Genomic DNA, 72,089 nt, shown 5'->3' with positions numbered 1-72,089 from the left:
AGAGGGAATTATCTGCTAATCCGCTAGTGACCAAGGTGGATTTGGAGCATGTCTGGGAGAAGTTGGTGGACACAGAGAACCGTAGCCGGTGGAAAAACATCCGAATCGTCAGAATTCCTGAGGGCAATGAGGGACAGGATATGGTGAAATTCCTGGACGGGATCTTTCCGAATCTGCATGACATAGCAGGCCATAAGCTGGAAATCGAACGAGCTTTACAGGGAGGGAGACAGGCCCCGATCAATGCTGGAAAAATTTCTGAGATCATCCGATAAAGATCTCGTGTTACACGAGGCGAAAGGTAAAGGAAGGCTTTCTTGGAAGAACCACAGCATTTTCTTTGTTCCCAGACTTTGCGAATTCGACAAGAGAGAATCATGATCGATTCAAGGAATGCAAGAAACTTTACATCAGCGGAAGGTTGCTTTTGCACTGATATTCCTGGCCAAACTGAGAATAGATGCTAAGTATGGCCATAAAACATTTATATGCCCACAGCAAGTGATGTCCTTCATAAAGTCAATGGAGTGAGTAAGTAATTTTGTGGTACTCACGTTGCAGCCGAGTGAACCAGCTCACTGAACATTCGCTTGACTGTTTGAAGAATCTACGCACTCTTTTTGTGCTGGTTCCACCTAGCAGCTGGAGCTTATTTTGTAGAGTAACACACCTTCAGGACAGTATTATGGATGAATCTACATGCTCTTTGTGCTTAGATCGCCCATCGGCTGGAGTTTATTTTGTAGAGCAACACACCTTCAGGACAGTGTTATGGATGTATCTACACGCTCTTTGTGCTTATTCCGCCTATCAACTGGAGTTTGTTTTGTGGAGTATTTCTTGCAAAGTCTTTGGAGTAAGTCATTTGCTTGCATTCATGTTGCAGCTAAGTGGACCGGCTCACTGAACATTCGCTTGATGTTTGTGAAATCTGTGCGACTTTTTCTTTTTTTTTTTTTTTTTTTTTTTTTTTGTGCTGGTTCCGCCTAGCGGCTGGAGTTTATTTTGTAGAGTGGCACACCTTCAGGACAGTTTTATGGTTGAATCTACATGTTCTTTGTTTTTATTCCGCCTATTGGCTGGAGTTTATTTTATAGATTATCTTTTGCTATGTAATTCTGTCTCACAAAATTTGTATAGAAACACCGGATTTGAGCAATCCGATGGCAAAGGGATTCTCGTAGGCATGCATGGACTGTTTGAGTTTGGAGGGATGGACGCCAGTTGGCGCTATCGTGCGCGGGGTTAATGCGCACGTTTTTCTTTTTTCTGTTTGTTTTGTTCTGGGGGATGTTCGTGTTTTTGACACTAAGTCTATTTTTTCGTATATGTCAAAATGTCAAATGTTAATATTAGTGGATTGTCTCTCACCACGTGGAATGTGAATGGGTTGGGGCACCCCATAAAAAGAAGGAAGGTTATTTCTCTTCTTAAGCATAAGAAATATGATATAATGTTTCTTCAAGAAACACACTTTTCTCTGCAGGAAGCTGAAAAATTTGGGGTGGGCATTTTTTTATAGTGCTGGCTCGAGTAAGAGCAGGGGAGTCATTATGCTGATAAGTAAACATCTACAATTCAAATGTCTCAAACAGAGTAAAGATAAATTAGGAAGAGTCATTATTGTTTTAGCTGAAATTCAGGGACAAAATCTTATTTTGGCTAATATTTATGCACCTAACATTGATGATCAGGGCTATTTTATAGATCTTGAAAGGATGTTGCAAGTCGCTGGCACCCCTCATGATATAATATTGGGAGGATACTTTAATCTTTTGATGGACTCACTCCTTGATCATAGTGAAGCAAATGTGTGCAAGCCCCCTGGAGCAACATTGACGCTTCATAGGATGTGTAAAAATCTTGGTCTTACAGATATTTGGAGACTTTTGAACCCATCTGGTAGGGACTATGATTTTTTTTCATCAGTCCATAAGATTTACTCTAGAATAGTTTTTTTTTTATATATATCTAAGTCCCTCATTTCATTTGTTGTTGATTGTTCAATTGGAAACATCTTAGTCTCAGATCACGCCCTGGTGAGTTTAGAGGTGTTTCCACATATGGAGAAAAAGAAATCATATAGTTGGCGCTTTAATGTATCCCTTTTGCAAAATCCTGAATTCCAACAAATGCTTAAGGCTGAAACCAATGTCTAAATGGAGACCAACTGGTCCTCAGTATCCTCTGTGGGCATGGCTTGGGAAGCTCTTAAGGCGGTTCTTAGGGACCAGATCATACAGTATACTTCATTCACCAAAAAATCCAAAGCACAAGAACTCGTGGAATTGGAAGGGAATATTAAAAGTGCCGAGGCAGAGCTGAAGCACAGAGTGTCGTCTAATGGCCTCAGGGAATTGACCCAATTGAAATACAGATATAATACTATTTTGTAGCAGAAGGTGGAGTTTTGGCTATTCAGGGCAAGACAGTCATACTTTGAGTCGGGTAGAATTTGCTAGAAATTTATACAGAATCATTAAAGAATGGAAAGCTTCCACCAACCATGACGCAAGTCGCATCAGTCTGATTCTAAAAAGGACATAGATCCAAGCGAGTTTAAGAGTTACCGTCCTGTTTCCCTGATCCAGCTGGATGTTAAAATATTGTAAACAATTTTGGCTAACCGATTAAGTAAAGTAAAGACATCTCTTATACATATTGATCAGGTAGGTTTTATTCGGGGCTGCAGCTCTTCTGATAACATTAGGCGTTTCATCAATGTCATGTGGGCAGTGGTGAACGATCAGACTCTGGTCGCTGCCATCTCACTTGATACCAAAAAGGCGTTTGATATGGTAGAATGAGATTATGTTTTTAAGATTTTGGAAATGTACGGGTTCGGGAATACTTTTATTGGTTGGATTAAGTTACTTTATAGACATCTGGTAGCTGTGGTTCAAATGAATGGATTAATTTCAGATTATTTTACTCTGGATAGGGGCACCTGGCAGGGTTGCCCTCTTTCCCAATTATTGTTCTGTCTTGCCCTGGAACCATTAGCAGCCACAATAAGAAAGGAGGATGATTTTCCAGGGGTGGTGGCGGCAGGTGTGGCGCATAAGCTTTTGCTTTATGCAGATGATATTTTATTATTCATCTCCGACCCCACTAGATCTATACCTTGTCTCCACAGAATTATTAATTCCTTTTCTAATTTCTCAGGATACAGAGTCAATTGGTCTAAATCCGAAGCTTTGGCTCTGACAGCGTACTGCCCGGTATCGGCTTTTTAGCCGGGCACCTTCCAGTGGCCCAAACAGGGCATTAAGTATTTGGGTATTTTATTCCCAGCAAATTTGGGTGATTTATTTAGAGTTAATTTTGACCCTTTAATAAAAAGGTTTTCAAGCAATGTGGGTAGATGGGCTTCATTACATTTATCTATGACTGGGAAGGTTAATGTTATTAAAATAAATTGTATTCCAAAATTCAACTACCTTCTACAGTCTCTCCCTATAGATATCCCCCTCTCTTATTTCAAGCAATTTGATAGCATAGCAAAGTCCTTCATTTGGAATGGTAAGCGTCCCAGATTACACTCCAATAAATTGCATAGGCCGATTGACAAAGGTGGGCTAGGCCTATCCAAGATTTTGTTTTATTACTATGCAGTTGGTCTCAGGCATTTGGCTTATTGGTTGCTTCCACCTGAGAGAGCCCCTCCTTGGTTTTGTATCGAACAGGAAGTTCTTGCCCCATTTCGCCATTGCAAAGCTTTTCTATAAAACTAACCAGAGAAATTAAGTTACACCCCGTTATCTCGCGTTTTCACTCGGTATGGACAAAAGTGTCCAGAGTGTTAAATTTGGACATTTATTTAAATGTTGCTTCGACCATATGGCTGAACCCAAAATTATGTATTAATAAGTCCTCTTTTTGCTGGACAGAGTGGATTGTGAGGGAGGTTAATACGCTCGGTGACCTATATGAGATTGGAGTGTTGAGATCCTTTGAAAATATGGTTCAACATTTTGGGATTCCCAGATCTCAGTTCTTTAGGTATTTACAGCTGCGCCATCTGCTCTGTACTATTTTTGGGAGCAGCATACTCCCCCCTAAAGCGGCAGATCCTCTGGGAGGGGTGATTACTGCTTTTGGAAAAGGTCATGAGGCATCAGTGTATTACTCCCTGCTAATTCAGAGTCTGGGGGACGGAGCCTCAACTTCTCTCAAGAGATTATGGGAGAAAGATTTAAACTTGGTATTGGAGGAGGGTGTGTTGGCTAAGATTCTAAAAAACATCAAGTCTACATCTAGAGATGCAAGGGTGCGCCTTATGCAATTCAAGATTTTACATCTATTCTATTGGACCCCCTCTAGATTGTATAGGCTTGGTCTTAAAGACACACCCACCTGCTGGCTATGCCAATCAGAAGATGGGGACCAACCCATGTTTTCTGGTGGTGTGTTACTGTAAGATCCATGAATTTTGGTTGAGGGTTCAGAGATTTATGTGTGACGTATTTGGCACTTTAATTTCATTTAGCCCCAGACTCTGTATTTTAGGTGATGGGGCGGTCATTAATATAGGAGATAAATACATAAAAAATGTATGGGGGAGGGACATATAATTTTATATAATTTTATTCTGTGTGTGTATGTTCCGTTTCATCAATCCTTTTTTTTAATCAATAAAATGTTAATAATAAAAAAAAATAAAAAAAAACAATGAAATTATTGGAAAAAATGAAACTAAACTAAAATACTTTTTCATAACTCCAAAACTAACTAAAATAAAATAAAAAATGATCTCGAATTCATTTTAGTTTTTGAAATAATATGGTGAATATGGGCAAAGTGGGAATTTTTTTTAATTTTTTCTTTTCTTGACACTGAATTATGATCCAAACGACACATAACCTAACATTACACCCTTGAAGAAAGCTTAGGATGTCTTCTACCTTTTTTTTAAGAAACAGTCAATACTGGGAAGAAGAACCTTTGAAGATCCTCTTTTGACAAAATCCCAGATGTGTTTAAGCAGCAGGGCCTACTGGCAAAGTAGGATAGAGGAAAAAATATTCTCTGGAAAATGTATACAGTATATATTTTAAATTAATTTTTATATTTTCTTCTACACTTTCACATCATAACATTAAGTTAACTTGTACTTGTTTATAAGCTTAACTAGATTTACCTCAAATTTCTGTTATTTTCTTTACCAATGCTTTTCCCATCAGTGGTCTTGAAATGTGTTCTGCCACACATTCCAAAGTAAAATCATCAATTTTAAACCTCAATAAAATAAAGGGATGGTTGACCCAAAAATTTCAACTCTCATCATTTACTCACCCTCATGCCATCCCAGGTGTATAAGGCTTTCTTTCTTCAGCTGAACACAAATGAATTTTTCAGCTCTGTTGGTATCTGGAACTTTGAAGCTCTAAAAAGCACATAAAGGTAGCATTAAAGTCATCCATAAGACTCCAGTGGTTTAATCCATGTTTTCTGAAGAGATCCAATCTGTTTTGGGTGAGAACAGACCAAAATGTAACTCCTTTTTCACTGTACATATTGCAATTGCAGTTTACAGGAACAATCATGATTTCAAGCTCCATTACACTTACAGTTCGCAGAGTGCTAGATGGCACTGGGAAATATAATTGAGCTTGAAATCATGATTGCCAAGGAGACTGCTGATGTCAAGATTTACAGTAAAAAAACTTAAATATTGATCTGTTTCTCACTCACACCTATCATATCACTTCTAAAGACATACATGAAACCTCTGGAGTTGTATGTATAACTTTTATGCTTCCTTTATGTGCTTTTTGGAGCTTCAAAATTTTGGCCCCTATTGACTTGCATTGTGAGGACCTACAGAGCTGAAATATTCTTCTAAAAATCTTAATTTGTGTTCAGCAGAAGAAAGTAAGTCATATACATCTGGGATGGCATGAGGGTGAGTAAATTATCAGAGAACTTACATTTATTTGGGTGAACTATCCCTTTAATTGTATACTCCCCAAAGATTAGATTTGTAATGATTTGTAATCATTTAATGAAATACATATGGATACAGTGTGGATCAAGCTTAAATGCCTTTTGTCACTTTTCCCATATTCACCCTACAGTATATTATACAATTTGCAACATTTACAATCCACATTAAACATGAAAATACCACTAATAGACGTTAACACAAGACTGCCCAGAGAAACATAGTGATGTTAGATTTTTTAAATTACACCAGTAAACGCTCAGCTTTGGCAGCCATAAAAAAAATACTAAAACTAAAACTAAAATAAAAACTAACTAAACTGAAACTAAAAAAACACTGAAAAAACGAAAACTAAACTAAAACTAACAGACAAACTGTGAAAACTAACAAAAACTAAACTAAATTGTAATGACAAATTGAATATAAAATAGAAAAAAAATTAAATAAAAAAATCCAAAACTATAATAACACTGGTTATAACAGGTTAATTTTGTTCCTATATTTTTTTTTTTTTTTTTTTATGAAACTAAAGGCCAAAGGGTATATCATAGTAAATATTTAGAACTGCACTTCTTGACCCCCCAAAAAATTAAACGTGCTTTGATCCTGAAGGTAACTGCTTCATCACACATTTCTTTGCCTAATTGTCCATTGTGGATGTCATTCATTCTGTGAATGAAGACCTTTTTAACAGCTATGTATAATTACTTCATATACTGTACATGCACGGCTAATCCAGATACAACGAAAACATTATAGAGGTAAAAAGTAAATTTCTCAGTTGTGTCCAAGTCTTCACTGAATTATTGTTAGATATGATGCATTAATACAGATTAGATGCTGTCGGTTTTGACTAAGAAGCAGATCTGTAAATAAAATTATACTTAACTGTTAATTAACTGCTTGCTATGATTTCTATGCCAATAAATTATTTTTGCTTATTTTGGTGAGGCAAGTGGCTTATTTTGGGCTTGATTTGGTGTGGCAAGTGGCTTATTTTGGGCTTGATTTGGTGTGGCAAGTGGCTTATTTTGGGCTTGTTTTGGTGTGGCAAGTGGCTTATTTTGGGCTTGATTTGGTGTGGCAAGTGGCTTATTTTGGGCTTGATTTGGTGTGGCAAGTGGCTTATTTTGGGCTTGTTTTGGTGTGGCAAATGGCTTATTTTGGGCTTGTTTTTCCAGACCATGTTGCTGTTTCTCTTGCGAGATCTGGCAACACTGCAACTGGTATTTCAAGCACCCCTTAGAGCAGAGTACTGTCATTTTAAAAAGACTGTTAACTGTTCTTTTATTTTGTTCTAACCGGTAACCTATTGGAAAGGAGGCTGTGGAACTTCTGAACCGGAACAAAAAAATACTATTTTTGCTCAGAACGAACCAAAATAAAAAAAATAAAAAACATTTTTAGTCCCTGATGGAAACCAAGGATTGCAATTATAATGCTCAATAATGGGAAATATTACTTTTAAGTAGAGTAACTAGGCACTTAATTTCTAGATTATACTGTATCAAAGATCCTTTTAGAATCAACTCTTTTTAGAGAAAAGTCTTTGTAAGTGTAGACAGAGAATGTTAGTGCATAGTGTTTTAATGAAGAAATGCAGCAGGCTGCTGAACTAGAAGTACATTGATATGAGCCCACTTCAAGGCATCAAAAGGTTTAGTTACATTTATTTTCACATATTGATATATATATATATATATATATTGTTTTATTGGTGGGCCATTCCTGGAATTCTGAAATATTTAAATCCCCCAGCCTTTTTTAAGTGGTGGTTCTTTACATTTGCATTTATTAATTTGGCAGATGCTTTTATCCAAAGCAACTAACAAAAGAGGAATAACACATCATAAGCGATTTATCTTAAGGAGACAGCGGTACGAAAAGTGCTACATTACAAAGTTTCACTAGCATCAGAATAGTAGTATCCAAGACAGATTAGAGTGCAACAACAATATATATTATTTTTTTATTATTATTTTTTTAAATTTTTTGTGTATGGTTAAGTGCTCATGGAAAAGATGTGTTTTCAGCCATTAGTTTGAAGACAGAGAGTGAGTCTGCTTCACGGATAGAGTTGGGAAGGTCATTCCACCAACGAGGTACAGTGAAACCAAAAGTCCGGGAAAGGGGTTTGGTGCCTCTTCGTGTTGGTACAACAAGTCGCCGCTCATTAGCCGACCACAGGCTTCTGGTGGGAACGTAGCTCTGCAGAAATGATTTTAGGTATGCTGGAGCAGACCCAGTGACTGTTCTGTATGCCAGCATCAGAGCCTTGAATTTGATACATGCATCAACCGGCAGCCATTGGAGAGAGACAAGGAGTGGTGTAATGTGCTCTCTTTGGTTTGCTGAATACCAGATGTGCTTCTGCATTCTGAATCATTTGCAGGAGCCTAATTGCACATGCAGGGAGGCCTGTAATGAAAGCGTTACAGTAGTCCAGTCTATTTATGACAAGTGACTGAACAAAAAGTTGTGTGGTATGTTCAGAGAGGAAGGGTCTTATTTTAATGATATTGTAGAGTGTAAATCTACATGATCGTGCTGTCTTTGAGATGTGGTCTGTTAAATTGAGTTGGTTATCAATGGTTACCCCTAGATTTCTGACAGTTTTGGAAGGCGTTTTTGTAGTTATATAGAGAAGAGAAGTGGCCTAAGCACTGAGCCCTGAGGTACCCCAGTAAGTAGCTGATGTGACTTGAACATCTCTCCTCTCCAGGCTGCTTTGAAGGACTTACCTGAGAGATAGGACTTAAACAAGCCAAGCTCAGTTCCTGTGATGCCCAGAGTAGAGAGGGTGGACAGTATGGCTGACTCTGTCAAAGGCTGCAGAAAGGTCCAGTAGAATCAGGACGGATGATCTGGATTCAGCTCTCGCCTGTCTCAGCGACTGATTGTCATCCAGCAGCTTGTTCTGCGAGAGATAGGCAGAGATCTGATTGAAAACTGCCCTTTCAAGTGTTTTTGCCATGAATGGGAAGAGAGAGACTGGTCTGTAGTATTCTACTTGTGTGGGGTTAAGTGCAGGTTTTTTAAGCAGTGGGGTTACTCGAGCCTGCTTAAATATAGTGGGAAAAATGCCTGTAAGTAGAGATGTGTTAATTATGTGTGTGAGGACAGGTAGGATGGATGGAGAGAAAATATTGAAAGCTTTTTACAAGATGTTGATATGTCCTTTATAATGACTTAAAATAATTAATTAATTAAGATAATCTTTATCATTAAATATATCTTCTTTATATCTCAAACCAAGCCTTTTGTCATGTCCCTGAGGCACTTCACTGAATTTGTACCAAAAAATAATAATAAAATGTGCACACTGTCTATACATTTTTGTCATTAATGAACAAAACATGCACCAGGTTAAAGGACATATGTAAAATGTGTATATATGATGTTAAATGTTAAATTGATGTTAAATATGTATTTAAATGTATAGGTCTTATTAATGTTCCTTTTATTAGGCTACTATGAAAATTACTCTAATTAATAAACTAATACATACATAATACTCAATAAATTGTTAAGCACTGTGTAGCTTATATGAGTGTAGTAATGTTCACATTAACCCATTATCTTGTATTACCATATATAGCCTATGTAATAATTCATGTTTTTTTGTTGTTGTTGTTGATGTTGTACATAATGTGCTTTGCTGTGTATAGTGAAATTTTTTTCCTACTAAGGAATATAAATTTAAATTTTATTTGATATCACGAGAAAAAGGCACCACAGACATATATATATATATATATATATATATATATATATATATATATATATATCATATATATATATATATATACGTTTAGCAGGGAAATAAATTTACAGCGCAAATTATGGTTACTCCAGGGTTGCTTGTGCATTAGCATTAGATGCTGGAAATGCCCCGCCCCTAACTGAAACGGTAAAAATGATTGGTTAGCAAATATCCAATCGCGTCTGAAATGAACTTTCTGATTGGTGGATTAGATTAGTCAGACTGTCGGTCTTGCCAGTGCCATCAGTTGTGCTCCCGCTTCTCCATGCGCGTTTAGATATAATCTCTGTACACTTTTTAATAATAATAATAATAATACATAACTCACTCAACGGTGCTGCGGCATCGCGTTATTAGATTGAAAAAGTTTCGGGTCAAAAGCCTACTCGTTATACGTATCATAACTTATTTTAGGTGGGCATACGCAAAATCCTAAGAAACATAGGTGGAGGGGGGCCTGGGTAGCTCAGTGAGTATTGATGCTGACTACCACCCCTGGAGTCGAGTTTGAATCCAGAGTGTGCTGAGTGACTCCAGCCAGGTCTCGTAAACAACGAAATTGGCCCGGTTGCTAGGGAGGGTAGAGTCACATTGGGTAACTTCCTTGTGGTCGCAATTAAGTGGTTCTTGCTCTCAATGGGGTGCGTGGTAAGTTGTGCGTGGATTGCGGAGAGTAGCATGAGCCTCCACATGCTGTGAGTCTCCACGGTGTCATGCACAGCAAGCCACATGATAAGATGCACGGATTGTCTCAGAAGCGGGGGCAACTGAGACTTGTCCTCCGCCACCCGGATTGAGGTGAGTAACTGTGCCACCACGAGGACCTAGTAAGTAGTGGGAATTGGGCATTCCAAATTGGGAGAAAAAGGGATAAAAAAAGTTTAAAAAAAAGAAACATAGGTGGGCATATGGCGTATGCCTGCGTATGCCCTAGACCAGGGGTTTTCAAACTTTTTGATGCCAAGGCCCCTAAATTTGATAATCCCCTTCGAGGAACCCCCTTTGTGGAAAAAGTAGTAAACATGATATTATAAAAACTTCTTGTTTGCAAAATGAAATAATTGGTTTTTATATTATCATAGTACTAAAGCCAAAATAAATTATTAAAATATTATCAGTAAAATATTTACCTCTTATTAAATTGACAGTGTATCTTTCTTGTATTGGAGTAATGCTAGATGTATAAAATTTTCAATTAAATTGAAAAGAAATTTAAATGATACAATAAAAATAATATTTTATTTTAACTGTTTATATTTATTGTGAAAAACACTATATAAATTTGTAAAAGTATTTAATAACACAATAAATATTATATCAAAGAAACTTTACAGAGAATAGTAAATTACAACCCTTATTTCTTACAAATAAGACTTTTTTTTTTTCATTTTCAATAAATGAAATTGTATGCGATTTATTTGTATTTCTTACTATGGCTGTAAATACAATAAAATAATCATAATTAATTAATGGTAATGGTAATAATGTCAAATAGTGCCAAAATTTGTACACTTTTCTTTTCTTCTCTGAAATGCGAACCCCCTAGCACCCTCTTGCGGCCCCCTGGGGGTCCCCGGTCCCCAGTTTGAAAACCCCTGCCCTAGACTACACTATTGTGCCTAGTGCCTAGTGGAGTAGTGATGGGGTTGTGACGAGTGTGATAATATTTGATAATTAAAAACGATTTTTTAACAAAAATAATGAGACCACAGACACACAATTTGACTTTTTGTAGCTTTATCACATAAATATAAGAAAACTGTCATAAATGTTATATTTGTAGTCATTAAATTGGTATGAGGGACACATGTGCAGTAGGTACTGTAGATTTTATAACAAGTATTGTGTTGAATCATTTTCAAACCACTTCCATTATGTCCGTGACGGGTTTGAGAACAAAAGGTGTCCAAATCAGAAAAAACAAGAATTTTGTTCCCTTAGATTAAATATTACCGAATCCCAGGAATTCCCAGCCTACTCTGGTAGCATACAGTACATTGATAAAAACTGCTGTCTGTTGCAAGAAGAATGTGTTGATCATTGATTATCATATTTAATGTATCACATTTTATATAGATTAGAAATTATATTGACATGTATCGTCACACTAAATTTGCTTTAAAACTGTAGGCAATGAACAGCTAGAAATACGGAATCATTTCCATACATACCCTGAACTTTGTAGTTACATTTCCAATTATTTACTGGCTGTTATGATTGTGATGTAAATGTGCAGCCTATTAGTTGTTATTAAAGTTACTGTTGATTTTGTAAGTAGTGGTAGGTTTATAATGTCCTTCAGTTTGTATATTTGATAATATAGATTGAGCATTAAAGCAGATCTGTGAGTCTGTTCTTATTGTCATATTTTCTCGAGAGTCCGCACGTCGCCAGACATTGCGAATACATTACCAAACGCATCGATTCACTTATACACTGTTAAGCAATGACTTTGTCAGCTTTAGCAGTGAACGCCTTCATTGCGGTCACAAACACGAGAACAAAACCTCGGCGTTTACAACAAGCCTAGATGTCAAACACCTTATTGTCGTATACTACATAGCGGTCAATGGCGGAGGACGAAAGTATCTTTCTGAGAGCAAAGGATCGGAGTTTTAAGGGGCTGACACGAGGTACTGTTAGCTGAGGCTAGCTGACGCTGCCTTTACAACATTCCAGTCTGAAAACGTGTGGCATTATAGATAGTTCTGTAAAACGTAAAACGTTTTATTATGAAAGTATGGTTTGTTATGATCTCTTTTATAAACATTGTAAATCCTGTTAATTTATAAACGTCGTTAAACTCGTGTTTGACAAGTACAGACTATTATCCACTACCATGACTAAGAGTTGAAATCACAGCCAAGGTAGATTCAGTTATTCTGATCACCTTCCATTAAGTTTCAAAGAAGTAATATGTCAGTATTATGCCACATCTTACTTTGATGTTTGTTTTGTGAGCTGAAATAAACCTTGGGATGTAGCTAGCAGCTGTAGGTAGTTACATAATAGCTTAAGTGGAAGCTCCAACATGTAAAATGTGCAGAATCAGACCTCTTATTTAGTCTTATTTATTATTTTCAAGGGGAGAGAGTTTAATTTACCCTTGTGTGTCAATTAAAAAAAGTTACTCAGAGGTCCTTAGAGGACAAAAATATCAGAATAAAAAAACTACCATAATAATATTATATATTCATATTATTTTCCACTTTCACTGACTAACATCAGTCATGAGCATGACTACCAAATATTCATTCATTTTCAGGATTTTAACCCTTTAAACGCCAGTTTGTTTACATAGTGCCACTGTTGTTTTCCACACACACACACACACACACACACACTACAAAACACACTCTGACATCCATACCAACACACCCACACAATTTTAGCTGCATCATTTATTCAGTTGGCCTGCAGTGCTCTATAATACAGCAAACAGAAAATAGGGGAAAAGAATGTATATGCTCCATAGGCTAAACATGAGAAAAATGGCGCCATCTGGTGGAAAATATTGCAAATTTAAATTATGAAGCCAGGGCTCTGGAATGAAAGCATAATATCATAGAATTCATGATTTTATGCTTTAATGGCACTGGGATCATATATGGGGATGGGGAAATTGTTGTCCTGAAGGTCCTGAGTGTAACTATTTTGTGTACACAGTGTATTATAGATGTATTATAGGAACTGAGGTTGAAATATCAAAATTCCCCCAAAAATACACACCTTTGGTAAAATTTATGCCATTGGCATTAACACAGCCAAATTGATTGAAAAAAAAAACCAAAATGAAAAAGACAAAAATGTCCTGAATGTCGCACAAGGGTTAAAAGAACTATTGCTTATATTGGACCCCAATGTTGTATTTCCCATTCAAATTATTTTAATATGAAGGGGAAATAATAAATTATTGGAATTAATCAAAATATTGATCATACAGTAGATAGATATTATTATAGCTTGAACCCTCTGTTGTACCACAAGTTCCCCAAACAGAACATTTTATATGAAGGGTATTTTATGTAAATATGCTGTCAAGTTAAAATTGTGTTTACAATCAGTTCTCATAAGATTAGGAAACATCGTAAAGAATCCGTCTAAGTTTGTTTTTGGAGCTATTCAGAACATGAGGGTTAAGGCATTTAAAAAGATTAGTCCTTGGCATCTATGTTTATAGATTTACTAGGTCCAGTTAGCATGTATTATTAAATGGTTTTCCAAATTTGTTATTTTTGGACAAAAGAGTCTCAGATGACAGTCTACATTAACCTTTTGCTTGGTAGCTTGGTGTTTTTCTCTGTGTAAGAAGGGCATCTTTGAAAAGTCCCAGTGCGGTTCCCTTTGCTTGACAGCTTATGTAAATTAAGTCTGGAATCTTCATCTCAGACTAATTTCTTGCTTATTCTTTGTTTTGCACTCGCTTTTTGTTGACAACTTTTTTCTGTATTTTCAAATCCTACAGCAGTAACCTTTAGTGGATGCATCAGAGTAGAATTGATATGTTATGGTTTATCACAGGAGGCTTTTATCTTGACTTATGATTAGGTTAGCAGTATTTGAAAGCTCTAGGAGTCATCTGAGATATCCCTCTGATTTATGTTTGCTGAAAGAGGATGGTGCGTATTGGCTGTCATAGAAGTTTTGTCTGCTCCTCTCAATTCATGTTGTTTAAAGTTGTCTGAAAATAGTTGTCAGTCTCCAGGTACTGTACATAAAAGAGTTAGACAACAAACAAGATTCCAGGTGGCAGATGGCACATTTAAACACTTTTGAGTTGGTCAGATAGCATGTGTTTCCATTCTATTTATTTATTTTAACCAGGTTTTGTGCTTTCCTGAAGAGGTGATCGTAGCATGCACACATGTCTTTTTAGAATAACAAAGCTACACTGCCTGGCCAAAGAACAAAGTCTTAGTTTATATTTAAATAAGCAGATACTTAAGAGCCTATGATTGGATCATTATTTCAGTGATTAATATGTTTCATCTGGCAACAGTTCTTTTAACCCTAACTCCATGGTAACTCCACATCCGGCCCGCAAACTATCTTTTTGTGGCCCGCGTGATGTTGTCATCACATAAAATTATTGAATGTGTATGAATTTTAAAGTGTCAATTTTCTAGAGCCTTGAAGGTAATTCTCAGTATTGATAAACTGCCGAACCGCTATTGAGGAAAAGAAACGGCAATGGATAAAAATAATGAATTCAAGGACAAATCCGCGAATATAAATTTTATTGTAAGCCACTTTATATAACATGAGTGTGGGGTCAGTCTGCACACATGCATTGATTGCCGTTTGTGCACGCTCTGTCACTTTAAACATGCACATGCTGAGTCTTTTTTCCGAACCTGCTCGTCACTGCCATAACGCGAATCAACCGAGTGTCTGGTGACAAACAAACTCAACAGAGATACTGTATATACTAGTCGTGAACAGTAATAACAGGGAAAAAAGGGTCATCCTGCAATAAAAGTGTTGAGTGCTTTTGGAGCTAGTATTGGATATAAATGTCTTGTTTTGAGGGCACTGTATCTCTGGCGTGTGTGTGTGTGTGTGTGTGTGTGTCATGACAATCTTTGACAGTGACAACAGAACAGATATTCATCTCTCTATATATGGCAAAGCATTTTGAATGTATATTTTATTTGTACATTGTCATTTTTTAGAGTGGTGTATACTGCTGCAGTATGTGGTCTACTTGTAAAAGTGTGGATCTTTTAAAACAAACAAACAAAAAACATATTGGCATATATGATTATTATAATAATAGTATATCACAGTTGTAATTGTTTTTAAAGAACCAAACAATAATTTTGCTATATATCTATATGTGATGTTTTATTTTACTTGTGTTAATTACATGTGTCCATGATGTATTAAATAGCATATAGAGTAGCCTGCCCAACTTATTAATATAAAAAAGTTATTAAAATATGTTTTAATAAATGAATAAAAAAAAGAGTGCGGCCCTTGAGGCTAAAGGGATCCTGCTTTCCATCCCCCCGGCTTTCCAAAGTTGACTACCCCTGCCCTTACTGATGCAGTGTGTAGCTTCTCATTTCTTAAACAACCATGTAAGAAGACGTATCCCATGGTTCTGGAAAAGATGTTACTTTATTTCATAAGGGGCAAATTGTTGGCCTGCATCAAGCAAAGAAAACAACTTAGGAGGTTAAGAACTGTCCAACGCATTATTAAAACATAGAAGGATAGTGGTAAACCATCAGCTTTGCGGAAGAAATGTGGTCAGAAAATAATCTTGAATGATCGTGATCGGAGATCACTAAAACTCTTGGTGAAGTCACATCGTAAAATATGGACAGTAGAACTCATGGCTATGTTTAATAGTGAAAGTAAAAGCATTTCCACACGCACAGTGTGACGAGAACTTACAGGATTGGGACTAAACAGCTGTGTGGCCACAAGAAAGCCACTTGATAGTGAGGCTAATCAGAAGAAAAAAAAATGACTTCAATTTGCTAGGGAGCATAAAGATTGGACTGTGGAGCAATGGGAAAAGGTCATGTGGTCTGATGAGTCCAGATTTACCCTATTCCAAAACGATGTCAGGGTAAGAAGGGAAGCGCATGAAGTGATGCACCCGTCATGCATAGTGCCCACTGTACAAGCCTCTGGAGGCAGTCTTATGATCTGGGGTTGCTTCAGTTGGTCGGGTCTTGGCTCAGCAACGTTATGCAGCAATAAAATGAAGTGAGCTGACTACCTGAATGACTGAATGACCAGGTTATCCCATCAATGGATTTTTTCTTCCCTGATGGCAAGGGCATACTCTAGGATGACAATGCCAAGATTGATCAGGCTTAAATTGTGAAAGAGTGGTTCAGGGACCATGAGGAATAATTTTCACACATGAATTGGCCACCACAGAGTCCTGGCCTTAACCCCACTGAAAGTTGGGATGTGCTGGAGAAGACTTTACGGAGTGGTTCGACTCTCCCGCCAATACAAGGTCTCGGCCAGAAATTAATAAATAAATGTTGTGACATTGCATAAGGTTGTCAAAACAATGCCAAGACAAATGCGTGCCATAATCAAAGCTAAAGGCGGTCCAACGAAATATTAGAGTATGCAACGATCTGTTCATAGCGATTTGTGTTGAACTTGAAATGTCAACATAAAGTATTTTATATATACACTCACAGACCACTTTATTAGGTACACCTGTACACCTACTTATTCATGCGATTATACAATCAGCCAATCGTGTTGCAGCAGTGCAATGCATAAAATCATGCAGATATGGGTCAGGAGCTTCAGTTAATGTTCACATCAACCATCAGAATGGGGAAAATGTGATCTCAGTGATTTTGACCGTGGCATGATTGTTGGTGCCAGACAGGCTGTTTTGAGTATTTCTGTAACTGCTGATCTCCTGGGATTTTCAAGCACAACTGTCTCTAGAGTTTACTCAGAAACGGACTGAAACGCCTTGTTGATGAGAGGTCACCGGAGAATGGCCAAACTGGTTCGAGCTGACAGAAAGGCTATGGTAACTCAGATAAACACTGTGTACAATTGTAGTGAGCTGAATAGCATCTCAGAATGCACAATATGTCAGACCTTGAGGACTACAACAGCAGAAGACCACGTTGGGTTTCACTTCTGTCAGCCAAAAACAGAAAGCTGAGTTTACAGAGGCTCACCAAAACTGGACATTTCCACAGAACTGCCACTCACTGGATGTTTTTTGTTTTTGGCACCATTCTGAGTAAATTCTAGAGACTGTTGTGTGTGAAAATCCCAGGAGATCAGCAGTTACAGAAATACTCAACAGCCCGTCTGGCACCAACAATCATGCCACGGCTGAAATCACTGAGATCAAATTTAGTAAAGAATGGAGCCAGTTCAATTCTTTACAAAATACCGGAATCTAATCATCTTCATGATGTTTGGTTCCGTTAACGGTTCCCCTGTGAATTTTCCGCCGATGCGGCTGGAACGCCATTCTGAAATACTCTGATAGTGTTTCCAGTAGCGCATTTCTGCAGCAGCGCTGCCCTCTACTGGGTCAAAAGCATAAAACACACAAACAAATGGCTCTCTATGAGCCGGCTCTGTTGAATCTACAGCGCGAAACAGACAACGCTTCTGGAACAGTCCGATTCCTAAAAGGATGACTCATATGAGCCGATTCGTTTGAATCTAAAGCGTGAAACATACAATGCTTCTGGTCTAGTCCAGTACAGTATTAATCTTACACTGATGTGCAAGTTATGAATGTCCAACTTGAAATTAAATCAGAACTGTTAAAGTCTTACAAGCTTGAAGTACAACATTAGACAATAGAATACAGTCTAAACTGTCTCTGGAACTGTTAATGTTATGACATGTGACTTTACCTGTGAGACTTTAATCAGCAGTGCAGTTACTGACTGGCTGTTCATATGACAATGTTTAATTAAAGGTACATGAGTTTAGTAATACAAGGAATTTTATATTATTAAAATGTTTTTTTTTTTTTGTGAAATATACCATCACATTCCTTGTTTGTTTAGATACAGTCCAGATATAGCCTAGGTAGGATCCATTATTTGCTTGGATATACAGTATGTCTCTAAAAAGTCAGCAAACACACCTTTTACAAGAATTGTATTACATTTATTTCTGATTTGTTATATCTGCTCTGTAGAAATCTTAAAGGATCTCATCATTTGGCAACAGACTTCCAATAAGAATTGTATTTCTCATTTTCAAATAATTCTTCCTCAGAAGTAATAAAAGAACTACTGGAATCGTTACTGGAACCGTTAAGGAACCGGAATCGTTAAATTCCTAACGATTCCCATCCCTAAAGACAAGAACTTGAATGATGATCCCAGCAGGGGCCTCTTCATTTAATTTTTTTTTTATTTGGAGCATTACCATAAATTCCTCTGGGAGGGAAAAGCATAGGTAAGATACAGTTTCTGAGCTGTAAGACTATGCCAGATTGTTTGTGCTGTAAACCCGTAGAGGAGGTGTGAACATCTTCTTTTTCTTCTTTTTGTTTCCCTATAACCCGAGAGCTGTTGTGAAGGTGTCATATACAGCAGTAGTTTGTATACGCCGAGAGAAACTCGTTGAAGACTGTGCCCTTAGCTGCTCTCTATTGCACTGAAGATAAAGACTTTTATAAATACTTTAAAACAGTTTAATTGTGAGTGTCTTATGTAATGTTTAATTATGTAAAACAGTGCATGGATGAACCACAAACACACCATCAATAATTGATATTTTCAAGTAGTTTGTCAACTTGCAATGCAGCAGCAGACATGGCTTTCTCTTTTCCTTCACAGATGAACAGAAGGAATGGAACGGGCCCTTTTATTTCATCCAGGCTGCGGACCCCCAGCTTGGCCTGATGAAAGCGTGGAGGATAGGTGACTGTGATTCAGGAGGGGATGAGTGGGCTGAGGAGGTCCAGCTTACAAAGCAGGCAATCCAGGCCATTAACAAACTACAGCCCAGACCTCGCTTCATCGTGCTATGTGGAGACCTTGTCCATGCTATGCCTGGTAAGCCATCTTTTAAACCCTTTTTCCACCGAAATGGTGTTGGTGCTTAGCTGACTTTTGAATCTGCGAACCTCTATAAGAGGTGACCTACTTTTCCACTGATTTGAGAGCCGAACAATGACGTAACTAACAAACTAATGAAATTAATATAAAATCTAATATAGAACAAAGATAGATTGTTAGATATATTGCAATTAGAGAAGGGTTTAGAAAATGACAGAATTTATTGGACAAAAAAAGCACATTTTTAGGTTCATTTATTTTTTAAATGATTGAAGAGGCAAGGCTTGAGCAGAGTATCCTTTTCAAGTTCTGCCGTCTCTAATCTTTGAGGTGGCTGTTATGAAATGGAGCTTGTGGAGCTGCAGGCTATCTGCATGGGGCACTACCTGCAATCTCTATCTCTGCACTTATCTAATTGCTTTAGCTTCAACTACAAAAAAAATGAAATAAAGAAAACTCTGAAGACTGGGAGGCATTTATCCTGCACACATGAATGTGCTGACTAAAAGTAACTTATGAAGATGACGAGAATGTTTATAATTGTCATTTCTCACTGACCATTTCAAGTGTCAGGTTTCTGAGTGAGTGTTACCTCTAATGTCTTGTACTTGAGTGGTAGTACAAAAGCAACAGTACATTTAAAGCCTTTCTAATGTTTCCACATGCATTTAAATCAACAAAATGTTGACATTAACTACCCAGTTTTCAATGGCTGACTTAGCGGTTTATCTCCTTTTAGAATCTTAGGAAACTATGAACTGTCATATATGCTTGATTTAATATGAGCCCGGGCTTCCCTGCTGGATGTAATTTATAGGTCAGGTTATGATAAGCTGCCTGTAAAAGCACAGCCATGGAACTTTTATGATGTTTGGAGACTTTTAAACGGCCTGGCGTCGACACCTGCTAATGTCAGGCAAGCAGAGCAGGCAGATGATGCCATATGAATTACACGCCATGTCCGTCATGCAGCCTGTCTTCCCTTCTCTCTGCTCAGCAAGGGGTTAACCAGACCTCCACCATTTCCTAAAGTTAACGGCTTCGGTCAGTGAAAGTAAGCCAAGTCAGTGATGGGCCATGAGGTCGGTGAAAGAGAAAGGCTCCATTAAAGTTATTTGTCTCTTGCTCATCTCTCTGACAGAGGCAATTAAATATATATGCAGTTATATAATTGTTGTTCCAGTGTATCGTCTATTCATTATTATAGGCTGTTATAAAATAATATGTTACAAAATGTACAAAAGATTCAAAATATAATGCATCATATTTTATCATTATGTGAAGATTCGCTGTCCAAATCTGAAAGAATGTGCCCAACGCACGTCTGTCTGTTCTTCCTTCAGGTTACCGTAGTAATCTTAGTAAGCATGCACCAGTTTTTTTAGTGACTGTCTGAACCGTCTATTTTCAGATAACAGGAGATGCCATAACCTTTGCATTTTCAATATGCGTGTTAAATTGAAGTTCAGTTTGAAGATGCTGCATTGTGTTTCATTTAGCTGCGCTCTGTCTAGCTGTTTGAAACACTCGCCTGCTGTATATGCATTGCTTCAGCGCGTTCAGTCCACTGCCACACACGCCTGGTGCGTGTGTCCCCAAATGTTCGCTCTTGTGAGGAAAGCCACGATGCTCTGCATTGTTGTTGCTGTGATCCATGAAGCGTTCCATTCAACTCGGAGAGTCTGAATTTCCACCTTTCAACTGGGGAAAGTGCAATGGAATGACACTTTATATTGGACATCTAACTTGGAAACTCGTGCAGAAATCTTCAACTCCCATTTCGTGGAGATGCAGGTGCGTGTTACTTGGAAGTTCTTATATTCTCAATCTTTTCACTAAAAAACTTTAGAAGCATTTCACAGGTATTTGTTGATAGATCTGAGTAAACATTGTCTTCTGGTTTTAAAATGGTATTTATAGTCTTGAGGGCAATGAACATTCTGTGCAGTAATATCAGAGAAGTATTCACTTCTTGCCATTTTAACAGCTTTTTGATATTTAATTAAACACTCTTTTAAGACCTCATAAGATACCTGAAGCTTATCTTTTTGCCATTTTCGTTCTGCTTTCCTACACTGCTGTCTAATGGCCCTAGTATTTTCATTTAGCCAAAGTTGAGTTTTAGATTTCTACAACTGTAATCATCATAAACACACCTTTGATGGAAAACAGTGGTATGTAGTGGAAATTATACAGCTTTAATCATCATAAACACACTTTTGCTGGAAAATGATGGTGTATAGTGGAAATTATACAGCTATAATCATCATAAACGTAAATTTGCTCGAAAACGATGGTGTATAGTGGAAATTATACAGCTATAGTTGTCATAAACACACTTTTGCTCGAAGACGATGACATATAGTGCGAAACTTTTGTGATTCGTATATAATTTTCAGCCCATTCTCACGGATTCTTCTAAGACTATCACAAGACATTCTCACAATTTTGACAAAACTTTAATCATGATAAGGCATAATGAAACATTTACATGTACAACACACATAAGATGTTGTGACAGTGCAGCACTGGCCTGGTATGGCAAGTGACAGTTAAGTCAACTGGCCTCATACTCTCTGACACTGGCCCTGGGCCATCCTTGTTGTTGTTGTTGTATGATATTCTAATCTTGTATGATATGCTGCATCTTTCAGCAGTCATAATAACAACAATATTTGTGTTAAGTTGTACTGTATATGTGCATGATAAAAGTGTCTAAGGGTTACTGTGTTGCAGTGGTGGGCCGTGCATTAAAAGTCTAGGCCTTCAGTGTGATTCATTCCATTAAGAAAACACAGTTTCATAATGAATAAGACACCCTATGCCTTTGGGCATCATACATTATGTCGCAACTAACTAATAATATGAATTGACCTTTTAAAAACACGTCCACGCACGAAAGCCAGAACTTGAAATGACACTTAATGGCCAAGCAAGCCTAATTTTAACTGCAGCATGACTGTTTTGTGAAATGAACGTCTCCCGAACAGACATTCAAAAATAATTTTTTTTATGAATCTACCAAGGAGGTCTATAATACCTGGAAAAATCTATCTAATAATATTTGCGATTTAAATGTTGCTTGCAATACATTTTGTTTCATCAAGGTACACGGTTCTGCTGCGTTCCATGCAAGTTGGATGTGGGATATTCCTACTTGATATGTCCGACCATGAATGCATTCCATTCCCTGATATTCGGAAGATGACGTTAAAGGAAACAAAACTGCAACGCTCCTGTTAGCTTAGCAGGGGTTTGACTCTCATTAAAGATGTCTCCTAGCAACCCAACTGATAAACAATCCTGCAGCGCTAGCATTTGTGCTTCAGGTGTACGATTATCAAAAGAGATTATAATGTTTTATACACCTGTTTATATTTACATTACATTTACATTTATTCATTTGGCAGACGCTTTTATCCAAAGCGACTTACAAAAGAGGAAAACATAAGCGAATCATCTTAAGGAGACAGTGGTATGAAAAGTGCTGCAGAATATTATTCAAAACAGATTTTTTTTAATTAGTGACTGGTTAATTGCTCATGGAAAAGATGTGTTTTTAGTCGTTTTTTTGAAGACAAAGTGAGTCAGCTTCTCGGATGGAGTTGGGAAGGTCATTCCACCAACGTGGTATGATGAAGCTGAAAGTCCGGGAAATTTTTTGCTGCCTCTTTGTGTTGGTGCAACAAGGTGATGTTCCTTAGCCAACCGCAGGCTTCTAGTGGGCATGTAGCTCTGCAGAAATGATTTTAGGTATGCTGGAGCAGACCCAGTGACTGTTCTGTATGCCAGCATCAGAGCCTTGAATTTTTATACGTGCATTAACCGGCAGCCAGTGGAGAGAGACAAGGAGTGGTGTAACATGCACTCTCTTTGGTTCATTAAAGATCAGACACGCTGCTGCATTCTGGATCATTTGCAGGGTGTCTAATTGCACATGCAGGGAGGCCTGCAATGAGAGCATTACAGTAGTCCAGTCTAGTTATGACAAATGACTGAACAAGAAGTTGTGTGGCATGTTCAGAGAGGAAGGGTCATATCTTCCTGATATTGTAGAGTGTAAATCTACATGATCTTGCGGTCTTTGAGATGTAGTCTGTGAAATTTATTTTGTTATTGATGGTTACCCCTAGATTTCTGACCGTTTTGGAAGGCGTTACTGTAGTTGCACCCAGCTGCACGGTGATGTTGTGTTCAACAACAGGGTTGGCTGGAAAGACAAGGAGTTCAGTCTTGGCAGGGTTGAGTTGCAGGTGGTGCTCCTTCATCCAGGCCGAGATGTCTGCCAGGCAGGCAGAGATTTGAGCAGTCACTGTTTCTGCAAGCGTTTATTAAACAAGTTTTAATATCATGTAATGTGGAAACGAACTCATTTATCGATATTACTTAATAAAGTGAATGTATATCAGTTACCTTGTGTATCTCCCTGAGTGTCGACATGTTTATGTGACATGTGAGTTGAGAATTTCTGCATGAGCCTACAAGTTGTAATTCTGACTTCAAGATGCATTCCATTGCACTTTTCCTAGTAGGAAGTTGTAAAATCCGACTTTCCGAGTTGAATGCAACGTAGCACTACTTTTCAAAACTTGATCCGACGCTGAATGCTCCAGCAGCCTAATTTACACTTAGAAAACTCCTGATGTTGCTATAACAATGCAAAAAGCACTTACCAGTTTGCTTGAAGTGAAAATCAGTCCTCCTTTCCTGTTTAATAAATTAAGCAATCACACGGTCACGCAGAACATCTCATGTTTTTAAATCCATAAGGAACTCTTTCTCAACAGCAATACCAGCAGTGATGACAGCCGACTCGTCAGCAAGATCTCGCGCTCTTCGCTTTCAAATTACGTCACTTAAAGCGTGATTGCGTCACTCAAGGCCAGCTAGAAGGCCTCGACCAGGACATATCCTAAAGATCACACCCACCAAGAACAAATAAATCAATCTGATTGGCTGATGAATCTGACAATCTGACTTTAGTTGCACATTCATTTGCAGTCTTGAGGGATTCTGTGGAAATTCTGAAGGCATGAGGGGGTGGAGCTCAGACTCATGCGCTGCTTCAGCTAACGAGCTTGGCTTTGGGCATGTGATTTGTAAACAGTTGTCACGCTTCACTTGAAAGCATCAAGCAATAAATTCTGACTGGATAAACTTTTCGTTTTTCTCTATTTATTTGTAGATTAATTAAGAGTGGAAAGTGATTAAAAATACATAGGCAAAAAGGTGATTGAGAATGAAAGGATGAAAAATATTTATTTATTTGGCATGTTAGGCCAGCAGAGAAGGCTTTGCTGGCCCTAAGAATTTGCCACTGCTGTGTTGTTAGTGTTGCTGGTCCCTGGCCAGTCCTCTTTAAGAGTCTGGATGTCTTGGAGCTTGTAACACATCCTAAAGCTCTCAGTATTGACTTAAAGGCTTTGGTAAGGTTGTTCTGACTGTACCAATGAGAACAGTTTGTTGTTTTGGCAGCAGGGATCCTTAATGATGTCTTGCTTCAGCTGATGTGGATATCCTGCAGGTTGGGCAGTACACCCTTGGTGATACGTTTAGACCTCAACACCCTGTGAAGAACCTTGTGGTCCTGTGTGTTGCAGCTCACATACCAGGCAGTAACACTACCTGACAGGAGGCTATCAATAGCGCACCTGTAAAAGTATATTGTTATCGTGGGGGCTATCCTAAACTTCTCCGGATGCCTGAGGGAATAGAGGCACTGATGTGCCTTCCTCATTCATTTCTCTTTCTGCCCACATGGATCCTTGAATCCCTCACTGTTTTAAGTGCTGGGAGCCTACTGTATGTTTTTGATTAAATGTCTCACAAAGCTTGTAGAGCTGAGTGAAGCGGCTTCCACATGACTCTCGCCAATGTTGCTGAATATATTGAATCTATGGAGTGAAGTGTCAGTGTCAGCATTGCCCCTGATTCCGTGTTGCGCTTTTTTATAGGCAATTTTTTACATACACTATATTGCCAAAAGTATTCACTCATCTGCCTTTAGACGCATATGAACTTAAGTGACATCCCATTCTTAATCCATAGGGTTTAATATGATGTCGGCCCACCCTTTGCAGCTATAACAGCTTCGACTCTTCTGGGAAGGCTTTCCACAAGGTTTAGGAGTGTGTTTATGGGAATTTTTGACCATTCTTCCAGAAGCGCATTTGTGAGGTCAGACACTGATGTTGGATGAGGAGGCCTGGCTCGCAGTCTTCGCTCTAATTCATCCCAAAGGTGCTCCATCAGGTTGAGGTCAGGACTCTGTGCAGGCCAGTCAAGTTCTTCCACGCCAAACTCGCTCATCCATGTCTTTATGGACCTTGCTTTGTGCACTGGTGCGCAGTCATGTTGGAACAGGAAGGGGCCATCCCCAAACTGTTCCCACAAAGTTGGGAGCATGGAATTGTCCAAAATCTCTTGGTATGCTGAAGCATTCAGGGTTCCTTTCACTGGAACTAAGGGGCCAAGCCCAGCTCCTGAAAAACAACCCCACACCATAATCCCCCCTCCACCAAACTTCACAGTTGGCACAATGCAGTCAGACAAGTACCGTTCTCCTGGCAACCGCCAAACCCAGACTCGTCCATCAGATTGCCAGATGAAGAAGCGTGATTCGTCACTCCAGAGAACGCATCTCCACTGCTCCAGAGTCCAGTTGCGGCGGCGTTACACCACTGCATCCGATGCTTTGCATTGCACTTGGTGATGTATGGCTTGGATGCAGCTGCTCGGCCATGGAAACCCATTCCGTGAAGCTCTCTACGCACTGTTCTTGAGCTAATCTGAAGGCCACATGAACTTTGGAGGTCTGTAGCGATTGACTCTGCAGAAAGTTGGCGACCTCTGCGCACTATGCGCCTCAGCATCCGCTGACCCCGCTCTGTCATTTTACGTGGCCTGCCACTTCGTGGCTGAGTTGCTGTCATTCCCAATCACTTCCACTTTGTTATAATACCACTGACAGTTGACTGTGGAATATTTAGTAGCGAGGAAATTTCACGACTGGACTTGTTGCACAGGTGGCATCCTATCACAGTACCACGCTGGAATTCACTGAGCTCCTGAGAGCGGCCCATTCTTTCACAAATGTTTGTAGAAGCAGTCTGCATGCCTAGGTGCTTCATTTTATACACCTGTGGCCATGGAGGTGATTGGAACACCTGAATTCAATTATTTGGATGGGTGAGCGAATACTTTTGGCAATATAGTGTATTTAATATGCTAAACATCACATTATCCACTAAAAATGTATGCGATGTGATTAAAAACACTGGAGACTGGAAAATGAAAATCGCTTCTGTTATGAATCTTGGAACACTTTTGTGTTTATGAAAAATATGGTTATTTAAACGTGTGCTGGATGGACATCTTTGACTGTTGCGACACACTTAGCTGTTTTTTCAGCATCTTGCGCAGGAGTGGCATGTTTTATAGACACTGTATGAAATTATAAAAACATGTTTTGAAACACCTGCGTTCTGTTCTAATCGTTGGGCTGCTTAGTGCAAGAATGTGTTCAGTTTGAAAGGCCCCTTACACTGCGTAGTGGAATATGTCATTGTGACATCAGCAGTGTTGGGTGTAATTTAATTACAAAGTAATTAGTAACTGTAATCTTCTTAGTTTTTAGTCAAAAAAGTGGTGTAATGCATTACATTTTAAATTCTTGTACTCTGATTACAGTTACTGACTTTCAGTTAATTTAATTACTTCTAAGTACATTATAGGGTTATGCTTATTTCTAATATATTATTTATGTAGAATATATAACAAGTCATTGTGAAGGAGAAATGTGTGTTGCTGACTGAGTGTATGACTTGAGTGTAATAATGAATAAGAAAGAAATATACAAAGTTTTTTTAATTTGTTGAGCGGAAAAGTGTTTTAGAAAATAACTTAAAAGTAAAATAATTAGTAATGTGATTACTTTGTCAAAGAAGTAATTAATAAAGTAATTTGATGACAATTTTAGAGAAATAATTATTCATTTGTAGTGGATTACTGTTTTTAAGTAACTTCCTCCACACTGGACATCAGTCATCCTTAACAGCACCATTGTGTTGTTGTGGTGGCAGTCTCAGAGTGTCCTCAGGGAGCAGGGTTTGATCGGCTTTCTTCAACCTTCAACCTTACCTTCATTAAACACATGCTGTGATCTCTTCAAGCCTCATTGGTGACCAAATCAGATTTAATTTCAACCATTCTACCTCCTGCGTTCTGCCTCATAATGAACAGCGAGCGGGAGCATGTTGGACAAGCAAAGTTCTGCACGGTAATTAAAGGGTCTCTTCATGATATTGCCGCAGAATTCTTGTGAGCTCTCTGATTCAAGGACTTCTCTTGTCTGGCAGTAGGAGAGATAATAGAGGGAGGTGATTAGATTTGGAGAGCACTGAACCTGTTGCCATCGTTATGAGAACTATAAAGTGTTTGCCTGGGTGCCTGTAGGCTTGTGTGTGCTCCAGTTGGTTACCTCTTAGAAGGTGAGGTGGATTTTTCTCTCCCTTCTGTCCCCCCTTCCACGTACATTAGGCTTTTAATTGCTGTTGCAAGTGGATAAAAGTTATGTTCTCTGAGGAGCAGCTGCACATCAGTGGGGATGACCAGAGGGAAATCAGCTCTAAAAGAGTCCTAGCTTTTCTGTTTGTTTAGCTGATAGAGGTCTCTCTCGGGAGAGATTTTAATAGGTTTCTTAGGGATTTGGCTCTGGGGGTGGGGGGGTGGGGGTCTGTGAGAGAATGTCACTACAAGGCTCATGCAAGTCTGTGAGAGAAAGTCACTACAAGGCTCAGATTCAAATATTGGGAAATTTCACTGATCACAAAGGAAGAGTGGTAAAGGCCTATTCAGACCATGAGCACTGAGACAAAGTGTCGCAAATCACAGAAGAATAAGAATATATCTTTGATCGGTTCTTTTTTCATATAACGAAAAAAAAATACACTTACGCAGTAGAAAAAACACTGCTTCGTTGCTGGGCGAATTTTTATATTTAGAAATGCATTGTTTTGGTTTAACATCTTTTCCCACAGAAAATGCACTTTCAGTATGAGAAGGCCTTAAACGAATAGTTCACCGTACGTCTGTCTTTCTTCTGTGGAACACAAAGGGAGTTGTTAGACAGAATTACAGACTGTAAAAGTGAAAGGTGACTGAGGCAGTCAGTCCCAAACATTCTACATAACATCTCTTTTTGTGTTCCACAGAAGAAAGAAAGTCATATGAATTTAGAACAACATGAGTTAAGTAAATGAAGACAGAGTTTTTAATTGTAGGTGAACTATCGAACTGTAGTTTAGGTGGCCAAAAGAATTGCAGTTATCATTTACAAAACATCTGTTAAAGAGGTTTATTTTAATTACACATTCCTGTGATGTGTTGAAAGGGTAGTTAGTACTTAATTCTCATATTAACTGAATTTATGGTCTGTTGGTTCAGTTTGATTTCTCTAGCATCAACACTATATTCACAACACTGCAGTCACTAACGGCAACTCTAATTTCAGATCTGCAACTTGTTGAGTTTCAAATCCACAGCAGGCAATTAACAAGATTCCCTACTTGACATATTAGAGGTAACCTAAGCCTGTTATTAACAAGCTTTAAAACCCAATACGTGACAGTCTGCCTTTACTGTAGAGAAATGTGGTTAGACTGGATGCTTCCCTGGGTCTTCTGAATAAAACATAAACTTAACACTGAATCCTCCACATATTGACTGGTTCAGTTTTCTTTTGAAGATCGAAGGAGCCATTACAGACTTGTCTCTCATGACTGGCACTGCATCTAATTTCCCTAAGAATATGAACTGTTCTAGCTGTGTTCACTGTTGCTGTGCTCACTAATGCTGCTCACATTGACTGTTATAGTATTTACAGTAAGTAACTGTTGTTTCAATTTATTTGTATTATCTATTATATACACTGCCTGGCCAAAAATTTTTTTGCATGCTCTAATATTTAGTTGGACCGCCTTTAGCTTTGATTATGGCACGCATTCGTCATGGCATTGTTTTTCGACAACCTTAAGCAACGTCACAGCATTTATTTCCGTACAGAATTGCATTAATTTTTGCAACTTGTATTGACGGGAGAGTCGAACCACTCTGTAAAGTCTTCTCCGGCACATCCCAAAGACTTTCAATAGGATCAGGACTCTGTGGTGGCCAATTCATGTGTGAAAACGATTCCTCATACTTTCTGAAACACTCTCTCAAAATTTGAGCCCGATGAATCTTGGAAATGTCATTCTGGAATATGCCTGTACCCTCAGGGAAGAAAAAATCCATTGATGGGATAACCTGGTCATTCAGTCATTCAGGTAGTCAGCTGACTTCATTTTATTGCTGCATAACGTTGCTGAGCCAAGACCCGACCAACTGAAGCAACCCCAGATCATAAGACTGCCTCCAGAGGCTTGTACAGTGGGCACTATGTATGATGGGTGCATCGCTTAATGCGCTTCCCTTCTTACCCCGACATCGCTTTGGAATAGAGTAAATCTGGACTCATCAGACCACATGACCTTTTCCCATTGCTCCACAGTCCAATCTTTATGCTCCCTAGCAAATTGAAGTTGTTTTTTTTTCTTCTGATTAGCCTCACTATCAAGTGGCTTTCTTGTGGCCACACAGCTGTTTAGTCCCAATCCTGTAAGTTCTCGTCACATTCTGTGTGTGAAAATGCTCTTACTTTCACTATTTAACATTGCTGTGAGTTCTACTGTCGATTTATTTTATGATGTGACTTAACCAAGCGTTTTAGTGATCTCCGATCACAATCATTCAAGATTTTCTTCCGCAAGCTGATGGTTCACCACTATCCTTCCAGGTTTTAATAATGCTTTGGACAGTTCTTAACCCAATTCCAGTGATTTCAGCAATCTCCTTAGTTGTTTTCTTTGCTTGATGCAGGCCAATAATTTGCCCCTTCTGAAACACAGTAACATCTTTTCCACAACCACGGGATATGTATTCCAACATGGTTGTTTAAGAAATGTGAAGCTACACACTGTATCAAAAGGGTTAAAAGAATTTTTGCCAGCTGAAACATATTAATCACTGCAATAATGATCCACTCATATGGGGCTTTTCCACTGCACGGTACGGCTTGACTCGACTCTGCTTGCTTTTTGAGGTTTTCCACTGTGGATAGTACCTGGTACCTGGTACATTTTTTAGTACCACCTCGGTCGAGTTTACAAGCGAGCCGAGCCGATACTAAATGTGACGCTAAAACCCTGCAGATCACTGATTGGTCAGAGAGAGTCTATAAGTTAGATGGCAGGTTAGCTTACCCTCGTGCATCGTCTAGAGCTATTACAGTGATGTCATCGTCTGTGCTTTGGTGTATGATTTCCCAAACTCTCCTGTTTTTTTAGTGGTATTTTGTCTTGCTGCCGTCAGCCTCTTTTGAAACAAAGTTTGTCGTCTTGCTGAATCAAGAACACCATTCTTTCGATATCCTATATTGCTCCTTTGTTGTGTGTTTGTGTCACGTTTAAGATGATGTCACGGCAGTAGAGGCGGCGCAACTGACGATCAGCCTATAATCCCATCCACGTTGAGGCTGCACTAAACTGCAGTGGAAAAGCAAGCTCAGAAAAGTAAAGCGAGCAGAGTCGAGTCGAAACGTAACGTGCAGTGGAAAAGTGCCAATAGGCTCTTAAGTATCTGCTTATTTAAATCCAAATGGCGACAGGCCAGGCAGTGTTATTTGTGTTATTTGTAAGTTTTGATCATGTTAATAAGGACCCAGCAGGATACAGTAAAAAAAAAAAAAAAAAACAGCACCTCCCTTTTGGTTATAAACATGAACATTGCCGTAGGCATGTTTTTCATAGAAAACACAAGCTTCTTAAAATAACATTTCATCTGGAAAGAGCACCACCTATGTAAAAGAATAGATACAGTAAACCCTTAATTTTGAGAAGGAAAAAAAAAGGTAATAATTTGAATACTTACAAATTGTATCTGTTTGAAACAAATACAGAATCATGGTTTTTATTCAAAAACATGTTTTTTTTCCCCACCCAGAATATAAATGTCTGTCTTAAAGACAGAACATGAGCGAAAATATGTAAGAATCAGGATATTATAGACTTAAGGATGGTCTCTTTTAACTGGGGCCTCATCTTGCAACCATGTAGTAATGCCCTAGCAACCACTAAGCAACACCTTAGCAATGCACAATAATCACCCAAAACACCTAGATATTGCATAAATATAAACACGTATCATAACAATGTAATGTTTTTTTTTTATTATTTTTTTTAATTTTTTTTACTAATTCATTTATTCATTATTGTAGAGAATCCAAAAACATTTTGACCAAATACAACATTAAGATTTGTTTTTCACTGGCCTCATTTCCCAATAGCGATTGATCTTAGCGGTTAAAAGAGTTTTCTACGAGCGATTTTACGAACCTTCGTTATGTTTTATGTGCGTTTCCCAAAACTGCACTTAACATGAACATGCGAGGATGCGCTTAAAGAGCTACTTAAGAGAGACACTGTCCATAAACGTAAAGTGCTTAAACGTGACCGTATAGTGCTGCTCGTCATTGCAACTTCATTATATTTGTGCGTAACTTTAAAAACATTTGTAATTTACCTCGCTGAAAATATTTAAGAATATTTTCTTAAATGTACAACTTAATTCACCACATAATTGCATTTTGTTTTGCAGTTGTTTTGTGCAGAACGATATATTTCTTTTACACAATCACTGCTTCGTTCATCAGATGTGCATTTTAATATTTTGTTTTAAAATTTGCCCTGTGGTTCGAGATTAAAGCTTTCAGGATCAGTGAAGACAGCAGAGACCCTGTGTATGGTCCTGCTAATGACAAGCATTAATTGAATATAACGAGGTTCATCGTGTTATTGCGGAGCGCAAAATAAGGAGACGTGTGGAAGCTGCGCTTTAGGGACATTCACCTGTCAGGGAGATCTGCACTTTACTCTCAAAAGTGGTAATGGTAACAGCAATGCTACACAACATGTGCGGTACTATACAATGCGTGGTGCGGGCGAGAGTGCTCTTAGGTGTCAGAGAGGAGACGAGGATGAGGAGCATCAAGTTATTGACTTTTTTCCTTCTCTCTGATTGTAATTTTTACAGTTCTCTGTAACAATCATGCCACTACTTTGTTGTTACCAACTAGTCCACAAATAACTTTATTTGTTTACTTATTAATTCATCTGTTCACCCAATATTGACTAACCATTTTCTGCATTTATTTTTGTTATTGTTAATATTATTAATAATTAATAATAATAATAAAATGGATGTATACTGATATTAAATGAGCATAAAGTGTAGCTATAGGTGTTTAAATTGTATTAGGTGTAATTTCACGTTTGTCCTGCAGGTGTCTGCATAAGTCTGTGTCCTAACGATGTTGTTAGCACTGTATGAGAACTCCAGAGCACTCGTTAATCTACGAGCATTTTCAGGTACTACTTAAGTTACGATGCTTTTGAGAAACGGGCCACAAAACTAAGATGAATTGTAAGATGAATTCTACGATCTACTTTTGGGAAATTAGGTCCTGAACATCACAGGAGGGTTTTCAAATTTTTTGTCTTAAGGCCCCAATATACTTCTTCTTATGCTGCCTTCACGTGCTATTGGAATTATCGTAAATACGAGTTTCCCACTTGGAAGTTGCACGTGAATGACCCCTTAAGTTGTAATTACGATAATTTTGATACCCGAGTTTCTGAGATAGGAGGAGTTCTAAACTTCCAACATGGCAGAGGAGAGTACAGTTTCTGTTGTGAATGACAGGTTTTGTTCATTTTTCTAAATACAGCTAATTTTTAGTGCTTGCCGTTTTGGTCAAATTCATTTATGTATATAAGCAACCATTCTATGCATGTTGTGCATTTTTACACCGTGAAAATAGCTTGTATTTAACCAAAATCCCATTATCATCAGCAAGCTGAGTGATATGTATTATGGTGTCAAAATAAAAGTTCCTCAAGAAATATGAATGAATGAACCTGGCATCGTCCATGTTTCCTGTTCTTTCTGACAACAAAGCGCGTGAACACGACGTACTCATAATTAGCACTTCAGAAGTGGGAAGTAGGACAATTCCGATAGCACATGAAGGCAGCATTTGTTCAGGGGTAAAAAGTTTGAAACAGTCGAGCAACGCCATCCACAATATTCCGAGGCGATATAGATCTTCACCACCTATCTGTTAATGACTATGGGTATGAAGATGATGGACAAATATCACAAATAGAAGCATTTTAGTTATTTTGTTGAGTCTTTATCCATCGATGGAAGAACCTGAACAGACTAACCTAAAAAGCTTATGTAGTCTATTAGCGTCTTCACAGCTGTAAATTTGGACATGTTTTAAGAACTGTAGATAATTATGGTTATTTTAAAGCATATATTGAGTCTAGTCAGAACCTGAAGAGTTTGTTGTACTGAGATTATGTACTTTCTGCAGATACAGGGGAGGTCCAGACAGCAGGATGCTCGTGTATTACAGGACTCAGAAGAAGATACTGCCATGTTGCCATTTTTCAGATAAAATACAAGTATTTTGCGGGAGATGAATGTGTAATAAGCTCAATCTAGCTTTATAATTGTTAGTTTATATGCATCATTTCCGTATCTAAATGCTATAACCTACATTAAATGTTTTAGTGTTGACTGAACAACTGAAATATCGATGTATTAGCAGCCACACAATAAACTGTACCGTACAAAAATAACTACGTGCAATACAAATAAACATATTTATTTGGACATACATTATAAACATTGTACACAAAAGTTCAATGTTCTCTGTAAAGCAACTATAAAACAGTATGTATTATTAAAAGCACTAGCTGTACAAATACATTTAATTGATACTGAATTAATAAGTCACCTTTTCCCCTTAAGGGAAGACATGCACATTTTGCAAAGACACTCAAAATCAAGTGAATTGCAGGCAGGAAAAATGCAGGAAAGAGGAAAATCATAATATAGTTAATTTCAAATGTGATAAAACATCTCACTGCTGTACATGTCTCATCTAATAATTATGGTCTTCCACTGTAGAATTTATCCATTTAGCATCACAGCATGAAAACAGAAAACGCCATCCCTTTTTATACTCCGTAATAATGCCATTTCAATCCATTTGGAGCAATCACAAAAAAGAAAAAAAAAAAAGATGGTGAGTAGAAATGAACAAACTCTCAGTGTCTTATGAACTTTCAGCACATGTACACACACCTGTTATCACAATAATGCTATCGTTTATGTAATTCATTGCACTCCATTTCTGGATGTCTATCGCAGCCGGACCATAATGGTGGATAATATAAGTAATCCCCACTGTTGACTTCTTGCCAATAAAGTGAAAAGAGAACACAAACAAATTATTCCAAAGCTTTTTCAAACAGATGTGCCTAAGTCAGTCCTTCTGTAGGCAGCTGATGGAAAAAGCAGCATCTGGGACCGGAGCGCTTTGCTTTGCGAGTGGTTTCTGATCATAACATTGCTGTTTTAGACAAAACTTTAGTTTCGCTTGATTATTAGGGTAACCATTAACTGCACACATTGTCCGGGAAATTTTTGAGACATTTTACAACATTTAAATAGTATCATATATCATAGATCATATATCCGCTTGACACGCAAGCACGCAGAGACCGGCTACACACAAAACGGCAACCGATCGCACTTCCGCTAGCCAACCAGAAATTCCACCCACCTTGCGAAATACAGTGGACTCGCTGAGAATATTGTGGATACTGTTTTTGAACATTCAAATACCTGCCACTTAGACAAGTGTTACGGAAACGTGAAGAACGCGTATGCCGCAAGATCGAAACCTTTGGCGAAGTGTGATCACAATGTGATTCATTTAATCCCTGCCTATAGAACTCTGTTAAAGGGCAGGAATTCTTTGACGAAGACTATCTGTTTGGTTGAATGATAACATTGAAGCACTCAAAGGTTGTTTTGATTGCCCAGATTGGCAAATATTTCATGATATGGATATAGAAGATGCCACTGACACTATAACTGATTATATTAATTTCTGTGTAGATACTGTTCTGTTAAGATACTGTACTGTTAAGATCGGTTCAAAAGGAATTGAATGTTTTGTTGAAAGGTAAAAACACAGGGAGATTATAGAACAAAGTTTTAACTCAGGGGATTCTAGGAAGTTATGGAATGTAATGAAGCAAGTAACTAATATGGAACCGTAAAAAAAGAAGATCATAACAAGTCTTGATTTACAAAGAGTGAACGATTTAAATGACTTTTATCTGAGGTTTGAATCCTTGTGGGACGAATATGTTGAGGGGGTCGAGTTGGATGAGATTGTGTGTAACTCTGATCAGAGACTGGTGGTAATTCCTGGTCTGGTCACATCGTTATTCAAAGGTGTACGAACTAAAAAATCTACAGGCCCCGACGGCATCTCAGCTTTCCTGTTAAAAAACTGTGCGTATGAACTCTCCAAAGCTTTCTGCCTGATTTTTCAAAAGTCTCTTGATTCGCATATGATTCCGTCATAATGGAAGAAAACTATAATTTCCCCAGTGCCTAAGAAGGCGTGTCCTGTAGAGAACAGTGATTTTAGACCAGTAGCCCTTACATCTCATGTTATGAAATGTTTTGAGAGATTGGTGGTGTCTGCAGTCAAGGAAGAGGTTAAACAACTACTTGACCCACTCCAATTTGCTTATAAACCAGGATGTAGTACTGAAGATGCCATTAACACAATTTCTCATCTGGTCAATAGGCACTTAGAGGATAAGGATGCATATGAGGCTTCTCTTAGTAGATTTTAGTTCAGCTTTTAATACTGTGCAGCCTCTATTACTGATCAGTAAACTGTCAGAATTAAAGGTAAATCCTTTTTGCATAAAGTGGTTTTACTCTTTTTTTTTTTTTTTAACTAATCAGACTCAGTCAATGAGAGTTAACAGCTTGTATTCTGAGGTGAAAGTAGGTAACACGGGCGCTCCGCAAGGTTGTGTCAGTTCTCCGTTTCTGTTTACATTATATACTAATGACTGTGCTAGTATTCAGGACACTACCTTTTTTTTATTACATTTTCGGACGACACAGCAATTTTGAGTTTATTAAATAAGCACACAATACCCTCAACGCATTTTTCAGAAGTTACGAGGTTTGTTCAGTGGTGTGATAATAATTCATTGGTCTTAAACGGAAAGAAGACTGTCGAAATGATTTTCGATCATAGATCGGTGGGAGATCACAGTCCATTTCAAATTCATGGTAATATTATTACGCAGGTTGATTCACATAAATACTTGGGTGTTTATCTAGACAATCAATTATGTTGGTCTTCTCATATTGATAACTTGTGTTCTAGACTGCAACAATGACTGTATTTTCTGCGTAGGTTAAAGGTATTCGGGGTTAACCAGAGTGTTCTGTTTTTGTTTTATCAATCTGTTTTGGAGAGTCTGATAAGATATGGTATCACAGCATGGTATGGTAACTTGTCCTTACAGTCCAAATCTAAAATTGCCCGACTAATCCATGTAGCTTTAAAAATTATTGTGGGGAAGGAGATTCGATCTATACTAGAACTGTACGATTCATCCATACTAAGGCATGCCAAAACAATTTGTGGCTGATGATACTCATATTTTACACAATTAATTTAAAACTTTACCTTTGGGGAGACGATTTAGAATTCCATTATGTACATCTAAATGGTACAAGAACTCGTTTATCCCGAGTTCTATTAGATTATTAAACAAGGGTGCATATACTGAAGGCTAGTGGAGGTGTGGTAACCATGGTGTATATTTTAGGTATTATTTATTGTTTTATTGTGTTTTATGAGTGTTATAGCATATTGTGTGGTACTGTAGCCACTGTCCAATGTTGAGGCTGCTTGTGTCACTGGAGTCCAAGACAAATTTCCCAGAACGGGACAATAAAATATATTCTATCTGTGGGAGGCATTATAGGACTCTAAAGACTATATGTACAGTAAAATCTTAACTAATGTGACATTAAAATGTGTTAACAAAACGACTTTATGCCTCATTCTGTGAGTAGAATTCACATGAGGTCAGTAAAAAAAAAGCTGTTTTAACCAATCGATGATGATTTAAATTCATATCTACAGTATACGGTAGATTATGTTTAATTTGTCTTGTTTACATTCTGAATTCATGGAGCTATCGAGCTAACACTCTATACACGTCCATAATATGTGTGATTACACATTATTGTAGTTTATGATGACACTGATACTTCTGCGAAGATGGATGTTTTAAAGAGTGTTAATGGGCAAAATACAGACAAAAGAATGATGATAAGAGAGGCATATCTTATGGCAGACAGCACATGAGTGAATGGGCACTTGAGAGTATTTGAGTAGAATTGATTCCTTTTGTAGATTTGATTCCTTTTGTAGACTAAACAAAAACAATCGCATGACATTGTCTTGGAAAATGTCTCTACACAAACGATCGTACAGATGTAGGTAATAAGTCGCTAATGCACGCTGATGTGTTTTTGTTGACTGATTTTGACTGACTGAACAACGTAAACCAAATTAGCTGTCAGCTTCAAGGTACGTGGAACTTCAGGTCACATCTACTGATGACGTGGACCAATGGCAGTAAGAAGGTGTTTAGCAGCCGGTTAGAAGTTTTCCTAAAAGCTCACTCGGAGATGGAGATGGAGCTGTTACGAACCACCGAAATCAACTCAAAAACACCTTTTTGGCCAGATTTTGTTCTAAATTACTATATGAAGCACACCGGGGCATTAACTGTACACAGTTCATTGAATCTATTAAATGTAATAAAATAAAAAAAATGTAATAACTTGCTTAGCCCCTGAAATGACTTTATTTCTTGCCAGACATCACCAATCCCTCTAACCCCTCTTACCCTACTTTTCACTTTTCAAACAATTCCTGATGGACAAAATCAAGTCTTGCCCTACCTGTAAATATCTTGTTTCACTCGGGAAGATGTCACAAAATGGAAGTTAAATAAGTTTTGAACATGTTGACTTTTTGGATGATATGTTCAAATGCATTTTGACTTTAGCTTTGAAATATTGACATTATTGACTGAAATTGTCTTATTGAGTGTTTTAGTATTTAAGTTGTGGGTAAAAAGAATGGTCATCAAAACCAGACATCACAGCACTTACTTTTCAATGTCCCATCAGAACTCTTAAAAGAGGCTTTTCAAGCAAGAAAAAAAATTACCTTTCCATTTTTCAGGCAGTCCGTTCAGAAAAGACCAGGTGAAGGATCTCAAAGAAGCACTGAGAGGCACTGATCCTGACATTCCCCTTGTGTTTGTCAGTGGTAATCACGACCTTGGCAACACACCCACTCCAGACACCGTGGAGCAGTTTTGCCGTGACTGGGGTGATGATTACTTCAGTTTTTGGGTGGGTGGCGTGTTGTGTTTGGTGCTGAACTCCCAGTTCTTCTTCGACTCATCAGGCTGCCCTGAGCTAATGGAGGCCCAGGAGGTCTGGCTGGAGAGCCAGCTGCAGAGAACTGCCCAGATCTCCTCATGCCATGTTCTCGTCTTTCAGCACATTCCACTCTTCATCCGTACACCTGACGAAGAGGATGACTACTTCAACCTGCAGAGGGGTATGCGAGAGCGCCTGGTCCAGAGATTCAAACATGCAGGTGAGAACAAAGCACTTGAGATTTACAAATCAAACAAGAAAAGCTGTAAGTGATCATACCACATATCATAACATATCAAAGAGTATGAGGATGTCACTGTAACAAAGAGGAGGGCAGGGTGTGAGGACACATGCCTGGCCCTGAATTAGGCTAATCAGCCGGGAGGGGGATAAAAACAAGCCGGAGGCACCAGTTTGAGAGAGAGAGAGAGAGAGAGAGAGAGAGAGCCACATGCGGCTGCTGTGTGTGTGTGTGACTTTGTGTTTGTGTTTAAGTTGATTTTAGTTCATTTAAATTATTAAAACTTATGTTGACTGTTCAGCCGGTTTCTGCCACCTCTTTGCCCACCTTACCCCGTTACAGTCACATACCCATTTTCCTAAAGATTTTGTTTTGACCCTTTCCCAACTTTTGTTTTTGACCCTTTCCAAACGTGTTAATGACTAATATATATATATATATATATATATATACACACACTACCGGTCAAAAGTTTTGAAACACTTACTCATTCTTTATTATCATTTTCTTTCCACATTTTAGATTAATAGTAAAGTCATCAAAACTATGGAATAACATAAATGGAACTATGGGAATTATGTTGTGACTAAACAAAATCCAAAATAAATCAAAATATTTTAGCATCTTCAAAGTACTCACCCTTTGCCTAGAATTTGCAGAAATGTACTCTTGACATTTTCTCAACCAACTTCTTGAGGTATCAACCTGGGATGCTTTTTAAACAGTATTGAAGGAGTTCCCATCTATGTTGGGCACTTACTGGTTGCTTTTCTTTATTATTTGGTCCAAGTCATCAATTTCAAAATCTTTTTTTTTTTTTTTTTTTAATTACATTTTAGTTTTGTAATTAAATAATTTAATATGTTGCGACAATTATATTTTTGTCTACAGAACTAATTTCAAACATTTAAGCATATGTCTTCAGATCAAAAGATTTTTAAGATCATGAGAAACAGGGAGGTCACGTGATGCCATGCAGGGGGCAGACGTGTGAGCAACGAGCTCTGCGCACTTTGCTAAATCTTTAATTATTTTTATGTGATAAACTGGTGAAATTCGATACAGTCAGTTACACATTTGCTCTTTGAGGTAAAATATGGCAAAGAAGTCAAAATCCTCGGGCTCTGGAGACATTAAAAGACACTTACGTGCTCAGGATGAAAGCCTCGTCAGGCTGATATCGTGTTTCTTCAAGAAACATCTTTCCCCACAGGAAGCTGAAAAATTTGGGAAGATATGGGGTGGACATGTTTTTTTTTAGTGCTGGCTCAAGTAAGAGCAGGGGAGTTATTATATTGATAAGTAAACATCTACAATTCAAATTTCTCAAACAGATTAAAGATAAATTAGGAAGAGTCATTATTGTTTTAGTTGAAATTCAGGGACAAAGGCTGATTTTGGCTAATATTTATGCACCTAATGCTGATGACCAGGTCTTTTTTATAGATCTTGAAGGGATCTTGCAAACCGCTGGCATCCCTTATGATATAATATTGGGAGGAGACTTTAATCTTTTGATGGACTCAGTTCTTGATCATAGTGAAGCAAAAGTGTGTAAGCCCCATACAGCAACAGTGACACTTCACAGGATGTGTAAAAATCTTGGTCTTGCAGATATCTGGCGACTTTTGAACCCATACATTTTTTTCATCAGTTCATAAAATCTATTCTAGAATAGATTTTTTTTTTTATATCTAAGTCCCTCATTTCATCTGTAGTCGATTGCTCAATTGGAAACATCTTAGTCTCAGATCACGCCCTGGTGAGTTTAGAGATGTTGCCACATACGGAGAAAAAGAAATCATATAGTTGGCGTTTTAATGTATCCCTTTTGCAAAATCCTGATTTCCAACAAATGTTAAAAGCTGAAATCAATGTTTATATGGAGACCAACTGGTCCTCAGTATCCTCTGTGGGCGTGGCTTCTTAGGGGTCGGATCATACAGTATGCCTCATTCCTCAAAAAATCCAAAGCACAAGAACTTGTGGAATTGGAAGGGAATATTAAAAGGGCAGAGGCAGAGCTGAAATGTCGTATGTCATCTGATGGCCTCAGAGAATTGACCCGATTGAAATATAGATATAATGCTATTTTGTCGCGGAAAGTGGAGTTTTGGTTGTTCAGGGCAAGACAGTCATACTTGGAGTCGGGGGACAAAGCAGGGAAGCTTTTAGCTAGATATATAAAAGAGTCTTTTTCTACCATTCCCTCAATACAATCTTCTGCCGGTGAAATATTTACCTCGACCAGTGATATTAATAATGCTTTTAGGGAGTTCTATTTTGATCTCTATTGTTCCACATCTTCATCTACTGATGAAGATATTGGAAAATTTATGGATCCATTGGAACTCCCTAAACTGACGACCGAGCAAAAAAACTTTCTTGATTCTGAGATAACCTTGGAGGAGCTTGACGAGTTAATTAAGTCCCTGCCTACAGGCAAAGCTCTGGGGCCAGATGGATTTGCCGCTGAATTTTTTAGATCTTGTGCAACAGAATTGGCTCCACTTTTGGTAGAAGTTTATATAGAAGCATTAAAGAATGGAAAGTTCCCCCAACCATGACACAAGCCCGTATCAGTCTGATTCATAAAAAGGACAAAGATCCAAGCGAGTGTAAAAGTTACTGCCCAATTTCCCTGATCCAGTTAGATGTAAAAATGTTGTCAAAAATTCTGGCTAACCGATTAAGTAAAGTTATGACATCTCTTAGACATATAGATCAGGTGGGGTTTATTCGGGGCCGTAGCTCTTCTGATAATATTAGGCGTTTCATCAATATCATGTGGTCAGTAGCGAATGATCAGTCTCTGGTCGCTGCTATCTCACTCGACGCTGAAAAGGCATTTGATATGGTTGAATGGGATTATCTTTTTAAGATTTTGGAAATGTATGGGTACATTTATTGGTTGGATTCAGTTACTTTTATAGACACCCTATAGCAGCAGTACAAACAAATGGATTAATTTAACAGATTATTTTACTCTGAATACTTTCCCCATTATTGTTCTGTCTTGCCCTGGAACCATTAGCAGCCGTGATAAGAAAAGAGGATGATTTTCCAGGGGTGATTGCGGGAGGTGTGGCGCATAAGCTTTTGCTGTATGCAGATGATATTTTATTATTTGTCTCCGACTCTTCTAGATCTATGCTTATTCATTCCTTATCCAAGTTCTCAGGATACAGAGTCAGTTGGTCTAAATCCGAAGCTTTGGCTCTGACAGCATACTGTCCAGTAGTGGCTTTCCAGCCGGGTGCTTTCCAGTGGCCCAAACAGGGCATTAAATATTTAGGTATTTTATTTCCACCAAATTTGTCTGACTTAGAGTTAATTTTGACCCTCTAATAAAAATATTTTCGAGCGATGTGGACAGGTGGGCTTCACTACATTTATCTATGATTGGGAAGGTTAATGTAATTAAAATGAATTGTATTCCAAAATTCAACTACCTACTACAGTCACTCCCTGTAGATGTCCCCCTCTCTTATTTCAAACAATTTGATAGCATAGCGAAGTCCTTCATTTGGAATGGTAAGCGTCCCAGATTGTACTTCAACAAATTACATAGGCCGATTGACAAAGGTGGACTAGGCCTACCCAAGATTTTGTTTTATTATTATGCATTCGGTCTCAGACATTTGGCTCATTGGTCGCTTCCACCTGAAAGGGCCCCTCCTTGGTTTTATATTGAACAAGAAGTTCTTGCCCCTATTTTGCCATTGCAGGGCCTGTCTATCAAATTAACCGGTGAAATTAAGTTACACCCAGTCATCTCGTATTTGAACTCGGTATGGACAAAAGTGTCCAGAGTGTTTAATTTGGACATTTATTTGAATGCTGCTTTGAGCATATGGTTGAACCCAAAATTATGTATTGATAAGTCCCCTTTCTGCTGGTCAGAGTGGATTTTCAGGGGGGTTGCTGCACTTGGTGATCTATATGAGAACGGAGTGTTGATATCCTTTGATAATTTGACTCAACATTTTGGGGTTCCCAGATCTCAGTATTTACAGTTGTGCCACCCGCTCTGTACTATTTTGGAAGTAGCGTACACCCACCTAGAGTGGCAGATACTTTGGGAGAGGTGCTTGCTGCTTTTGGTAAAGGACATGAGGCATCAGTGTATTACACTTTGCTAATTCATAGTTTGGGGGATGGAGCTTTAACTTTTATTAAGAGATTATGGGAGAAAGATTTTAATTTGGTGTTGGAGGATGGGGTGTTGGCTGGGATTTTAAAAAACATCAAGTCTGCATCTAGAGATGCAAGGGTGCACCTTATGTAATTTAAGATTTTGCATCGATTTTATTGGACCCCTCTAGAATGTATAGGCTTGGTCTTAACACACCCACCTGCTGGAGATGCCAATCGGAAGATGGGGATGTATTAGGATACAAGAGTTTTGGTTGAAAGTACAGAGGTTCAAATGCGAAGTGGTCAACACACGGTTGTGTGTTTTGGGGGATGGAGCGGTCCTGCATGTGGGTGATAAATATGTGGAGAGTTGGGTCCTGACAGGCGTGATGATTGCTAGGCGGTTAATTCTCAAGGGATGGAAGTCGTCTGATGCGCCCTCGTTCCGTGAGTGGTGCGTTGAGCTGGGTAGGGTGGCGGCATTTGAGGAGATGGTGTACAGAAGGCTGGATAACATGGATATTTTCATTAGGAATCGGGGCGGTTATCTGGCCATTTTGGAGGGTTCTCGGGGAGGGGAAGTGGAGAGGGATTAGAGTTTTTTTTTTTTATTATTTATTTTTTTTTTTTATTTCTATGTCTAAATATTTCCTGTTTTATTGTCTAGTGTGTGTCTTTGTCAGTTGACTTCCGATCACTAGAGTGCTTGTTTGTGTCGGGTGGGGTTGAGGGATTATTGCTCAAAAAAAAAAGAAAAAAAAAATTTTGATTTCATGTGGTTTGTGGTTGGATTTTCTATTATGTCTGTGTGATTTGCTGCATGAATCAATAAATATTTGTTATTAAATTGTCAAATAAAAAAAAAAAGATCATGAGAAACATTTCAGTCAAGTGTTTCAAAACTTTTGACCGGTAGTGTGTGTGTGTGTGTGTGTATATACAAATTTGCATTGTTTTCAAAAGGTACACATAACATAGTATCGGTTCTCGGCTCATTCCGTGTCGGACATAATCCAAGTGATTAATCCAGTTGATTCAGTAAGGAAGTGAGTTGTCTGACCAGGGCCTCGTTTCCCAATAGCGATTGATCTTAGCGGTTAAGAGAGTTTCCTATGAGCGATTTTACGAACGTTCCTTATTTTTTACGTGCGTTTCCCAAAATTGCACTTAACGTGAACTTGCGAGGATGCGCTTTAAGTGCTACTTAAGAAAGAGACTGTCCATAAACTTGTGACCATATAGTGCTACTCATCATTGTAACATAATTATATTTGTTGCATAAATTTAAAAACGTTTGTAATTTACCTCGCTGGAAATATTAAAAAAGATTTTCTTAAATGTACAACTTAATTCACCACATAATTGCATTTTGTTTTGCAGTTGTTTTGTGCAGAAAGATATATTTATTTTACACAATCACTGCTTTGTTCATCAGATGTGCATTTTAATATTTTGTTCTAAAATTTGCTCTGTGGGACGATATGAAAGCTTTCAGGATCAGTGAAGACAGCAGAGACCCTGTGTATAGTCCTGCTAATGACAAGCATTAATTGAATATAACGAGGTTCACCGTGTTATTGCGGAGCGCAAAATAAGAAGACGTGTGGATGCTGCGCTTTAGGGACATTCACCTGTCAGGGAGATCTGCTCTTTATTCCCAAGAGTGGTAATGGTAACAGCAATGCTACACAACATGTGCAGTACTACACAACACACGGTGCGGGCAAGAGTGCTCTTAGGTGTCAGAGATGAAGAGGAGACGAGGATGAGGAGCATCAAGTTATTGACTTTTTTCCTTCTCTCTGATTGTAATTTTTACAGTTCTCTGCAACAATCATGCCACCACTTTGTTGTTACCAACTAGTCCACAAATAATTTTATTTGTTTACTTATTAATTCATCTGTTCACCCAATATTGACTAACAATTTTCTGCATTTATTATTGTTATCATTATTATTGTTATCATTATTATTATTATATTATTATTATTATCCTTGTTGGTTAAAAATAATAATAAAATAACACGTATGTATACTGATATTAAATGGGTATAAAGTTTAGCTATAGGTATTTAAATTGTATTAGGTGTAATTTCAGGTGTCTGCATAAGTCTGTGTCCTTACCATGTTCTTAGCGCTGTACGAGTACACCAGAGCACTCGTTAATCTACGAGCATTTTCAAGTACTACTTAAGTTACGATGCTTTTGGGAAATGGGTCCAGTTCAGTCCATGACTCAGACAGATGAATCCTGTGTTCAGTTCAAAAGGAGTTCACACTGATAGAGTTGCTGCAACAAAGCAACCAAACGGCATTCATTTTCAGTTAGAGTTGGCGATTTTCTGTGACATGAGGGACAGCGACCATTGTTGACTAGGGATGGGCATTTAGAGTAATTTTGTAGTTGAGTACACTCGCATAAAAGCGAGTAATCGATTACTTGAAATTTTGAATTTAAGTTCAACCTTCAATTTTTAACCTGTTTTTCTTATGAAAAAAATGAGCACTATACATAAAAAACAAAATCTAGATAAAAAAAAAAAAAAATGTTTGCACTCACACAGAAACATACATTCCATGCCTTTTGAAGCGATACAAACACTAACAAATGGCAGAATTTTTTTTAAGGAGAACTAACGGCAAGATTTAGGTGAGAGAAGCAGTTTTAATGTTGCCTACGGCATACGAAAGCACACACACACACACACACACACACACACACACACACGCAAATCTAATTACAGTATTTGAGTAGTGTTTTTATTAGTTGAATATTTAAAACTGAACAAGTACTCGATTAATCGATTACTCGTGCACATCCCTATAGTTGACATGATGTGGGTGTTTCTGGTGATGCAAGAAAGTTGAAAAAAGTTTAACTTTAAGTAAGCTTACTGTATTTTAATGTGTACAGTTTAATGATAGTTGTATAGAATTTAGACAAGAGGGAGAAGTTTATGTTACCCGAGTAATTTCGCAGATTTATATGATTTTTATGGAAAAATTTATGTATGGAAACAACATCAGAAATGGTCGGCATTTTAAGTTAGTTTACCCTAATTCATGAATTGATCATTTTTCATCTTGTTCATGTAATGATGCACTGTGCTGAAATTTATATTTCAAACACTTTCCCCTCCATAATGTTAAATTCTAGTGGCAAGTAAATGGAATCCCTGTCAAATTAGAATGACATTTTGTTTTTACTACTGATACATCCCATTTGTGAACAGATTTTCAAATTCCATGACCAAGAGCATTCAGCAGTAGGAACGCCAATTAAAGACCAACAATACAGTGACTCTGTGCCCTCCAGTGATGAAATCTCTGTCTCTGTGAATGAGGCATTAGACTGATTTACCAAATGGTTCAACTTATTCATTAAAAAGAAACACACCAGTCAAGGGATTTTCAGTATTCACCAATTGGATAGCACATTGCATGAAGTCAGCAAGGACAATGCAATAGAAAGTTGTGTTGACTATTTATAAGCACTATAATATTATAAAACTGAGCTAATATCTTTTTGGACAAGCAGATGCAGGAAACATTGCACATACAGCTGAAGTCAGAAGTTTACATACACCTTAGCCAAATACATTTAAACTCAGTTTTTCACAATCCCTGACATTTAATCGTAGAAAACTTTCCCTGTCTTAGGTCAGTTAGGATCACTATTTCAGCTTTTATTTCTTTCATCACATTCCCAGTGGGTCAGAAGTTTACATAAACTTTGTTAGTATTTAGTAGCATTGCCTTTAAATTGTTTAACTTGAGTCAAACATTTTGGGCAGCCTTCCACAAGCTTCTCACAATAAGTTGCTGGAATTTTGGCCCATTCCTCCAGACAGAACTGGTGTAACTGTGTCAGGTTTGTAGGCCTCCTTGCTCACACACGCTTTTTCAGTTCTGCCCACAAGTTTTCTATCACATTGAGGTCAGGGCTTTGTGATGGCCACTCCAATACCGTGACTTTGTTGTCCTTATGACATTTTGCCACAACTTTGGAGGTATGCTTGGGGTTATTGTCCATTTGGAAGACCCATTTGCGACCGAACTTTAACTTCTTGTCTGATGTTTTGAGATGTTGCTTCAATATATCCACATAATTTTCCTTCCTCATGATGCCATCTATTTTGTGAAGTGCACCAGTCCCTGCTGCAGCAAAGCACCCCCACAACATGATGCTGCCACCCCCATGCTTCACGGTTGGGATGTTGTTCTTTGGATTGCAAGCCTCACCCTTTTTCCACCAAACATAACGATGGTCATTATGTTCAAACAGTTACATATTTGTTTCATTAGACCAGAGGATGTTTCTCCAGAAAGTAAAATATTTGTCACCATGTGCACTTGCAAACTGTAGTCTGGCTTTTTTATGGCAGTTTTGGAGCAGTGGCTTATTCCTTGCTGAGCAAACTTTCAGGTAATGTCGATATAGGACTCATTTTACTGTGGATATTGATACTTGTCTACCTGTTTCCTCCAGCATCTTCACAAGGTCCTTTGCTGCTGTTCTGGGATTGATTCGCACTTTTCGCACCAAACTACGTTCATCTTTAGGAGACAGAAAGCATCTCCTTCCTGAGCGGTATGATGGCTGCGTGGTCCCATGGTGTTTATACTTGTGTACTATTGTTTATACAGATGAACGTGGTACCTTCAGGCGTTTGGAAATTGCTCCCAAGGATGAACCAGACTTGTGGAGGTCCATCATTTATTTTATTTTTTTCTGAGATCTTGGCTGATTTCTTTGATTTTCCCATGATGCCAAGTAAAGAGGCACTGAGTTCGAAGATAGGCCTTAAAATACATCCACAGGTACACCTCCAGTTCAGTACACCTCCTATCAGAAGCTAATTGTCTAAAGGCTAGACATCATTTTCTGGAATTTTCCAAGCTGCTTAAAGGCACAGTTAACTTAGTGTATGTAAACTTCTGACCCGCTGGAATTGTGATACAGTCAATTAAAAGTGAAAAAATCTGTCTGTAAACAATTGTTAGAGAAATTACTCATGTCACACACTAAGTAGTTGTCCTAAACGACTTGCCAAAACTATAGTTTGCTAATATTAAATCTGTGGAGTGGTTCAAAAATTAGTTTTAATGACTTCAACCTAAGTGAATGTAAACTTCTGACTTCAATTGTACCTATAAAGATATTTCCCCTGGACCTATGTGTGTGGTCCAGAAAGCTGTAATCGTAAATGTTAAATGGCACTTTTATGGTCAGAGTGTAGAATAATGCCTTTGTATTGCCTGTGGCTCTTTAATTATGCTGTGAGTGCCCTGGAGTGCTTTTGCAGGATGTATAATAAAAGCTTTACAGACAACAAATATGCAAGTTGTTCCTACATGTTTCCGCATGTTCCAGATTCTTTCAGGAGTCTGGACTATATAAGAGGAATGTTCTGCATAAATTAATTATTGATTATAGAACTCACAGTGGGTTGGATCAGAGTGCATGCTATTATACAGCTGTGTGGACATACACTGGTGGCCAAAAGTTTGGAATAATGTACAGATTTTGCTCTTATGGAAAACTGCTAATTTGGTACTAGAAAATCACTTGTCATTATATCAAACACTGCTGAAAGCTATTTGGTTCATTAAATGAAGCTTAACATTGTCTTTGTGTTTGTTTATGAGTTACCACAGTATGCAATAGACTGGCATGTCTTAAGGTCAATATTAGGTCAAAAATGGCAAAAAAGAAACAACTTTCTCTAGAAACTTGTCAGTCAATCATTATTTTGAGGAATGAAGGCTATATGATGCTTGAAATTGCCAAAGAACTGAAGATTTCATACAAAGGTGTACACTACAGTCTTCAAAGACAAAGGACAACTGGCTCTAACAAGGACAGAAAGAGATGTGGAAGGCCAGATGTACAATTAAACAACAGGATATGTACATCAGAGTCTCTAGTTTGAGAAATAGATGCCTCACATGTTGTCAGTTGACAGCTTCATTGAATTCTACTCGCTCAACACCAGTTTCATGTACAACAGTAAAGAGAAGAGTCAGGGGTGCAGGCCTTATGAGAAGAATTGCAAAGAAAAAGCCACTTTTAAAACACAAAAACAAAAAGTGTGTGCTCACTACAATTGTACAGAGTGGTTATCTGATTTACCATAGCCTTTCCATCAGTGCGAACCAGTCTGGCCATTCTCTGTTGACCTCTCTCGTCAACAAGGTGTTTCCATCCGCAGAACTGCCACTCACTGGATGTTTTTTGTTTTTGGCACCATTCTGAGCATAATCTAGACTGTTGTGTGTGAAAATCCCAGGAGATCAGACATAGAGGACACGATCTAATAGCTACAAGAGAAGAGAAGCTAAATGTTCTTACAGCCAACATATGATATGAACATTTCTGATTGATCCACACTATTATTTTAAGTTGATATAGAAATGCTGACTCTAGAAACCTCACTTGTGAGTCATTAAAGGGATAGTTCACCCAAAAATGAAAATTCTCTCATCATTTACCAACCCTCATGCCATCCCAGATATGTATGACTTTCTTTCTTCTGCTGAACACAAACTAAGAGTTTTAGATGTATATCTCAGCTCGGTAGGTCCATACAATGCAAGTGAATGATGGACGAAACTTTAAAGGTCCAAAAAGCACATAAAGGCAGCATAAAAGTAATCCATATGACTCCAGTGGTTAAATTAATGTCTTCAGAAGCGATATGATTGGTGTGGGTGGGAAACAGATCAATATTTAAGTCCTTTTTTCTATCAATCTCCAGTTTCACTTTCACATTCCTCTTCTTTTGTTCCTGCCGATTCACATTCTTTGTGCCTATCGCCACCTACTGGGCAGGAAGGAGAATTTATAGTAAAAAAGGAATTAAATATTGATCTGATATATTGATATTGATTAAAAACGGTCATAAAAGCAAAAGTTAGTCTCTCTAGTCATGAAAAGAATGATATCTTTAAGATTTGATTCCAGCTTTCATTTGTGGTTTTATACATGCTGTGTGTTGATGAAAATGGAGCAGTGTGTTGTGAAAATGAGTTGGCACTGAAGTGGTTTGATCAGAGCTTTCAGGACTCCACAGCTTTTTTCTAAACAACACTTTCACTATTTCCATTTCACATTTCAAATTTCTCAATTATCAGAAGATGAAGGATGAAAAGATTTTGGCATATTTCTTGAAAAATATGCCAATCCTCTTGGAGAAAAAAAGCCAATGCCAACAAACTCATTTTCTTGGTCTGCTTGAGCTCTTAGATTTAATATAATGCAGCAAATTATATCTTTATAATATAAACCACATATAAATGTAGTTTAAGTTAAGTGCAACAAGGCTGTGAGAAGATGATCTTTTCTGAGACATCTGTCCTGGGGGAAACAGATGCTGATCACTCCATATGTCTGTTAGCTTTGAGGTTGCTACAGTGGGTGGTGTTTGTAATCAAGCTAATATACACTCCTTCATATCCTCTGCAGTTTACAGACCTATATTCCTCTGCTGCATAGATATTGCAGTTAGATACTGTTCTACTCACTCTCTGCACTCCAGTGCTTTGTCTACTAGGGGTGGGAATCAGCAGGGACCTGGTAATACGATTATGTTGATATCCGGGTCATAATATGATAATATTGCAATTCAAAAGAGTTCTATATTGCGATCTTTTAGTTACATTTCTCATTTATTTTTATTGGGCTTTGGTGCTTTCCACAACAAATACTTCCTGCTTTACTTTATCGTAGAGCCATAGTAGCATAGAACATAAACACACCAGTGTTCGGTAAAAAATAACATGAGGGAATAGTGAACCTTGATTCCAGCATGTTAATTATTACATGAAAACCCTCACAGTCTAGCTGTATGGAGGATCTGTAGAGACACCCAAACCAATGAAACAAGTTTTAGACTTATAGTATATTCTTAGCTCATTCTGCATTTGCATTTTGGTGGAATAGAAAAATTTGAATGTTTTTGAGATACTTTCTCAGTATGTTTTGTCTTCTCACACACTTTCTCTGAGTGGAGTTCAGGCTCTTTATTTGCCTCAATATACTGATGTGAAAAATATTGCAAAGTAAATTATTGTAAAGTATTGCAAAGTAAAATTGTCAGGGTTTGGACAAGGTGCACATTGAACTGACTTTGTTTCCAATAGAACCTCCTTTGCCCATGCAATCAGGGTCAGGGTTTAGGGCAAAAATGCCCCAGATTAATATTTAAATGCTCCATAGAGTATTCATCTATTAGGAATATTCCTCCTCATGTAAAACTAATAAACTGAAACATGCTCCGTCTGTTTTTCTTCTTCTTTAAACCATGCTATCTTTGGTAAGGCGCTATATAAATTTAACATTATTATTGTTATTATTATTATTTAACTAAATAATGGTGTCTTATCGTAAAATTCCTGATAGATTTACGGGACTTTCACCTGTTTGTAGGATATATTGATTTATTTTAATTTCTTATAATGTTTTAATTTGTATTTATTATTCACTGCAAAATGTGTGCTTGACATTTCACATTTTCCTTGACACCTCCTGCCTTCAGAATAATGTTGTTATGCATGTACAGACAAATGAAAATTCTGTTTCATGAAGATATTAATATCTGAATTACCAGGAGAAACATCCTGGTTACTTGCATAACCTCCGTTCCCTGATGGAGGGAACAAGACGTTGTGTCGATGTAGTGACACTAGGGGTCACTCTTGGGAGCCCGAAACACCTCTGGTCTTTGAAAAAAGGCCAATGAAAATTGGCGAGTGGTATTTGCATACCACTCCCCCGAACATACGGGTATAAATGGAGCTGGTATGCAACCACACATTCAGGTTTTGTGCTGAGGAGCCGAGACAAGGTCCCGGCCATTTCAGCGGGTAGTCCAGCGTTGTGGCAGGAGGGACACAACGTCTCATTCCCTCCATCAGGGAACGGAGGTTACGCAAGTAACCAGGACGTTCCCTATCTGTCACTCACTCGATGTTGTGTCGATGTAGTGACACTAGGGGTCCCTATACGAAATGCCACAACTGGCTGAACTGTGTAACTTGAACTGGTGGTGTGTGACGGGCAGACCACTGTGTGCCTCGTAGCCAGCGCACCAGCCAACGTGTCGAATGGCCCTTCAGGGACAAGTCGACTGCCCAAAAGATAGAGACAGGCTAGCCCAGTTGTGGCCTCTTATCCTCTCTTTTTTCTCTCCCCAAAAAAAAGGTGACATTTGTTAACTGACTGGGGCCACCAGGTCTACGTCGGGGGGGTGTCACTCCCAAGGGGAAGACACTGCGGATATAACACCCCGCCCAGAGAGAGGGGGGGGGGTATTTTGAGTGGAAATACGTCACATGGTCTTGCCGAGCTATGTCGGAAGTATGTCATGTGGTGAAGTCCCATGGTAGGTCCTGCCCTACGGGGGAGGAGTTTCTACAAACATGGTGACTGGGGCAGAGGGGCCTCTGCCCAAGGAAGACGCAGTTTACCAACAGGGAAACGAATTAGCGGAAGATATACATCGCATGGGGTTACTTATGGGGAACCAACACATGCGGAGCACCTACCCCAGTACAGGGCTTAGTTAGCACATGTACTGAGCCGGCAGCGAGTTTCTCAGCAAACTCGTCTGCCACAGGGCTCGGAGGAAGTCATCCAGGGAACACAGTTTGTGAACACTACTGGGAGTCAACAGCGCACGTCTTCAGCTCAAGGGAGGTGAAAGGCGCTATGTGCAAGCGATACACCCGGCCAGCTTTCCCGGACTTACCTGCTTGTGCCTGCCACTACACGGGATGAAACCAGTTCCACCCGGAGAATGTAGAACCTCGCAAAGGTTTTGGGTGTTGCCCAGCCTGCTGCTCTGCAAATGTCTGTTAGAGAGGCACCACTGATCAAGGCCCAGGAGCCGCCACACTCCTAGTTGAATGGGCTCGTAGCCCTGCCGGTGGCGGCACGTCCTGAGCATGATATGCCATTGTTATGGTGTCAATGACCCAGTGGGTGATCCTCTGCTTGGAGACAGCACTTCCTTTCCGCTGTCCACCAAAGCAGACAAAGAGCTGCTCAGAGACTCTAAAGCTCTGCGTGCGATCCAAATAGATGCGTAAAGCACGCACCGGACACAGCAACGTCAGGGCTGGGTCTGCCTCCTCCTGGGGCAGCGCTTGCAGGTTCACCACCTGATCCCTTAATGGGGTCGTGGGAACTTTGGGCACATAGCCCGGTCGAGGTCTCAGGATCACGTGAGAGTAGCCCGGACCGAACTCCAGGAACATTTCGCTTACAGAGAATGCTTGCAGGTCTCCTACCCTCTTGATGGAAGTGAGCGCAGTCAGGAGGGCAGTCTTTAAAGAGAGTACCTTAAGCTCAGCTGACTGCAGGGGCTCAAAGGGGGCTCCCCGTAGACCCTGAAGAACTACAGAGAGGTCCCATGAGGGAATGAGGCGCGGTCTGAAGGGATTCAACCTCCTGACGCCTCTCAGGAACCTGATTATCAGGTCGTGCTTCCCTAAGGACTTACCATCCACTGTGTCGTGGTGTGCTGCTGTAGCAGCTATATACACCTTCAAGGTGGAGGGGGACAGCCGCCCTTCCAACCTCTCCTGCAGGAAGGAAAGCACCGATCCGACTGCGCATCTCTGGGGGTCTTCGCGTCGGGAAGAACACCACTTAGCGAACAGATGCCACTTCAAGGCATACAGGCGCCTCATAGATTGGGCCCTAGCCTGAGTGATCGTGTCTACCAAAGGTGTCAGAAAGAAGATCCTTCCTCAGGGGAATTCGCCCGGGGGGGGGGCTGTCGCGAGGAGCGTGAGGTCAGAGAACCATGTCTGGGTGGGCCAGTAGGGTGCTACCAGGACGATCTGCTCCTCGTCCTCCCTGACCTTGCACAGGGTCTGTGCAAGTAGGCTCACTGGGGGAAACGCATATTTGCATAGTCCAGGGGGCCAGCTGTGTGCCAGCACGTCTATACCGAGAGGTGCCTCGGTCAGGGCGTACCAGAGCGGGCAGTGGGAGGATTCTCGGGAAGCGAACAGGTCTACCTGTGCCTGCCCGAATCGACTCCAAATCAGCTGGACCACCTGAGGGTGGAGTCTCCACTCTCCCTTGAGGGTAACCTATTGTGACAGCACGTCCGCTGCAGTGTTGAGGTCACCCGGGATGTGAGTGGCTCGCAGCGACTTGAGGTGCTGCTGACTCCAGAGGAGGAGACGGCGGGCGAATTGTGACATACAACGGGAGCGTAAACTGCCTTGACGGTTGATGTATGCCACCGTTGCCGTGTTGTCTGTCCGAACTAACACATGCTTGCCCTAGATCAATGGCCGAAACCTACACAGGGCGAGCAGAATTGCCAACAACTCGAGGCAGTTGATGTGCCAACGTAGCCGCAGGCCCGTCCAGGAGCCGGCGGCTGCGTGCCCATTGCATACAGTGCCCCAGCCCGTTTTGGAGGTGTCTGTCATAACCACGACATGCCTGGAGACCTGCTCTAGGGGAACGCCTGTCCGTAGAAATGTGAGGTCAGTCCAAGAGCTGAAGAGGTGGCGACAGACTGGCGTTATGGCCACGCGATGTGTCCTACGGCGCCATGCCCATCTCGCGATTCGAGTCTGGAGCCAGTGCTGAAGCGGTCTCATATGCATCAACTCGAGCGGAGTGGCCACCACTGAGGATGCCATATGCCCCAGGAGCCTCTGAAACAGTTTCAGTGGAACCGCTGTCTTCTGTCTGAACGCCTTCAAACAGGTCAGCACCGACTGTGTGCGCTCGTTCGTGAGGCGCGCCGTCATCGAGACTGAGTCTAACTCCAAGCTGAGAAAAGAGATGCTCTGAACCGGGAGGAGCTTGCTCTTTTCCCAGTTGACCCGAAGCCCTAGTCGGCTGAGGTGCGAGAGCACCAGGTCCCTGTGCGCACACAACAGATCCCAAGAGTGAGCTAGGATTAGCCAGTCGTCGAGATAGTTGAGGATGCGAATGCCCACTTCCCTTAACGGGGCAAGGGCTGCCTCTGCGACCTTCGTGAAGACGAAAGGACAGGCCGAAAGGGAGGACCTTGTACTGATACGCCCGACCCTCGCATGCAAATCACAGGAAGGGTCTGTGTCGAGGTAGAATCGAGACGTGGAAATACGCGTCCTTCAGGTCTACCGCCGCGAACCAATCTTGATGCCGGACGCTCACTAGAATGCGTTTTTGCATCAGCATCTTGAACGGGAGTCTGTGTAAAGCCCGGTTCAGTACTCACAGGTCCAAGATTGGCCGCAACCCACCGCCTTTCTTCAGTACAATGAAGTAGGGGCTGTAAAACCCCGTCTTCATCTCGACCGGAGGGACAGGCTCTATCGCACCCATTCGTAGGAAGGTAGTGGACGCTGCTGAGCCTGGGCGGACACCTGGCGAACTGAATCGCGTAGCCAAGTCGGACGGTCCGGACCAGCCATCGCGACAGGTTGGAAAGCGCAAGCCACGCGTCCAAGCTCCGGGCGAGGGGGACCAAGAGGACAATCTCGTCGGACGTACCGGCGGGTGGGGCCTTGCGGCGGGGCGGAGCCTGAGGTGCCACGTCATGCCGTGGACGTGCTGAGTTCAGGGACATCGAAGCACTTACCTGGCTCCTTGTGACCACCCCTGGAACAGCCTGGGACGGGGGAGGAAGAGGCCAGTCCTCGTGACCCATGGAGACCGTCACATCGGGGGTGGATTTGTGCCACAGCTGGGTGCGCAGGGGCGGAGAGACCGCCACTGGAGCGCCAAATGACTGGACGAGCCCGCTCTCCGATGCTGCGCTCGAGAGCTCATCACCATCACGGACTCCAAACAAGAGGTCGAACTCGCCGTCCCCAAATCGCCTCCAGTGTTAGCCATGCTGGCCTTATACCCGTAGGTAGAAGGACCGGGATGGGGAGCCGCTTCTTACGAAGGCAAGCCGCGACCGCATCATTGCCATGGACATGTTCTCGCAATGAGTACATGACCCATCCACGAACGCTGTCTCCGTGTGGGCAGCACCCAGACATGAAAGACAGCGATCGTGACCGTCAGAAGGTGAGAAATAATGACCGCAACGAAATGGAAGGGCATCTTTAAAAAGACGTTCCGTGTGTGCCGCTCTTTTAGAGAATTATACTTTTTTTTTTTTTAATATACTCTTTTATTTCTGCCGAAGTGCCCAGGGCCGTTCTCTGCAGTGCACCAGTGCAGAGAGGGGAGAAGCTGCTGAAATGCGGCGTCAGATCCAGCAGAGGTGAATGAACAGCCGTGGGAATTCGGCTCAGTAAGCATCGACCGTTCGGCTCCGAAGAGAAAATCTGAATGAGTGGTAGCATACCAGCTCCTTTTATACCCGTATGTTCGGGGAGTGGTATGCAAATACCACTCTCCAATTTTTATTGGCCTTTTTTCAACGACCAGAGGTGTTTCGGGCTCCCAAGAGTGACCCCTAGTGTCACTACATTGACACAACTTCGAGTGAGTGACAGATAGGGAACCACAGATAACAACATATTCCACAGTTAATGTAGCCTACAAATTTAGCTTCATCTGGTTAAAAAAAAAAAGAATAAAATACTATTTTTTTAAATAATATTTGTATAATAATAATAATTATTATTATTATTAATAGGCTATTATTATGAAAAGGCATATAAAAGGCATATTTTATTCATATAAACTATAAATATAAGAGTAACATTTAAAAATGGGCGTTTCATTTAGTTTTGACGCACTATCCGTTTAAGCCCCGCCCACACCCGGTTCTGTCCGAATACAGAGACAGATACAGATAATTCTGTCATATGAACAGATACAGATACAAATACAGATAATGGCTTCGCTGCACACCTCTACTAGCAATTCATTTATTGAAATACAAAAAAATAAACCAAAAATATTTTCTAATTCAAATTATTCTTCAAACAAAACAAAAATATAATCAAAATAAGGAAGTGAAAAAAAATCCTATCAAATCCAGCTTCTTACACCAGCCTCAATGTAGTGACTTAAAAATCACTCTACTACAAGAGGTATAAAAATACCAATAAAAATTTGATCATAAATACAATTGTAAATATAATAATAATAATAATAATAATAATAACTGAAAAATAAACCATGACCTAAAGATAGTTTAACGCAAATGTCATAAATATTTGTTTCATAAAATGGCTACAACAGTGATCGTTATGGACATAATTTGATGTTCCACTTTATTGTCAGAGTTTGGACATTAACGTTATTACCACCTGCTGGTGGAATCTCCAAAATGCAAATGCAAGAACTGATTTTTGACATTGTGCTGAAAACAGACGTGCTTTTGAAACATCTTAATGCAATGACGATTTCTCACAAAAATAGCAAACTGCACTGCGCCACTTCATTATCATACAATACACCCACAGTTTGAGCACACACACCCACAGATAGCACAAACACTCTTACCCACGGCCACTTGCACTTTGTGCTGGCTCGAAATTTAAGCTTAGAATTAGCGCTCTCACGAAAATTGGATAAGACGTAGCGTGCGGTCGTGCTCACGAAAATAGAGCCCATTTAGTTATATCATGAACAGCATAATACTGGGGCGATTTTTCACTCACATGCACAGAAATATGAAGCCATGTGACATTTTTTGTTTTTTTCTTTAGGGTCCATCAAATGGCCTTTTTCATTAGCCTAGAATTTTAGGGCTAAACATTGAACCAGTATTGAATAAAAGTAAATGTTTTGTAAAAAAGTAAAAGCTTTGCAAACACCCTTGATTCAAGCTTATTGGTAAATCTCCAGCTATACTCTCAACAACCACAATAAACGGACTAGTTGAAAGAGTGGAGTGCCTCTTCAATTTTAAAAGCTTACCTTTGTTTTTGAGCCCTCATTGCATTATAATGCAAAACCGTTTCATTTTAAATTACCATTCAACATTTCTCACACTGCCAGTGGTGTTATCATGTAGTCTGTTAATTAGCAGTGATAAGCCAAGTGTTTCCTCTGCTATTTCTGCTGGCCTGAGGCTCTTATTCAGTGCAAGTTAGTAGAATTAGTGCAGGCTTTGGTTAATCAAAGGAACTTTTGTCATCATTTGAGAATTGTAGGTAAGCTGGGAAGCATGTTGTTTTAGGCAGAGAATGAAGAATAGACTGTTTTGTGGAAATGGTTATGGAAGTTACAGTATGATGGAGTGCCCATTGTTATCAGATATCTGTTATGAAAGGGGCAGCAGTTAATTTTATGTTTCTCTAGGTATTGCATCATTAGAGGGAGTGTTTCAGGGGCACAAAAAGACAGCCATGAATATTAAGCTAAATTGAACTAAAAAATTATTTTTTTAAATGACAGGGTTTTATGTCTTTTGATACCTCTGGTAATTCATTGTTTTAAAGAACATTGCAGATAATATAATTATATAACGCTATGGTTCTAATAAAGTGCCCAACATGGTCTTCTGCTGTTGTAGCCCATCTGCCTCAAGGTTTGACATATTGTGCATTCTGAGATGCTATTCTGCTCACTACAATTGTACAGAGTGGTTATCTGATTTACCATAGCCTTTCCATCAGTGCGAACCAGTATGGCCATTTTCAGTTGACCTTTCTCATCAACAAGGTGTTTCCATCCACAGAACAGCCACTCACTGGATGCTTTTTGTTTTTGGCACCATTCTGAGCAAATTCTAGACTGTTGTGTGTGAAAATCCCAGGAGATCAGCAGTTACAGAAATACTCAAACTAGCCCGTTTGGCACCAACAATCATGCCACGGTCCAGATAAATGAGATCACATTTTACCCATTCCGATGGTTAATGTGAACATTAACTGAAGCTCCTGACCCGTATCTGCATGATTTTCTGCATTGCACTGCTGCCACATGATTGGCTGAATAGATAATTGCAAGAATAAGTAGGTGTACAGGTGTTCCTAATAAAGTGCTCAGTGAGTGTATACTTGGATGCACTGTGGCCTGAAGGTTTTTTGCTGTTGTGAAACAAATCTATGTTGTTTTAGGTCAGACAGGTTTTTTTCTTGTTTGTAATTTTGTTTCCATTAAAATTTTGTTCTGAGAAAAAAACTTCATAAATAACCTTGAAAGAAGCACACGTCCTCAAGAGCTTAACTCTATTGCAAGTGACAATCATGTAATATCTCCCTTTTAAATATGTATTTCCCCATGTGAAATAGCTCCACTGTGTACAGAAATCAACGTGATAGAAATTGCCAGCTAATCGCCTTTTACGCATATTTTTATCCCCAATTTGGAATGCCTAATTCCCAATGCGCTCAAAGTCCCCGTGGTGGTGTAGTGACTCGCCTCAATCTGGGTGGCGGAGGATGAATCTCAGTTGCCTCCGTGTCTGAGACCTTCAACCCGTGCATCTTATCACATGGCTTGTTGAGCGCGTTACTGCGGAGACAGAGCAGGTGTGGAGGCTTCACGCTATTCTCCACGGCATCCACGCACAACTCACCACGCACCCCACCGAGAGCAAACCACATTATAGCGACCATGAGGAGGTTACCCCATGTGACTCTACCCTCCCTAGCAACCAGGCCAATTTGGTTGCTTAGGAGACCTGGCTGGAGTCACTCAGCATGCCCTGGATTCGAACTTGTGACTCCAGGGGTGGTAGTCAGCATTTTTACTCACTGAGCTACCCAGGCCTCCTTTTATGCATATTTTGATTAAATCTTAATTACACCACACACACCTCATTTAGAGAACTCTTAAGGGACCTACAGTGATAAATGGGTGTGATATGAGAGGCATAAGCAATGTTCTCCTTGCACAAAAAATCATTTTGTACTTTTTTCTGTCATGCAAATTATCCTTGGCAGAGATTAGTGAATAATTTTTCTCAGTGGCTCGTTTGACGTGAGTGCATGCCGCCAAGATGACATAAGCGCAATGCACCCACACCAATAACAGACAGAACATGGGGCATGCATGTCCGAATCCCGACACCAACCGAAACTGAACCAGACAGGGAAGTCAGGATCCAGACACCATGCTCCAAACATGAAACTTATGACCAACTGAGAGCGCACGGCAGGGAAATAACAACCGAAGCTGTGCGCTCACAAAAAGACAAAAACGAAGCACAAGACAGACACAGAACAATGATGCCACGGCCTTGTCACACAAAAAGCCAGACTGACAGAGTGACGGGATCATGACATAATGACAGCACACACAAATAGGCAGAAACACACACAGCCCTCAAACTAAACCAGAGTTGTTGTTTTTTTGGCAGGGAATAGAGGCTCTAGTACCACGTTTAGTGTGTCTCAAGAGAGCTGAACCCAGAACATCGTCATGCTTCCTTATCAGGCTAGAACTCTGCTTATTTTATGTGAATGCTTATTTTTAGTACTTATAATTCTCTCTTATTCACGGCAAATTTCACCTCTCGCTGCCAAAAGGCATGTTCATCCCTAGATACTACTATTTTTGCAGTAAATAGCCCATTAATTAACAGGCAGATAAATAGAATTTTCTGAAATGTATCTACAATATGTGAGATAAAAAGCCATTCAGTAGATGGAAATAAGTCCCTGCAAGCAATGGGCAGTAAGGAAGAAATGTACAGTGGCCTCAAAAAGTATAAAGACACTTAAAGCACACTTAAAATGTATGAATGTCTTTGTTTGCATTATAAAACTAAATATCAAACCAGGAGTTATTTATTTTTTAAAGAAATATAGCACAAGCACTCAAATAAAACATTTTACTAAAAGATGTACTGTATATTTTTGAAATCATAAAACAATAAATAGATAGTTCAAAATTAAGACAAATGTATTTGAACACTTTCTGGGTGTCAAACCTTGTGGAACATGTCCATAGTTAATGTAAGGAACTTCAACTGTGGTTGATCTGCTAGGACACCTGTGTGAACTTAAGGGAAACTGACTTCACACCTTGACACCAGGTGCTCAAAAAAGAGAAGTTAGTTCTGAGAAAAGGTCTAGTATTATTGGTTTATAAATGCCACATGTTATTTTGTATAAAGTTCTATGACATTTTTTAAAGTGTGAAATAGGTGTCCAACTACTTTTTGGAGGAACTGTACTGTGTGAAAACAGTGAGGAATGCTGCCATATTCTATTATATTCTGTTCATACTGCTGGTGTGGGCATTAGAGTAGAATCTGTCCCTGCTGGGATGATATTCTTTGAACATCTTCAGATGGATTTCTCCCGATAAACATGCAAAAACTCACATACTACAGAGCGTTGAGTGGTCAGACTGAATTTACAGCAGATCTTGACAACTAAATCTACCACAGCACTGTTTGTTGTTAAGAAATCACAGTTTGTTAATCAGCCTGATTACAGGACTGGTGGGAGTATGGACTCACTGATACTGTATGTTTGCAGCCAAAAATCACAACCGAGAAAAGAAGTGACTGCAAGCATGCTGAGACACTATACCAGAATGCAGAGATTTTTTTGGCATACAAAGCGAAACAATGTCCAAACAGCACAGACACAGACTTGATAATAAGCTAGAAACATCTTGTATTTGAAATATCATGCGCTCTACTTTTGTAAGCGCGCAAAGCGCAGTGCTACACGCTAAGATGGTGCACTGTGTCTTATCCAAATTCGTGAGAGTGCTAATTCTTAGCGCAATTTTTTTGCCAGCACACAGCGCAAATGGGCGTATGTACGAGTGTTTGTGCTAACTGTGGGTGTATGAGTGCAAACTGGGGGTGTATTGTCTGATAATGAAGTGGCTCAATGACCTGAGAAATAATGAAATAAAGTGGTTTTAATACCATGTCTGTTTTCAGCGCAACGTCCAAATTCAGTTCCTGCATTTGGAGTTTGGAGATTCCACCAGCAGGTGGTAATAAAGTTCATGACCAAACTCTGAAAATAAAGTGGAACATCAAATTAAGTCCATTACGATCACTGTTGTAGTCATTTTAAGACACAAATATGTATGAGATTTGTGTTAAACTACCTTTAGTTCATGGTTTATTTTTCAATTCTGATTATTATGTTTATATTTACAGTTGTATTTATAATCTAATTTGTATTGGTATTTTTCAACCTGTTGTCATAGAGTGATTTTTAAGTCAATGAAAAAGGGGCCGGTGAAAGTGTAAAGTGTAAAATGTTTGTATTTGGAAGGTTTTTTTTTTTTTTTTTACCACTTGCTTATTTTCATTATATTTTCTTTTCTTTTGAAGTGTAATTTGAATTTTGAAATATTTTTGCTTTCGTTTTTTCGCGTTTCAATAAATGCATTTAATTCAAAATTTCAAAATCAAAATCAACTGGTACAAGTGAAGTGCATTCCGATACATTCACTGTTACTGCTAGCCATGATAGTGCTCTTAAAATAAGGCCCATCATGACTATAAAGCCTGGTTCACACTGACAATTTTATTGTTTTCAAAAATCACAAACTTCCATTGAAAATAAATTACTTCTGGTTGCTTTGTTAATGCAAATCACTATCAGTGTGAATGCCCTTTAAAAGGATCATTCACCCAAAAAAGAAAATTCTGTCATAAATTACTCACCCTTATGTTGTTCCAAACCTATATGACTTTTTGCTTGCCGTTGACCACAAAAGGAGATTTTAGGCAGAAAGTTAGGGACTGACAGCCTTAGTCACCATTCACTTACATTGCATCTCTTTTCTATACAATGAAAATGAATAGTGACTGAGGCTTTCATTGTGGCAGACATCTCCTTTTGTGTTCCATGGATGCAAAAAGAGTTTGGAACAACTTGAGGGTAAGTAAATAATGAAAGAATTTTCACAAAACGATAGCCAATTTATTTTAAAATCAGGTTTGAGGGTGATGTGTAGTTACAGTATATGTGTGCAGTCATTAACAGTATGACATGTCTAATTATTTTCTCCGGTAGTGCAGTAGAGAGGATGTCCTTTGAGTAAATGACTTTGATTTTTCTTCCCCCTCCACTGTTTCACATCTGACTTCTCTAGATAATTGGACACTCATTTTTTATCTGTCATGTTTCTGTGGGTTGAGTGGATTAGAGGTTATGATATGTGAGAGATGCTTGAAATGTGCATAATCTTCCCATTGAAGTCATTTATATGCAATTATGATTCATCTGAATTATTTGATTATTATTCTAAAAGCTTTTGGGGGATGTTTCAACATTTTGTGCTGCACTATTGTGTAAGTGTCAAGGTAGTTTTAATGGTGCTAGCTAGTTTGTGTAATTTCATTAGCATCATTCTTGTGTTTTCTGTCCAATATAGCTTGTAGCTAGCTATCATGTGCACATGAAACAACTTGTGAAATTTAGATGAACTCTGCCAGCAAGCAACAGTCTATAATTATAGCACTCAGCATTGTTTTTTGTTTGTTTGTTTTTTGTCATAATTATTTTCTCCTTCTTCTTTTTTGTATTTTGGTTTGCCATCTCCTTTCTTACCACCATCGCTGCGATTTTTGGCACCTTTGCTCTCTGTCTGTATGAAAAATTCTTGTGAAATTTCATTCTATTTTCTTTCCAAAAGCATCCATTACCTCAGAATGGGGGTTTACCTTGTTTGTCAGAATTTTTCCTCAGAAGCTAAACCTTGCCTGAACTGTGTTGAAGAGCCACCCCAACCTCACTTACCTCAAAAAATAGAGCGCTCATTTGTGCCTAACACTCTGGGTGACTTGTTTGATGGACTAAAGTGATTCTGCATTCGGTCCATTGCTTAAAATTCCTTAACAGCAGAGTCTAAGCCACTGCTGCGGGGAAGAGAGGAGAAGCCTCACAGTGGTAATGCAGATCTACAAGGAAAACTGAATCTGTAGCAGAACCCACCATGTCAGTGTGAATTTGCAGTCAGCTCCCATGGCTCTACCACTGTGGAGTCATGGTCAATCAAACAGGAAATGCAAATGATTCAGTTGCATTCGTGAGCTCATCTGACTAAGACTGTGCACAGATTATGCACCTTTAAAGGGTTATTTATGGTGGTTTCATCACAAGTGGACCATTTAATATTGGGCCTTTGTATTCAATTTGGCAATACTGTGTGATTTCACTAGAGAAACTTTTTGTATTATTTTACCGGCTGTCCACTTGTTACATCCAAAACCAGACAGATATGTTTAGAATTTTATGTCATTTGTTAGTGATATCAATTAGGCATGTGCAATACTACATATTTTCAAAATCCACCTACCCACAGACTATTTGACTAAGGTCTTGAGGAAGCCCTGTATATTTAGACTGGTTTCAGGTTTACCTGAAACGTGCCTAAGGTGTGTTTTTAAAAGTTTAACTATTATTAATTTGACATACGGCATCTTAAATATGCAACGAATGTGGCAGGATGTGGTGGGATCAATTTGGTTTCAAACACCTAGTTCAAAACCCTCTTAAATTAGAATAATTTTTGTGAATTTAACTTTTTGTAATTTTACCCTCCAAAGTAAATTTTCACTTTCATCATATTTTTGTTATAGCTTTTGAGTAAACAAGCGAACTGGCATACATTAAGGCAATGGTCAACTATATTATGGATGCAGGTTTTTACTAAAAGGTTTAAATGTGTTATAAGGTATTTTACATGAAAGTCAGGTTGGGAATAATGCCACATTTTTCATCAGTGCAGTTTGTCACATGTTTTAAATGTCATAAATTTATACAATTTAGCAATTACAATAGGGCTATTTGTTGACAAATACAATGTTTTGATATTTTTATGTTTTCCATTTTTGTTGTTTCATAAATTGTTTACTGCCTTTATTGTTTTACATTCAACATTTTGCTGAAAAGCCTTTAATAGGCTGTTTAATGCAGTTGTAGATTTAACTTCCTGAGACCCGAGTGTGACTGCTGTGTGCATTTTCCATTCCCCTTTTTGTTTTGTAACTAGTAGCTCCTAAGAAACATGCAAAAAAAAAAAAAAATCCTAACAATTTATATCCACATATGTGCACATTGGGACTATTTATTATAACAAGCTATAGAATGTCCGTTTTGTTTTTTTATTCAAATTTTTTGTTTCCAGGAGTGTTTATTCGTGTTTTTGAGACGTTACAGACATTGCATTCGAAATTAGCATAAATAATTATGATTCAAAGTTATCTAATCACTGCCAACCATGTTAAAATAAAATTATACATTATAAATTCTGAATCTATGTGCTGATTACCATTGTCCCATTTCTGCCAAACACGTTAAGTGGTCCAGACATCATCTGCAGCCTGAAACTGAACTTTTGACCGGATGTTAGGAATGAATGCACTTGGCTGCGTAGAGTGCTAAAGGGCGCTCCCTTGCTCCCTAATAAGAGAATGACTTACCCCACCAGTGTGCTGTCTGTCTGCAATGGTCTCAGAACAGTTTGAAAGGCACCTTATTTTCATCTTAACTCTGTATAAACCTCTGAAAGACACATTTTCCAGTTTTTGTATGCATCCATTGATTCTCAATGTGTTAATTCACAGTGAATATAGGATATTTTAAGGAAAATGAGCTTATAGTCCACGTACGTGGTTATTGTGTTTAACAGCGTGTCGTTTTGCGATAAATCAATGACATTTTTAAAATGGCATATCGGATGAAACTAGAGACTCTACTCTTTTGACTCTTACAGGTTTCAATGTAAAAACGTAATTAGGTTTCTTACTAGATGTAGTTTTGTTGCCGTTTCTCCCAAAGACAAACTCAGCTGAGATTGGCACCATGTTGTTTTGTCACATGACACACGTTTAACCCTTTAATGACAGCCTAGAATCTCCTGAACTGAGATCAGTCAGTTTAAATGAAATTAAATGATGCATTGCCTATAGCAAAGCCAAAACGTAATGTCCAAGCATGTCTCAGGAGGTTAAGGAAAGGTGTAGATTTTATTTTGGTGGAAGTGATATTTACATGAAACTTGTGCCATTAGTTTAATGGCAGGTTACATTGTGACAGCTTACCCCAAATAGTGTAACAACATGGCCCCCTATTGGAGCATGTTGTCACAAAAGATCAATGTGTGTTCAATGAACTGTATCTTTTTTCTTGGGCAATAATCTTTAATATCATATATACAAGCAAAAATCTACATAAACTAGTCAACCTCACTAATTGACTCAGTAGTTGGACGTATAGTTGACCATTGTGACCCATCACAGATATCAATTTCTTTTCTACTCTGTTTCAGGAGTTAAAGCCGTGTTCTCCGGTCACTACCACAGAAATGCAGGGGGAAGCCATGATGGGTTGGATATGGTGGTGAGCTCAGCGATTGGTTGTCAGTTGGGGGATGACACCCATGGTGTAAGAGTGGTGGTAGTTACTAAAGATGAGATCATCCATCGCTATTATAGTCTTGACCAGTTAACCGAAAGAGGACTGGATGAAGACCTGAAGAAACTGCTGGCATGAACGCTCCACCCACAGCCAATAATTATGCAGTTGTATCATAATTTTCAAAAGAAAAGTGACCACACCTCATCAGAGTCTTTTTCAGCATTCCATTCTAGGAACTGTTAACTGCGCCAATGTGTGTGTGCATTTAGGTGTGTTTTTTACAGAAATAAAAAGAGCCTTACCTTCCGAATATATTAACAAGCATTAGTAATATGAACCAGTGGCACTTTTGATCTTTGGCATTTATATCACCTGTCTCTACACTCAAATCATGCAAATACATCTGAGAAATCCTTAAACACTAAAGTTAAGTCACCTTGTCTTACTAATGGAGTGATCCGATGGTACAGTACAATGGTATTGTAATAGCACTGAACATTTTGGATAACAGTTTGATGAGTTCACTCCTTGCCCCTCTCTGCTTATTATTCTCTTCCATCTCTGAGAAGAGGAAAGAGGCAATCTCCATGGTTACTATTGAAAGACGTGGCTGCCTTGACCGGGACAGTGAGTCACTTGTTTCGTGGGTGGATCACCAAAAACATAATTGCTGACCTCACCTCTCACTTGTGACTAAGAAGCTTCCAAAAGAGGCCGGGTGTGATTGAACAACTTTAGAAGTATGCAGCAAGAAAGATTTTTAAAAAGACCAAGCTCTTGTCTGAATTCAGTCAGTGACCTTGCACTTCCTCATCTGTCCTTGTTTTGTGTGAGTCTGCTTGTTATGAAAAATTGCAAATTCAATTTCACATCCTGGAGGGACTAAACTGTTGCAGCATCATAGCTGTTAAAATTCAACTGGATTTAACTTGGATGTTTTGTTTTCTCTGGATCTTCCAATGTAACTTTTATTTTTAATGTTTAAAGAGCTATGATCATTCAGTACACGGCTGTATTTTATATTTTACCTTGGAATTTAGATAGATTTCATTATTAAAGAGAAATTGTATGATTCCTGTTTTTCTCTATACTCACAAACATTTAAAGTGTATCATTTCTTAAATATTAAAATACTTTCTCCTATCCCATCTAATTATGCAGAGACAAAAATAGAAAAATAATTTGTAGGATTATTCCCTAGAAAACTGTAAACGCTGTGGCTGTGTGGTGCTATCAAAAAATTACTACTGAGCATCACAAGCAGCCCAACGTAGTAACATTGACTAAGTTTACATGGACACCAAAAAGCAGCTTATTGTGAGAAAGTAGTGTTCCCGTTTACATGCATTGTATAAGCGGCATACTCTTTACTCCCGTATACATGCGGCTCAGTCAGTAAGCAGCTTTCTCCACAGCAACATGATTTCCCCGTAACGCTTTTGAAAATAACAAACATGGTATCTGAGGAAGACTTCAATATTTTATTCTCTGTTGTTTCACTTTATTTCCAGATATTCCAGAGCTGGTGCTGTTTTTATTTCCTTAAATTTCTGTCGCGATCTGCAGTGGAATTGTGCTGGAATAGTGGGGTTTTCCTCATATGTAAATCTCTGGTACGAGCGCATATACACGAATGTGAGGGACCGTCAATATTTTACATTGGCGTGTGTGTAAATGGGTATAGTTTATAGTGTATGTGCTTTTCCTACTGTACTCCCAGAAATGTTGAATTCTTTCCGCTGTGTTGACTCTATCCTATGAAGTGTTTAGTCTGGTCTGTTCACCTACATGCGCGCACTTCAAAAACCTGTAACAATGGCGCTTATGCATTTACATGGGCACATAAGCTGCGTTCTTCAGGAGAAACATGGGTGTGTTAAACCGCTTTCTCTTAATCCCTTAAACGGCTTAAGAAAATCTGTGTTCTTGTTTACATGACGTTTCAGAATGCCTCTTATGGCCATTTTCTTAAGTGCATGTAAACGTGGTCATTGGCTCAACCATTGGCATGAGTTTGGGGCGGGGACATCTGATTGTTTGACCGGGGGGGGGGGGGGGGGGTGGGTTTGATTGGGAAACATTTTTGAAAACAGTGATTTTCTGTTGGGTGAAAGTGGTGCAGAATTTACACATTTCACTTTTGAACAGTCCACATATTTGTTAAATCAAAACATTAGCAATGATAAGACATTTAGATAGTATCAGTCTAAATGAATTAAATATCACATGACATGAATGTTTCTAGAGCTGATTTTCAACAATTAACCGTTATAACAAAAATGTCTTTCCCAATGCAGCTCACTGCAAGTCAAATGTTTGATTTACTGAAGCTGTATGTTACAGTACCTTATTTTCTCTCCAGATTCTTACTGCATCAACCATTGTATATTGAAAGCGTGTTCCTTTGCTCTTTGTTTAGATCCTCAAGCCCAAGGGCAAGTAATCAGTATGTCACTCTTAGATAGCATTCAGTTCTCAAGGTTGTACAACATTATATGATTTGTCCAGGTAAGTGACTACACCATAGTAATGGCTTCATAACAATTAGATTTTTGTTATTACATTGATCATTTGAAGGGGTCACAGTAAGTCAGCTGTAAAGAGTGTGACACATGTTAGGAATTATTAGGCCATTGGTCAGTTTGTAAAGCAGAGTTTTTCTGGCCCTCCCCAATGGCATCTCACATGGACAAGCAGCTTGGCATGTAGACAAATTCAGCCTTGGAACAGGAGGGCATTTGACATTTAGCAGGTTGGCTTTCTTCACACAGCAGAATGAACTCCTACACTGAGTAAATCACAGGGCATCAACAGCCTGGCAAATAAACTATACCTAAATTAACCACCTGCCAAAAAGCCCAAACTGATTTTGTCTTAGCTGTTATATTGGAGTGTAAAATATGCTATACTGCATTCCAATGAGGTCTGTAATACCTGAAGAAAGCTATCCGGAAACATTCCTATTTACCTCAGTGGTAGTTGCTTGACTGATGCAGGACCCCCTGAAGTACTACATTTGAATTCTGCCATCTTTGCTCATGGTTACTCAGTTCTGCAGCCAGGTTTTTCCAGCCAATCACCTGAGCCGTAAATATTAAACAATCTGGTCTCAAAGAATCACGTTACATTTTTGCTAAATATTGTAGGTTTTGTTGATTTAAAACTTGATAGAGCATTAACTTTAAAAACCTCATCTGTTTGGGAGACAATTTTACTCACTTTTAGCACCACACAATGGACATTTCACCTCTGAACTGCCACAGTATGAGAAAGGAACCACAATATATCATTTTGCTAAAAGGTTGCCACAAAAATGTAGCACAGTAGCTACATTTGAATGTCCATCAATGGTGTCGTTAAAACTTTGCATCCCAACTAAAATTCCCTCTTTTCATACAAAATATAGGGTCATGCATCATACTTAATTTAAAAACCCATTGGTCCAAACTTTTAAAGACAGAACTTTCCAGAATTGAGCACTTCAGACTGTCAGTCAGCCCTCACACAGCCTCTGCATCTGCAAAGTGGGGTTGGACAGTAATAATCATTTTCAGCGTGCAGTGAGGTGGAGTGCACATTAGCAAAGATGGAGAGAACACGGGGCAAATGAAGAGATGCAGGCCCACACTACATCATTAAAATGCCTCATTGGCATTGCAAAATGACTTAGCCTATAAATACCTGTCTGAAAGGCAAAAGAATAAGACGAGAAAACCCATTTAATTTGAGGTGGATAAATACATAACCCAAAATGTGCTATATAAATTCTCACACAGAATACCAAGGAACAGTACCCTTAGGTATGACCTTTGTGTTGTTTATTCATCTGAGCTTTGTGATTAATTTAGCATCTTTAAATAATTTTGCAGAAGGTTTCTATTTTCTACATTGTATGTGAACATTAATCCCTTTCTTACTGGTTTGTTTAAATTACAGTAAGAATGCTAATACGGATAATCTGCCGACCCATTTTTCTCACACTGGGCATCCTTGATTTTCATCCCCTTCTTCAAGTAGATTATTACACATGATATTAATATTTGTATTAAAGGGAATTGCAGAATGAGGTAGGTATTTTTAAAAGCTCCTCTAGACTTATCAGCCACACTGCAGTTGTCAATGTTTCAACACATAAAGCTCCAATTTTACTTTTCTTGGCACAAAAACTGTTACACTTTATTAGTGACTCCTCACAGCAGTTTATTTTGAATGTGAGACAGCAGTAACCGGTGTCACAGTCACTCAGAACAGTGATTTTAACAAAACACACTGGTGATTTATCACATAACCACTCAGTTTAAAGGGATATTTCAGCCAGAAATGAAAATTATGTTATCATTTATTGATATTTATTTTGTTACAGACCTGTATGACTTTCTTTCTTTGGTGGAACACATAATGAGATTTTAAGCAAAAAGCAGTGTTTTTTAAGCCAGCTGAAAGTCTCAGTCACCATTGACTTTTATTGTATGGAAAAGAGGTGCAATGAAAGTCAATGGTGACTGAGACTTCTGGTTGACAAAAGTCTGTTTACAGAGCCTAGGGCAGGTTGGGATGCTCAAACAAACTGAACAATGTTTAAAAAATGCCACAGATCCTCAGTGTTTTTCAGGGTAATTAACCTATGAATGGTTTACTTAGTTGTTTCCGCATATTAAACTATGATAAAAGACAGTATTTTAACCCTGAAAAAATACACACTTCACCTTTAAGAATAAACTGTTCTGGATCATGTATGTTTGCATCAAACAGTATACTGATGCATAATCTAGAGAAACCTTTTAAAATATAACTTTGCCTTTACAGCAGTTCCCACATTTCCATGGATGCCTGGCAGGGACCTTGGTTTTATGGTAATATGCACACTGTTTACAGTGAGTTGAACATTTGCACTTTCGAATCATTGACATAACTCTGCTTATACAGTGCGCCTCTTGTCAGCCTTTACAAAGGCTCTAAATTCTAGCTGCTCTCTGAGCCGGCATCTCTTTCTGCCTCAGTTAATCTCATATGCTTCTTGACATCTCCAGTCACTGCAGTGATCCACAACGGCTTGGGACGAGTGTTTGTTTGTTTCTTCTCACTCTCCCTGCCACCTCATACTCATTGAAATGATGAGGCTTGAGAATGGCTCATATTAAACTCTGTGCCAGACGAGATAGAAGGTTTCACCACTATTAGGGCTTTCTACTCCTCAAGTACTCAGTCAGTGACCTCAATAAACAGAAGAAGCTCTCTGAAAAGCAGGTCTCATAATATTTGCTTTGGGCCATCTTGGAGCATAGATACAATAAGTTGACAAGTGTTGCTCTTTGATGTTAGTCAAGGATGCTAGTACTTAATTTCAAATAAGAAACCAGACAACTCAATGAGTTAAGGGCTTCCTGAGATGTATTCATGGATGTTTTTATTCTTTCCTTTCTATTAATTTTTTAGCAAATGGGAAATAAGTTAAATAAATATGTAATGAAAATATTAGACCAAGCGAGGAATATGCTTAAGATTAGTGGACCTAACCTGCTTGGAATTCACTCTTTCACTCTGGACAAGGTGTTTATATTGAAAGATGAGGTACTGTAGACACAGAACATCTTTGCATTTAAAGGTGAGTAATTTACATAGAAAATGGTTTGTTTTTAAATACCATCTTCACATTCATGATAATCTCCTTTTAAGCAACAAAGTGACTATAAACAAAACCTATAAAACAACTGTTGGTGGGTGTGGAGAGTTTCTAACCACAGTTAATATACAGTCATCTTTTTTGCATACAGTTTATCTGTTTGATACAGTATATTTTCTGTGTTTTTATGTTGATAG

At 39.0% G+C, this 72,089-nt stretch overlaps 1 protein-coding gene across 2 annotated transcripts; it reads left to right on the top strand.

Moving 5' to 3' along the window:
* The first annotated feature begins 12,123 nt into the window (after nucleotides 1-12,123).
* On the top strand, nucleotides 12,124-67,341 carry cpped1 (calcineurin-like phosphoesterase domain containing 1). Of its 2 annotated transcripts, XM_051667590.1 has the most exons (5): nucleotides 17,546-18,626; nucleotides 18,738-18,870; nucleotides 19,010-19,228; nucleotides 38,481-38,903; nucleotides 66,181-67,341. In XM_051667590.1, the coding sequence occupies exons 3-5, from the start codon at nucleotides 19,075-19,077 to the stop codon at nucleotides 66,402-66,404; spliced, it is 801 nt and encodes a 266-aa protein (XP_051523550.1). In that variant the 5' UTR covers nucleotides 17,546-18,626; nucleotides 18,738-18,870; nucleotides 19,010-19,074; the 3' UTR covers nucleotides 66,405-67,341. The 2 variants fall into 2 exon arrangements, with proteins under 2 accessions (XP_051523549.1, XP_051523550.1); XM_051667589.1 differs by lacking the exons at nucleotides 17,546-18,626; nucleotides 18,738-18,870 and adding an exon at nucleotides 12,124-12,340.
* The last annotated feature ends 4,748 nt before the right edge of the window (nucleotides 67,342-72,089 follow it).

The sequence above is a fragment of the Myxocyprinus asiaticus genome, chromosome 32 (genome assembly GCF_019703515.2).
Source record: "Myxocyprinus asiaticus isolate MX2 ecotype Aquarium Trade chromosome 32, UBuf_Myxa_2, whole genome shotgun sequence".
NCBI classification, from domain to species: domain Eukaryota; kingdom Metazoa; phylum Chordata; class Actinopteri; order Cypriniformes; family Catostomidae; genus Myxocyprinus; species Myxocyprinus asiaticus.
This window is presented reverse-complemented; position numbering and strand designations above follow the sequence as displayed.

Excerpts from the sequence above, each read along its gene's own strand:
- cpped1 (XM_051667589.1), top strand. The coding sequence starts at position 12,277 with ATGGCGGAGGACGAAAGTATCTTTCTGAGAGCAAAGGATCGGAGTTTT. Across the intron at positions 12,341-19,009 it reads TTTTAAGGGGCTGACACGAG|ATGAACAGAAGGAATGGAAC; the intron begins GTACTGTTAGCT and ends TTTCCTTCACAG. Across the intron at positions 19,229-38,480 it reads CCTTGTCCATGCTATGCCTG|GCAGTCCGTTCAGAAAAGAC; the intron begins GTAAGCCATCTT and ends TCCATTTTTCAG.